Source organism: Chenopodium album, chromosome 20 (genome assembly GCF_948465745.1).
Source record: "Chenopodium album chromosome 20, dcCheAlbu1.1, whole genome shotgun sequence".
In the NCBI taxonomy this organism is placed as follows: domain Eukaryota; kingdom Viridiplantae; phylum Streptophyta; class Magnoliopsida; order Caryophyllales; family Amaranthaceae; genus Chenopodium; species Chenopodium album.
In genome coordinates, this window is record NC_137853.1 from 5,645,490 (window position 1) to 5,697,107 (window position 51,618).

General features: G+C 35.1%; 10 protein-coding genes and 2 long non-coding RNA genes across 13 annotated transcripts in view; 3 read left to right on the top strand and 9 right to left on the bottom strand.

The window, feature by feature from the left end:
* LOC145598072 (uncharacterized) overlaps positions 1 to 979 on the bottom strand; it is a 4,327-nt gene extending 3,348 nt beyond the window's left edge. Inside the window, exons 1-2 of the mRNA XM_081654373.1 lie at positions 146 to 979; positions 1 to 41 (exon numbers count right to left, since the gene is read on the bottom strand). The exon at positions 1 to 41 is cut by the window's left edge and continues 2,841 nt beyond it. Of these exons, the coding sequence (XP_081510499.1) occupies positions 33 to 41; positions 146 to 874 (738 nt within the window). The 5' untranslated portion in view covers positions 875 to 979 and the 3' untranslated portion in view covers positions 1 to 32. The remainder of the gene's footprint in view (positions 42 to 145) is intronic.
* Positions 980 to 2,948: 1,969 nt separating this feature from the next.
* LOC145598073 (uncharacterized) lies at positions 2,949 to 3,919 on the bottom strand. The gene is made up of 2 exons (XM_081654374.1): positions 3,255 to 3,919; positions 2,949 to 3,173 (listed from the first exon to the last, which is right to left on the bottom strand). The coding sequence occupies exons 1-2, from the start codon at positions 3,840 to 3,842 to the stop codon at positions 3,165 to 3,167; spliced, it is 597 nt and encodes a 198-aa protein (XP_081510500.1). The 5' UTR covers positions 3,843 to 3,919; the 3' UTR covers positions 2,949 to 3,164.
* Positions 3,920 to 8,551: 4,632 nt separating this feature from the next.
* On the bottom strand, positions 8,552 to 9,803 carry LOC145599294 (uncharacterized). The gene is made up of 2 exons (XM_081655691.1): positions 8,943 to 9,803; positions 8,552 to 8,819 (listed from the first exon to the last, which is right to left on the bottom strand). The coding sequence occupies exons 1-2, from the start codon at positions 9,720 to 9,722 to the stop codon at positions 8,811 to 8,813; spliced, it is 789 nt and encodes a 262-aa protein (XP_081511817.1). The 5' UTR covers positions 9,723 to 9,803; the 3' UTR covers positions 8,552 to 8,810.
* A 1,584-nt stretch (positions 9,804 to 11,387) lies between these two features.
* LOC145598821 (uncharacterized) lies at positions 11,388 to 12,807 on the bottom strand. The gene has a single exon (XM_081655208.1). It carries the CDS (start codon positions 12,591 to 12,593, stop codon positions 11,499 to 11,501), a length of 1,095 nt encoding a protein of 364 aa, XP_081511334.1. The 5' UTR covers positions 12,594 to 12,807; the 3' UTR covers positions 11,388 to 11,498.
* An 876-nt stretch (positions 12,808 to 13,683) lies between these two features.
* On the bottom strand, positions 13,684 to 14,609 carry LOC145599244 (uncharacterized). Its single transcript, XM_081655645.1, has 2 exons — positions 14,095 to 14,609; positions 13,684 to 13,940 (listed from the first exon to the last, which is right to left on the bottom strand). Exons 1-2 carry the CDS (start codon positions 14,416 to 14,418, stop codon positions 13,932 to 13,934), a joined length of 333 nt encoding a protein of 110 aa, XP_081511771.1. The 5' UTR covers positions 14,419 to 14,609; the 3' UTR covers positions 13,684 to 13,931.
* A 3,022-nt stretch (positions 14,610 to 17,631) lies between these two features.
* On the bottom strand, positions 17,632 to 18,315 carry LOC145598060 (uncharacterized). The gene is made up of 2 exons (XR_014103475.1): positions 17,960 to 18,315; positions 17,632 to 17,851 (listed from the first exon to the last, which is right to left on the bottom strand). It is a non-coding gene; the product is annotated as an uncharacterized LOC145598060 (long non-coding RNA).
* An 832-nt stretch (positions 18,316 to 19,147) lies between these two features.
* Positions 19,148 to 25,317, top strand: LOC145597818 (uncharacterized). Its single transcript, XR_014103428.1, has 3 exons — positions 19,148 to 19,296; positions 22,842 to 22,979; positions 24,810 to 25,317. It is a non-coding gene; the product is annotated as an uncharacterized LOC145597818 (long non-coding RNA).
* LOC145598504 (uncharacterized) lies at positions 20,976 to 21,913 on the bottom strand. The gene is made up of 2 exons (XM_081654867.1): positions 21,521 to 21,913; positions 20,976 to 21,190 (listed from the first exon to the last, which is right to left on the bottom strand). Exons 1-2 carry the CDS (start codon positions 21,830 to 21,832, stop codon positions 21,182 to 21,184), a joined length of 321 nt encoding a protein of 106 aa, XP_081510993.1. The 5' UTR covers positions 21,833 to 21,913; the 3' UTR covers positions 20,976 to 21,181.
* A 133-nt stretch (positions 25,318 to 25,450) lies between the features above and the next one.
* On the bottom strand, positions 25,451 to 26,278 carry LOC145597817 (uncharacterized). Its single transcript, XM_081654065.1, has 2 exons — positions 25,926 to 26,278; positions 25,451 to 25,655 (listed from the first exon to the last, which is right to left on the bottom strand). The coding sequence occupies exons 1-2, from the start codon at positions 26,205 to 26,207 to the stop codon at positions 25,647 to 25,649; spliced, it is 291 nt and encodes a 96-aa protein (XP_081510191.1). The 5' UTR covers positions 26,208 to 26,278; the 3' UTR covers positions 25,451 to 25,646.
* Positions 26,279 to 34,368: 8,090 nt separating this feature from the next.
* LOC145599443 (putative WRKY transcription factor 41) lies at positions 34,369 to 37,029 on the top strand. Its single transcript, XM_081655826.1, has 3 exons — positions 34,369 to 35,310; positions 35,431 to 35,559; positions 36,059 to 37,029. Exons 1-3 carry the CDS (start codon positions 34,979 to 34,981, stop codon positions 36,681 to 36,683), a joined length of 1,086 nt encoding a protein of 361 aa, XP_081511952.1. The 5' UTR covers positions 34,369 to 34,978; the 3' UTR covers positions 36,684 to 37,029.
* A 1,469-nt stretch (positions 37,030 to 38,498) lies between these two features.
* Positions 38,499 to 43,280, bottom strand: LOC145599444 (uncharacterized). 2 transcript variants are annotated; one of them, XM_081655827.1, is made up of 4 exons: positions 42,835 to 43,264; positions 39,089 to 39,106; positions 38,804 to 38,991; positions 38,499 to 38,703 (listed from the first exon to the last, which is right to left on the bottom strand). In XM_081655827.1, exons 1-3 carry the CDS (start codon positions 43,205 to 43,207, stop codon positions 38,849 to 38,851), a joined length of 534 nt encoding a protein of 177 aa, XP_081511953.1. In that variant the 5' UTR covers positions 43,208 to 43,264; the 3' UTR covers positions 38,499 to 38,703; positions 38,804 to 38,848. The 2 variants fall into 2 exon arrangements, with proteins under 2 accessions (XP_081511953.1, XP_081511954.1); XM_081655828.1 differs by lacking the exon at positions 38,499 to 38,703 and having other exon boundaries at positions 38,815 to 38,986; positions 42,835 to 43,280.
* Positions 43,281 to 46,226: 2,946 nt separating this feature from the next.
* LOC145598616 (protein SEH1-like) lies at positions 46,227 to 50,674 on the top strand. The gene is made up of 8 exons (XM_081654991.1): positions 46,227 to 46,490; positions 46,965 to 47,076; positions 47,398 to 47,498; positions 47,622 to 47,699; positions 47,891 to 48,046; positions 49,430 to 49,542; positions 49,728 to 49,854; positions 50,268 to 50,674. The coding sequence occupies exons 1-8, from the start codon at positions 46,329 to 46,331 to the stop codon at positions 50,397 to 50,399; spliced, it is 981 nt and encodes a 326-aa protein (XP_081511117.1). The 5' UTR covers positions 46,227 to 46,328; the 3' UTR covers positions 50,400 to 50,674.
* Positions 50,675 to 51,618: the final 944 nt, after the last annotated feature.

Here is a 51,618-nt window from a genome sequence, read left to right on the forward strand (position 1 = left end):
TTGGCTGCTGCTGACTGCTGAGATCTGCTTGTTTAGCACTTCTGTAAACAATATAAAAAAGAATTAGCATATGCTGTTATTATTTTAGAAGCCAATGTTAAGAAATTTTTGAATTGTGTTTGAGATAATTTAATCAAATACTTGCCTTCCCATAGCCTTCATTGTCACTCTCGCTGTCACTGCTGTCATCACTGTACTTCTTGGATGATTTCTTCTTGATCTTCATCTCACTCTTATTGTTTCCTGATTTGTAGACTTTGTATTCTTCTATCTTCTCTTCACAGCTTACATGGTGTGAAGAGTGATGGTGGGTAGCGCCATGATGAGCAGAGTTATGGTGGTTGATTTCATGATGGACAGTTCCATGCTGGCTAGAGCTATGATTGGCACAGCCATGACCATGGTGGCTAGAGCCATGGCTGACATGGCCGTGGTGGCCAGAACCATGGCTGACATGGCCGTGGTGGCCAGAGCCATGGCTGACATGGCCGTGGTGGCCAGAGCCATGGCTGACATGGCCGTGATGGCCAGCGCCATGACTGACATTGCCATGATGGCCAGCGCCATGACTGACATGGCCAAGGTGACCAGTGCCATGGCTAGCATGGCCGTGGTGACCAGTGCCATGGCTGGTATGGCCGTGATGGCCAAAAGAGTGGTTGTTGTGGCTATGATGGTTTTGTGTTATGCCTCCCATGTTGTGAGTCTTGTGACCAACTTGGTTAGTTGCACATCCAACAAAGCCTCCACTGTTGTGGTTTGCAGCTTGGGGAACTGAACACCCACCTGTTTTGTGCACTTCTTTGTAACCCTGAGAGCCATTTCCGCACTTAATTTTTTCGGCTTCACTCCTGGACATCTGCATGCAAGCCATGGTGGTTGTGAATGTGCTTGCTACTTTAATTTTTACTTTTTAGTGCAAAGGAGATGTTATTTTGTTTTTAAGCTTGGATTTTGATGATCAATATGAGCTAATAAAGCAATCTTATATAGCAATCTGTAATGTGCTGACACCTTCTTTTATTGCAAGATGCTTGATAGTTGGTAGTGAGGTGCTTGCTTATCACCTTTGAATCTGCTTCCCTTTCTTCCTTTGTTTTGTCTTGTCTTCTTTTTGGGAAGTGGAGTTAAGTGACATTGATTCTCTTTTCCACTGGCATTCTGATTCAGACGATGCCATATGCGACCATTTTCTTGTAATTTTTCTCTCTGCTGTTTTGTTTTGTATAATCGAGAACTTTACGGGATAGGCTTTGCTATCCTGCTAGTGTACCTAGCTCTGAATTTGGATAGCAAGGTGGTGCATGCAAAACTTTTACATTGTATGTTATTTTTTCTGCAATTTGTACCGTTTGACCTCTATGGCTCTACCACTATCCTCTTGACTGCCCTTGATTTGCAGATATTCTCCCTCTCGTGCTTTATTGCATCATTCCTTAAGTTTATGGTCTTTGTCCCTTTTGTCAAAGGTAAAGCACTATGGAGTATGTTTTCTCTTGAAAATGGTTGTAATAATGTTTTTGGTGATTTGTCTCTAGCTCTTGCTATTTATGAAACTGGAATAAAGTATTTGATTTGTATGATTTCAGTATTGAATTACAGGCACTTAAATTGCTTATATTGTCAACTTCGTAGTGTTTTGTATCACATTTTCTTTTCAAGAGGAAGGGAGATAAGTGCTCATATGTGTTGGTATTTTATTGGTTAATTTAGGAACAAGATAAATTACGCCAACTTTCGAGGGCATAAGGACATGAGGCTTGCCTACTGTGTACGAGACTACGAGTGGCTGTGATATCATGGGTGAATTTTTGGGACTTACAGGTATCATGGAGGTTTTATACAGGTATATTTTGGTAATTTGGGGTTGTCATATAATTTTACATGTAGCTATAAAAAATTTGGAGTTTATTGGCCGCATTAACAAAGTTAGAAGTTTCAGATAGTTAACTAAAGTTCAGTTGAGCACATAAATTATTAATCAAGTGTTTTTAAGTTTATTTGGAGTTGAAAATCTTCATTTGGAGTTTTGGGTTAAGGGTTCACCGTCCATGGAGTGGGAATGTCTCAAACTTTTAAGCTGCTGAAATTGAAAGTGCATATTTCTTGCCCCTTAATTCTGATAGGATGATCAGGTTTTTGTAATTCTGCAGCTACATTATTATATGCTGAGACCCAAGTGTCTGATTTACTGCCTGTTAGGTTAGGTGATCTGCAATTAGATCGTCAAATTGTAGTTGTTATTGGGGGAAAATGGTAATGGCAATGGGAAAAAAAAATCTTTGATTTGCTCTTTTATTTATTTATTTTGGTTTGTTATATGAAGTGTGAATGTTAGATCTGGAAGTACAAGTGTTGGTTCAAAGTTTCCACTTGGACAAGCCATCGCAAGCACGGGTTTGGTGTGATGGACTAATACTAGATTACTCTAATTGGATATGAAATTTTGACCTATTTGAAATAAGTAATTTGATGTCAACCTATCTAGATTGTTGTGATTGGGATATAACTTATATTTGAATTGGGTATATAATGGGTTGAATATGAGCTTAATGAATTTAATTTGAATGAAAAAAATGTTTGGCTGCTCATTTATATAGCTCTTTTAAGTAAAACGTTATCTCAATATTTATGGGGAATCGCAAATGATTATGCAATTTAATTTACGGTGTGTTAGCCTATTAGGGGTAGATCAATCCAACCCTTTTTGAAAGCTGGCTTAAAGTCAGCAATGATTCCATACTCTGTATTCTGTAATGACATGAGGGTTAGGCTAACCACACTCTCCAAAGGTGGTTGCAATGAATTTTAGTGGTGCACCAATTTTTAGAAATGTGTATTTTGCAGTTAATTTTATGGAGTGATGACTTCTACTTGGATAACTCTGATCTCATTTCTAGATGGTCTGATGATGAATGTCCATAGTTAATGATTCATTGGTATATGTATGCTTGATAAAGTCTGCAGGGGTTTTAGTAGCATTGTTCATCATAAGAAACGACAACAATTAGGAAAGTCATCCATTCTTACATAATACATACTGAGCCAATCCAGCTATGCTAGTAATTGGGTATTATTTATGACATACTATATTTTTTATCAGTAGCATATGATCTCCAGTCTGGTCCTGGGTTAGCTGATGCTAACTGCTGTGTTCTTCCTGTTTAGCACTTCTGTAAGCAATAGAAAAAAGTATTAGCATTTCTTGTTACATAAAATCAAGGTTAAGAAATTTTTGTTAAGCAAATTCTTGCCTTCCGACAGCCTTCATTGTCACTCTCGCTGTCACTGCTGTCATCACTGCACTTCTTGGATGACTTCTTCTTGATCTTCATCTCACTCTTGTTGTGTCCTGATTTGTAAACTTTGTATTCTTCCTTCTTCTCTTCGCAGCTTGCGTGGTGTGAAGAGTGGTGGTGGGTACTGCCATGGTGGGCAGAGTTGTGGTGGTTGATTCCATGATGGGCAGAGTTGTGGTGGTTGATTCCATGATGGGCAGAGCCATGTTGTCCACAACCATGGCTGGCATGGCCTTGGTGGCCAGAGCCATGGCTGACATGGCCGTGGTGGCCAGAGCCATGGCTGGCATGGCCGTTGTGGCCAGTGCCTTGGCAGGCATGGCCGTGGTGGCCAGTGCCTTGGGTGGCATGGCCGTGGTGGCCAGTGCCTTGGGTGGCATGGCCGTGGTGGCCAGTGCCTTGGGTGGCATGGCCGTGGTGGGGCACTGCACACCCAGCTACTTTGTGCACCTCTTGCTTGTGATCAGATGAATAGTAACCCTGAGAGACATCGCTGCACTTCTTTTCTGTGGATTCACTCCTGGACATTTGCATGCAAGCCATGATGGTAGTGACTGGGCTGTGGGCACTTTGATTATTAGTGTATAGGATATTTTATGATGAGCTTGATGATCATAGTGAGCTATCAAGTACTCTTATATAGCAATCATATTAGTGCCCCCTGTCTTCTTTTGGTGTCTGGATACTCGGTAGTGCGATGCTTGCATTACCACCTTTGAATATGCTTCCTTTTCTCCATTTTTAATTTTATCTTTCTTTTTTAGGGTAGTGGAGTTCGTTGGCATTGATTCTATTTTCATGGGTGCTCTAATTCAAACGATACCATTTATGACCATTTCCTAATTAATTTCTATGCTATCTTATTTTGTATGATGGTAAAAATTGCAGGACAGGCTTTGCAAAGTGTTAAGACTGGCTTTTCTATATGTCAAGATCTGAATTTGAATGGAACAGTGGTACATGCAAAACTTTCACATCATATGGTTATTTTTCTGTAATTTGATTCGCTTGATCTTCCACCACTTGATGTGATGCTATTATCCTTTTGACTGACCATGACTTGCTGATATTCTTTCCATTGTGCTTTGCAGCATCAGTTCCCAAAGTTTATGATCTTTGTTCCTTTGAAGGTAAAGCATCATATATTCTTATGCTAATGACTATAATAATATTTTAAGTGATTTGTCAGACTTGTGCTATATTTTTAATTGGAATAAAGTGTGTGATTTTTATAATTGCTGCCTAGAACAGGTATTGAAACTGCATACATTTCCATCTGCATACCTTTTTTTTATCTCATATGTTATTGTTATGAGGAAGAAGCATTTATTTTAAGTGTTCTTGTGAGTAGTTATGTTATCTCTTTTTAGACTATTAAAAAGACAACTTTCTAGTGTATAGGGGCATTACGAGGCTCATCTACTGTGTAAATGTGATATCCTAATTCCTAACGGTTCATATTTCAGGGTATTTTAGAGACCTGTAGAGGGACATATTTGGATCTTGGGTACATAAGGAGTAATTAGGTTATTTGGGGTTGCACTGTGTAAATTTTGCTCATATCAATTTGGAAAATTTGTGAGCACCCTTGTATTGTTGGAATTATACATTTGGTGCACAATTTTTTTCATTTATGTTCTTTTTTTTACAGAGTACATTTCAGTTTTAGGCTAGATTACCACAGCTATTAATCCGTTAATTAACTGTTAATTAGGAAAGAATTTTTGAAAATACATCTTTGTCTCATTTTAAAGTTTTCCTCTGTTTTAAAAAAGCAAGAATGAAAGATAATTCTTTCTTCCTCTTCCTCTTCCCTCTTCCCCATTTTTCTTTCAGGATTTATCCCCTAGAATCAAATAGTCTTTTTTGTTTCACTTTGTTTGACATCTTTCCTTGGCTAAAAAAAAGACCATATAATGACTCTAATATCACAAAATATGTAGATTGAATAATCATCAAACAAAACTAGTTGTTTGTTACCTTTATTATTTTTGTTGTGTTGATCATATCTTTCATCCATTAAATACTACTTTCCCACTTTGAATAATTGCCAATTTGACTTTTGTCCTATTTATATATTAGCTTATGAGCCACACTATGAAGCTGTGGGAAAGGGTGATTGAACAAAGGTTGAGGGCATACACAAGCATTTCAGATAACCAATTTGGTTTTATGTCTGGGAGATCTACTATGGAGGCAATCCATTTGATAAGACAAATGATGGAGTTTTATAGGGTAAAGAAGAAAGATCTTCATATGGTCTTTATTGATTTAGAGAAGGCATATGACAAGGTGCCAAGAGAGATACTTTGGTGGGCAATGTTGAAGAAAGGTATCCCACGAAGGTATGTAGACCTAGTTAAGGATATGTATCGGGATGTGTCAACAAATGTGAGGACATGCGGAGGGTTGACAAAAGATTTCCCTATTACAATCGGATTGCATCAAGGGTCTGCATTAAGCCCTTTTCTTTTTGCAACGGTTCTAGATGAATTAACTAGACCATTTCAAGATGAGGTTCCATGGTGTATGTTGTTCGCGGATGATATCGTTTTGGTGGATGAGACTAAGGACGGGGTTAATGTTAAGTTGGAGCAATGGAGGCAAAGGTTGGAATCTAGAGGGTTTAAGCTAAGTCGGAGTAAGACTGAATATTTGGTATGTCGTTTTGGCAATCAGAGGGGGACAAGCAATGAAGTGGTGAGTTTGGATGGAAAGGATTTGACCATGAGTGAATGTTTTAAGTATCTTGGGTCGATCATCCAGAAGAATGGTGACATTGATCAAGACGTAACCCACAGAATTAAGTCAGGGTGGCTTAAATGGAGAGCGGCCACGGGAGTGTTATGCGACCGCAGCATTCCCCTACAGTTGAAGGGAAAATTCTACAGGACTGCCATAAGACCAGTGTTGCTCTATGGTACAGAATGTTGGGCTTCTAAGAAAGAGCATATTAAAAAGATGGAGGTTACGGAAATGCGCATGTTAAGGTGGATGTGTGGAAACACTTTAAGAGATAGAATCAGAAATGAGGTTATTCGCAAGAAAGTAGGTGTGGCAGACATTGCAGATAAATTAAGGGAAAATCGTCTGCGTTGGTTTGGACATGTAAGACGGAGACCCGTGGGTGCACCGGTGCGAAGAGTGGAAGAGTGGGATCATGGAGGGATTAAACGAGGAAGAGGGAGACCAAAAATGACTTGGTTGGAAGGAGTGAGGAAGGATATGAAGTGCATGGATTTACGTGAGGATGAAGTTTTGGATCGTAAGGGATGGAGGAGAAAGATTTATGTTGATGACTACACGGAATAATCATATTTGGTTCATGTTAGCCGACCCCACTTTTGGGATTAAGGCTTTGATTGATTGATTGATTGATTGATGTATTATTATGTTAAATGTTGTTTGTAGCATAAATGATTATATTTTTAATATCAACAAATAAATTTTTCCAATGTCAACTAATAATTTTTGCTTGTAGATATGTAAAGATAATAATCATCATATTTGTGCATAACTGTATTAGTAAGTGTAAAGTCAGATTGCTGTAATTTATTTTAAAACAATGGGAATATGGGTTATATTTTGAACCCAGATGAATAGAGTTTTTTATAAATGGATTCGACTAAAATCCGAATGATTATAAAACTCCATAGATTGAAAACAAGAAATTTTGAATTTTAAAGTATTGATGAAATGCAAGTTAATACTATCGAATAAATAGACTTTAGTCAACTAGAATTCCATTTTCCTTTGCAAGACATGACTTCAATTTAATCCATGAAGAGAAAAGGGTCTGGAAGCATTAGTCATGGGTGGTGGGGTGCGGGAAGAGGAATTAGGATTCACAGGGTGGATGAGAGTTAGGTAGGACAGGAGCCTGGCATTGCTGGGTGCGATGGTGGTTGCAGTAGCTGAGCCATGGAAGTTGGGAAGGAGCTGAGGAGAAAGGGGGAAGGAGACAGAGGGTGAAAAGAATTCTTGCATACAAATCTAAATTAAAAGGCAAACTAGATATAATGTCAGAATTTTCTAAAACAATAATAGATTTGAAGTTTCTTGACATTAGCCTTGTTTAAAAAGTTAGAATCTCGAGACTATCAACTGATGGGATACTTACCTACAGTTCATGAGCTGAGCACATTATTTCATAAGTTATGACAAATTAAGATTCTTACATCCCTTGGTTAATTTAAAGATGATTCCTTGATAGAGCTAAAACTCATCGGAGGGGGGTTTAAGCTTGCCTCTCCTTGGTGCGCACATATCTGATTGTCTAAGCTTCTGAAACTAAGAGTGCAGAACTGCAGGTTTCATGCCTCTTGAATTAGATATGATTATCAGGCATTATATGCTACAGCTACCTTTTTTTATGCTGAAATTTAGAGTGTCTAATTAATGCCTGTTGTTGTTCGGTACTCTGTAACTTGATTTTCAAAATTTGGTTTGATAATGGAAGAAATGGTGATAGAAATAATACACACTTTACCTTCCATTTCTTTCTCTGCTAATGCTATGTTGAACTTGATATCACAAAAATAGGTTCAGTTTCCCAATAACTTAATTACTCGAATCGGATTTGACCAATTTGAAATCATGTAATTTGATTTCAACTCAAATTTGGATCAATGTGACTGTAACTCAACTTGCTTGAAATATGTTGGCTGGCAAGCTCCTATTTACAGTTCAAGTTGGAATTTTATTGACATGGAGCTGCCATGAATTGTTTGATAGGGGAAACCATTTTCAAATTTGCCTTTATATGTAAGATATGCTAGGGGGAGAAATGGTCAGTTCAAGCTACTTAAAGTCAAATAATCTTCCATTTGATACTATTACTTAATGCTTTTAACCATGGAACGGCAATGCCACATAAATGCCATCAATTCTGCTTGAATCTACTCATAATGATATACTGTGCTAAAGTTAGTTATGAATTTTGGAGGGGTAGGAGATCAATATACTTTCTTTCTCTCAGTTTCTATGCTTAATCTTTGCTTTAAAGCCAGCTCAGTAATTGGTACTTTTTATACGTTTAGTAATGACATTAAGGTTGACCAAAGTTAGTTGCAGATTGCAAATTTTCTATACACCTTTTGAGTGGAGTGGAAAATTATATATGTAGAACTCTAGATAGTGATTTTGTTTTCTAAATGGTTTGATGAAAATTTTCCATAGTTTTTGGTCAATTGGTAAACATATGCTTAGAATGGTCTGCTGGATTGTTCAAAAAAAAAAAAAGAATGGTCTGCTGGAGTTTTAAATAGCAGTGCATAACATGCACTGTTCATTAATAAGAAAACACACTTAGTACAATAAGTAAAGTCATCCATTCTTACATAGCTCACACTGAAGCATATCCACTAGGTAATGGTGATTCAGTTGTGCTAGTAGTTGGGCATTATTTATGGAAATTCTATATTTGTGAACATAATTATAATTTATCAGAAGCACCTAATCATCAGTCTCTGGTCTTGAGTTGGCTGGTGCTAATTGCTGACTTCTGCTTGTTTAGCACTTCTGTAATCAACACAAAAAAAAAAAAAAAAAAAAAAAGAAAGAGTAAGCATATCCTGTTATATTATAAAAAATTAAGGTTTACAAAATTGAATTGCATTTGAGACAAGTTAATGCGACACTTGCCTTCTCACAGCCTTCATTGTCACTCTCACTGTCACTGCTGTCATCACTGCACTTCTTCGACGATTTCTTCTTGATCTTCCTCTCACTCATATGATGCCCTGACTTGTAGACTTTGTATTCTTCTTTTTTCTCATTGCAGGTTGCATGGTGTGTAGAGTTGTGTTGGGTAGTGACAGGGGAGATGTAGTTCTGGTCGTTGTAGTCAGGAGTGACAGAGGCATATTGAACAGGCTGGACGTGGGTAGGTCGGTTCAGGGAGTTCTGGTCATTATAGTCATAAATGGCATAGCCTTGTTGGCCAGACTGCTGGTGGGTAGCGCCATGGTGGGTAGAGTTGTGGCCAGAGCTGTGGTTGACATAGCCGTGTTGGCCAGAGATATGGTTTGCATGACTGTGCTGGGCAGAGCCATGGCTGTGGTGGCCAGAGCCATAAGTTGCACAGCCTTGGTGTCCTGAGCCATGGGTGGCACAGCCTTGGTGTCCAGAGCCATGGGTGGCGTAGCCTTGGTGTCCAGAGCCATGGGTGGCGTAGCCTTGGTGGCCAGAGACCTGGCTAGCATGTCCGTGGTGGCATGAAGAGTGGCTGCCTCCCATGTTGTGTCCAACTTGGTTAGCTGCACATCCAGCATTGCCTCCAATGTTGTGGCTCTTAGCTTGGGGCACTGCACACCCTGTTGCTTTGTGCACCTCTTGCTTGTAATCAGATGAGTAGTAACCCTGTGTGCCATTGTTGCACTTCATCTTTTCAGCTTCGCTCCTGGACATCTGCATGCAAGCCATGATGGTGATGAATGTGCTGTGGGCACTTGATTTATTTTTAGTGTAAAGGAGGTTTTTATGCTGAGATTGATGATCAAACTGAGTAATCAAGTGGTCTTATATAGCAATCAGAAGAATGCTTCTCCCCACTTCTTCTTTTGGTGTCTGGATGCTTGGTGGTAAGATGCTCCCTTTTCCTCTTTTCTTTTTTCTTTTTTTTGGGGGGAGTTGAGTAAATGGAAAATGATTCTATTTTCCATTGGCATTCGAATTCAAACTATCCCATGCCATTTGTGACTTGCAAGTTGTTAAAACTGGTTCTATATGTCAAGCTCTAGATTCAAATAGCACGGCGTTGTATGCATTTTACATCACTAGAAAATTTTTCTGCAATATGGATTATTTGGCCTTAGCCACTCGAGATGATGTGTTTCTCCTTCATGTTATCAGGTTCTTGATTCAGCCTATGACTTGCAGATATTCTCCCTATCCTTTGTGCCTTTTGACAAAGGTAAGGCATTATATCTTCTCAGCAATGATAGTGCATAATAATTTTGAGAATCATCACTGCATAGTGCAATTTTTTAACTAGAATAAAGTGATTTATATTATATTATATTTGCAATGATAAACGTGCTTTCAAATTGCATTTTTTTTTTGTTATCTCAGTATCCTTTTCGAGAAGGGTCATATTCTAATTGTTCATGTCAGTGTATTATTATTGCTCTTTTATAAATCACACCCCACTTGTGACTTTTTGTTGTTGATGTTCGTAATTTCGTATGTACTCCGTTAGATGTTGGGTTTATTTTAATGTGAAGTTACAGATATTATATGCTCTATATTGATGGTTGATCTCTTGATGATGCCTGTGACAGGGAATACAAATCCATATCATGGGGATATTTTATCTTCAGCTCTTCACAGACTTATAGAGGGGCATATTGGAACTTTGTGTATCACAATTTTAAATTCGGAGTTTCTCAACATTGGATTGATCTGTGGATTTCAAAGTTTGAGACAATTAAGCTAATGGATTACAAAGTACTTCATTTACAAGTAATTGTTTAGTTGAGCACAAAAATTATGCCAAATCAAGAGGTTTAAAGCCTTTTAAATCATTTGGTTATCTGGATAATGCTTTCTTGACAGTGCTGAAACATGAGTCAAGGTTTGGCTGTCTTCACCTTGGGTGTGCACATGTTTTGTCAACCATACTGCAAATGAGAGCGCCAATGTCACGCCTCTTGAATCAGATGAGATGAACATGCTTGTCACGATCCAAGCATGGGTTCAATGGTACACAAGTTCATCGCTTACTCTGCAATGCTAACTAGAAGATATTAACTTCAAGAAAGGAACATACTGAACTTGTACGTGGTCGTTGCCTTTGCTCATCTTGTTCAGAAGTTTTAGAACCACAAACTTACTGTGTTGATTGTTTTTGTTTTCTTTGATAAGTTGAGATTTTGTTAGAGGGAAGATGATCCTAACTTTTTGAATATAGTTTATTTTCAAATAATAAAGAAACTAAATTGGAAGCAACGAATATTGACATTGTTCTATTGCTTGTAATCTGTGATCAATTATTATAAAACGGAGGGAATAAGAATGAAGAACTTCATACAATGAAACAAGCATACAACATTAACATTTTGCAAATAAAAATTGGAACTTGGAAGTCAGTGGAAATACTAAACAATTATAAATTAAAAAAAATAAATCGTACATAGTGGTAACAAAATATTACTCTGTAATAAAATTAAAAAAAAATATAAAAAAGAAAGCCCAAAAATTCTAAGCTCGTTTTCTATCCATATTCTTTACAAGGTGGCCCATTTGCAATCTCCAAAAAGCAAAATAAGCCAAGCCCAGCCCAATCAACACAAACGGCCACAACCAACTCTCTTCTTCCTCACTCTCTCTCTTCGACTTTATCTCCTCAATCCTAAACCATTCTCTCTCCTCCGAAATTCCCTTTATACCCTCCTGAACATACCCATATACCACATATACCCTTCCTCCGCCTCCAACTGTTACTGACGTGGCATACCCTTCTTCATCAAGGGCAATTTTGTCAATTACCACTCCCTGCGCCCAGCTGTCGTCACTCTTCAAGAACCACGCGCTGTGCATGGACACCACCACCACTACGCCGTCGTCTCTAATGGTTATTCCGTCGGCTAACGGTAGATTTTCCGGCAAGATAACGTTTCTGGTGGTGCCGTCAACGGTGTCGATTTTGAACATTTTTCCGGTGTTGGATTGGACGGCTAGGATGTATTCTTTCGTGTTGACGTAAACGACGCCGTTTATGCCGCAGTAGGAGTACGGTGAGGTGTGATCTACTGGATATTGTGAGAAGAGCTTTGATTTTGAGAGGATTGAAACGGTGCCGTTTTCGGTGATTTTCCAGATGAAGTTTTCGTCGGAGTTGGTGACGTAAGCGTTGCCGTAGGGGTCCAAAGCGACGCCGTTTGCGATGCCGGAGGAAGGGAGAGGAGAGAGAAAATGGAGGTCGAGGGAGGAGCGGTGGAGGTTGAAGGAGGCGAGGAAGGGTTGAGATTCGGAGTTGACAGCGGCGAGGAGACGGCGGCGGCGGTGGTCGACGGCGAGGCCGAGAATGGTGGAGTTTAGGGGGATTGGTGAGGATTTTAGGGTTAGGGTTTCGGTGACGCCGGCATCGGAGACGGAGATGAAGGTGGTGTCGCCGGTGCTGCGGAGGGAGGCGACGATGAAATGTTGGGAGACAGCATCGTAGGTTAGGCCTTCGGGGTAGAGGCCTGGTGATCGGAATTTAATTGTGTGGGGTTCTCGCGCTTCGGAGGCGACGAATGATGAGAGGAGGATGATGATGAGGAGAGGGAAGGAATTGGATGAAAGGTTTGACATTGTTGATCTGAGGTTTAAATTAATTTGTTGTGAAGAGGGTGATGAAAGAGTGGTGTTTTTATAGGTTAGGGATGTCACTATGTCAGATGTGTTTGGGTTTGATTGCAGAAGAAGAAGCCTCTTGCACAAGTAGTTGAGTTTTGTTGACTTTGATCTTCTGGGAAAAACATGTCAAGTAAGATTCTTAATTTTGGTATGATTTCATATACTTGGTGTCTTGGTCCAAAGATTGTTGCAAAATAATTAGGAAATTGTGTAAATTTGGAAATATTTATTTGGGTTAGGCTTTAGTATCATAATAATAATTAGGAAATTGTGTAAATTTGGAAATATTTGGGTTAGGCTTTAGTAAAATTTTATCCAATTGGTATGATCTATCTTTTGAAACCAGAAATTTGAAAAAAAATCTATGAAAATATCTGAAATTGTTGAATCTCTTATTCTCATAACATGAATAGGAGAAATTGTTAGCTAGTTTCGCGAATTTTATAGCTTGAAACTAAAACGTTAATGATTAGTCCTCATAGACTTCCTCGGGATGATAATTCTGTCATTAAATGTGTTGATTGTTGAAGTACATCATGCAACAGAAAAACAGTAACAATATATATAAATAGCTTAAGCATAATGATCATCAACCACATTTGATTTGGTCCAATAATCTGATAATGGTCTCATACATGTGTGTCATTGGTTTAATTAGTATATGTTTGCTTTGCTAATTAAGGGATTAGAGCTTCCACGATTCCACTGGTAGTTGTGATCTCTCTCACAAGCCTAGGTGAGAGGAGTCTAAACTGGCGATCTAGCGTTTACAGTAGCTAATAGAATTATTTTTCAAGTGCTAGGAGTGAAGGAAAAAAAAAAGTGTCTTGTGTAATTTGTGCAATACTACTGTTTATCCAAGTGATTAAGTAGTACTATCTTCTAAAAGCTAATAGAGATGGTTGGTAACAATCAAATTACTTCACTTTGTTTAAGCTCAATTGGTTTCTTAACATTTGAAGATGATTTGCGTTTGCTAAGACAGAAGAAAATTTATATGGCATGTACTCCGGAGCAATTATTGGTCCAACTAGGCATGAGTATATTGATTGAAGTACGGAACTTATCATAAGAGCAATTAGAACATAATAGTGAATAACTTGATGACACAGTACAATTGTAATACACCACTAGCAAACTGCACACCTCTGCTAAGTTGCCCATGGCTTGTTGGGTATTTATTCTAGATATTAAATAGTACATATTATTACCAGAATTCTGAATTCTGGATTACAAGATACTGATTCCAGAATCCGGATTCTGGAACACTGATTAACAGGGACATTCTTTGCCTCAGAAAAACTGCAAAACCACAATAAAAAGGACAAAGAAGAAATTATGTTAGGACAATGGACAATACACACATAAACAAGCTTAAAATAGTTATTAATAATTTAATATGGAGTATTATTATGATTAAGTGATATTTCAAAATATTTTCAGTATAAAATGTTACCCTCTTGCATGGGTCGCAGGGATTATTGCCAGAGTAATAGCTACTCTCGTGGCTCATGCCATAGTTGGAAGCTAACCCACCACCACCATGGTTGTAACCCTGCCCATAGTAACTCCCCATCCCATTGTTGTGTCCCAGCCCGTATCCTGTATTGGCATGGCCATAGCTGGAGTAACCAGCCATCTGGCTACTGCCCATTCCATTGTGGTGGCTGTTGTGGGCACTGTGCCCCATGTACCCCATGCTCCCCATGCCCCCCATTGAGCTATAAGAGTAGTTTTCATTCTCAGCCTCACTGTAGGAGCTCTGGTAGCGGTAGGCCATGGTGATTGGTTGCTAGTTGAGGCTTTGCAAATTGATGCTTGATTTGGCTTTACTCAATGCTGGAGCCTGGAAGCGACTGCGAATTGGTATGCTTATATAGAGGGAAAAAGTATAGTGAATAGCTTTTTTTCGCTTTGTTTACACCAATTCATTTGTGAATCTTATGCTCATAAAGAGTGAATCTCAAATAGTATTGCTCTTTTCCAACAAAGTTTTATCCCAAATATATAATATATGAATGTCCACGTTTTAGGATCTGTTCAATATATAATTACTGATTAATGGGGTGCTAGCATGATATATTGTCTGGTAGAGAGTAGTGACTAAGGTGTAGGGTTTATTAATTATATATATACACTACAATTAAAGTCATCTTTAGAACTTATTCTGGCCTAAGTTTCTCTTGTGCTACATTGTGTAGTTGTGCTTGCCTTGTATCTTTGAATCTTATGCTCACTGAGACTGAATTTTAAATCTGTGGCCTCTTTTAGAGGTTACTGGAATTATTATATCCGAATTATACCATATGTCAGCCCATATTACAGATTCTTTCCAGTTTTTATTATTGAATGACTTTAGTGGATGATTGCACATAATCTTGTTTGGTGATCATACCATTATAAATGGAGGGTCAAAATCAAGGTTAAATGTACCACTTAGTATTATTTTTTAGACTTTAGTCTGGCACAGGGACCAAAAGTTTCAGGTTAGTTATTTTAGGCCTTTCCTAGTTTACTTTTCAGTTTGGAGGAGGGTCTTCGATTTGGTAGTGACAATGGCGAGGTTGTGACTGTATGGGGAGATGGTTTTGTGGATTGCTAGTATGCAACTTCCATTCGATGCGCTAATAAAATATGAAATCGATGCCTGTCTGTCCTTTACAGTATCCTGCTACAGACTACTATCATCTTGGAAGGTCTAGTGGCCAAAGAAATGCAATTGTCATGACATCTTACACAACATATTACCTTGGCCAGATTGTAGGCTTGCATAATAGACTACTTGGTCAAATTCTCGCTAAACATTTCACTTTTAGTTGGACTGTTTAGAATTTCTGCCCCTTTGCATTGTTTAGTTTAGTTTGTAGGATCAAGTGGGCATCTGCAACTCTGCTTAATTAAGGACTAGCAGTCTAGCAATCACTCCCTAGATTTAGAACTGCGGAATAGCAGTGACAGGGCCTTCATCATATTACTCTTTTACTATGCCTCAAGGATATAACCAATCTGAAAAGATTACTAGAAAACTTGTTCTAGCAAATGAAAACAGGAAACCACAAATATTGTAAATTTTTTTAATGGAGGTATAACAATAGAAGTTGAGTTTAATAACGTTAGTTTTCTACACACGGGCTGTCTAATTGATGAAACAGCAAAGTGGCTGGGATTCTACTTGGAACTACGGTATTTTGTTTAAGACATGCTAAAGACTGAGTTTTGTATGGAGCTGTGACTTGTGGATCCTGCTTGCCTAGCTTGAGAAAATTAAACCTATCTCAAGTTTTATGTAGTACTATCCATATGGCCGACATGACTAATCATGTCGTGCATCCCGTTGATGGCTTATTAAGGTGCTTCATTGCATAAAAAATAATAATTGGAACAACTTTTTTGCTGGAGGAGGCAAATTTTGATCTGTTCTGCTCTACGGGAGTAGTAGGACATTTTTGCTTTTATTTTTAGGTGTTCATTATTTTTATAGTGAGGTTGTCTAGGCAACTATACAAATTTTTAATCTGTCTCTATATATTTGGAACACATTCTTGAGGTAATAAAATCCAATCCATTGGGTTTTTCAGGTCAACTCCTGTTTCTTCTGATATCTTTCTGTTTTTTCTTCCTTTTTATTTTTTAAACTTTTGCTAGTGAATTCTACCAGCACTCAGACAAAAGGCTGGCAGTAAGCATGCACCTAGAACTTTTTTACCATGTATGCTGAGTAGTATGTTTGTGATCATGATTTAGTTGCATATTCTATAGGGTGGCTTGATGTCAAATGAAGGTGATAATACAATGGTTTTGTCAATTTCATAATAATCTCAGGATCTATTTGATTGCCCTTATTAAACCCTGTGTCTTATCTAGCTTAGCAGGTCTGATGTTTGATTTTTCCTTTCATATATTCATAAGAAAATGAATTTCTAATTTTGCAAGTTGTAATCTCTGCTGTTGTAAATTATTTGGTGAATTAAGTTTTCTTCATTTTTTTACTTCTTAAATGAAGGGCCTGTTCACATTGACTGAGTTGAGCTGAGCTGAACTGAACTCAGCTGAACTGAATATTTTATAAGAGAAGGAAATTGGGAGCTGAACTGAGCTGAGCTGAGCTGAACTGAATTTCAACATAAGAGAATAGGCCCTAAGTAATGCTGGGAACTAGAGTGAAAACCATTTAAGGCCCTGTTTTTTTGAGTGAACTGAAGTGGACTAAGATATAGTATCATGCAAGGAAAGGAAATTGTAAGAGACTGATTTTCTGGCTTTATATTTCAGGTTTGACAATGCAAGTAAATATTGATGAAAATGGCGAAAGGTTTACAAATGATAGGTTAATAGCTTTAGCCTTTAGGGTATTACTCTCAAAATAATTCGAGTCTCTAACAACATAACTGTCTTTGGTTTTTCAATATAAATTTCTGCCTATCTTCCTTCTAGTACTCTCTACCTATTTATACTACTTAGCTTAGCAAGTAAAACTTTTGTCTTCATCCCTAATAGCCAACAACTACTGCAGCTTTGAGGTAGTGCTTCCCCTTGTGGTGGTGTGTTAGCCTACCCTTTTTTTTCTGCCTCTTGCTTCCAGTGTGAAGAAAAGGTGGTGTGTCGCTGTGTTAGCCTGATTCGTTACAGAAAATTTATGCATAGCATTTCTTTTAGGTAACACAACCGCTAAATTGTTAACCTATAGATTGATTGCTTTCAGCTGTATGTTGATCAATCTGTAAATCATTTGAGTTACAGTCCGACGAGTCTTTGTCCTTGATTGTTTAGCTTAATTTAATTGAAAGAACTGAAGGTGATCAAGAATGTTGTATTCTATGACCTATGAGTCTTTATTTTACTGGTAGTTTCGTATCTCTGTCTTCTTGTTGCTTAATGGGATATTCTGTAAAGAGTGAGATTAAGTCATAAGTGGTTTTTGACAATCATTGTGTAGTAATTCTGCATGTGAAGCTACAGTAGATCCTTAAGTCATGAGTCAACACACAATCCCTTTATAAAAAGAAAAACGCCATATTGATTCATTGGAACAATTGATTACATTACAAATCATATTACTAATACATTGTAGCAGAGGAAGCATCCTGCCAATTTTAGTAGCAAATAAAACATATATAATGTCTTAGGGGCAATTTATTGTACTGATCCCCATACTTGATGTCTTGATTAGATCTTGCAGGCAGGAGCTGATTTGGTGCATTAATCTAGTACATCTGCAAATATGAAAAAATTAATATACGGAAATTGGGAGACATAATAATTATGAGAAAACAAATTTGAAGCCATTTAAATACTACGCAAGTAATGTTTAAAATTCATACCCTTCTGCATGGGTCGAATTCATTTTCATAAACAATCCGCTCTTCCTTCCTCTCAATAACCTCAGCTCCTCCATGGTGGTGGTGGTGGCCATAGCTAGGGATGGTGCTGGACTCATATACAACATCAGTTACCACATTGTGGGGGTTGTGGTGGTGGTTGTGATGGTGGCCTATTGGGTAGGCAGGCCTTCCATATCCACCCTCAACCCTGTTGAATTCAGAGTAAGAGTCACATGGGGTGTCACGGATGACCTCCCTCTCGTAGTAGTTGTTTCCGTAGTATGCCATTGATAATTTTCTTAGTAGTATTTCTGGTACTTGTTTTTTGTTGCTTGGTGAGATTACAAGGAGCAAGATGATGTGCTTATATAGAGGTAAGAATGGGAATATTGTGGGGTTCTTTGCTGCTTTTATGCCTTGTTTGAATGCTTTCATTCTTTATTTATGGTGAAGATATATCAGAATAGTGCTAGATGCCTATTATCTTCATGCAGATGACTATGGCATCATTTAGATCATGTTGCCAAGATGTCTTGCAGTTGTAAAATAGGGAATAATTGACCATTTGCTTGCTTTATATCTTGCTTTAATCCTACTTTCTATTCCTGAAGTAGGCAAATACTGACTTATTCCATTTGCTTGGTGTAGGACATTTTGAATTGTTATTGCCTTCACACTGATAAATGATGATATGACATCTTGAAGTTAAGTTGCAGAGGGCCAGGACTCCCACTTGAAATCTGTCGCTATTCAGAACCAATTCTTTACTGTTGAGGTAATTAATGAACTTCCAGTCACCCTTCTGATTAAATAGGTCAATAAATGATTTCATGTGTTCCTTTGTTATATCCTTAATGATGATTAACCAAGTGCTGCTGCAAAATGCTGCCCTACTTAGCACTATGGGTCCAGAATAATGATCCAAAATGTTTTAATTCACCAATCATGTGAGTATGTGACACAAGATTTCGACTAGTTCATAAGACATAGTAATACTAATAAAACTTCAATTTTTTTTTTTTTTTTGAAATGTCTTTTGCTCAGTGTGGCCATACATGTCTTCTCTTGGGGATCGTCTATGCAAAAATTCAACTTACTAGCCTACTTTGTTGACAAAATTCTTCACTGTCTTAATGGACTGGTAAATCAATTTTACAGCATCACATTGACGAAGTGATCCAAGTTGAACCATTGTATTGAAATATACTCCATTCAGATTATCTAGGTGCTTTGTAAAAGAGTTGTGAAAGCTGCACCCACTATCTCAGCTGCAAAGAATCAAGAACATTATAGCTTGCATGATTCTCTACAACTCTCTAGTACTTCGAATCTATCAGGTAAGTATGCAGTTTTCAATATCAATCTTTTCACTCATTGTTGCATGTAATTTTAATTGTAATCAAATACAATATTCCTACCACTCCTTTCAGAATATTATCTCTTTGGGCTTTGGAAGAGGGGTATAATTCTATAAATCTAGACCAATCTATATCCATAGATGATGCATGTATTTTTGTGTTATCCATGTCACTGCAAGTTGAGGAATATGGGTTGTTACATCTAATTAAGTAATAAGTATGCTAATTAATGAGGAAACATTCTGATCCTCTCATTATTAGGGCATATATCAGGAAATTTACGCAGAAGAACGCGTATAATTACTACATTTGTTCTTGGCTTTGTGACCAGTCTAGCTGCAAATTTGTGATCTGCATTTATCAATTGTCCCTTCATGTTTTGATTAGATAAATAGAATCTTAGCTTTGCAAACCAGTTGGCATAATTGCTGTCTTTTCTATATATATATTTTTTCACTCATAAAATCCTCGCAAATAGTACCTGTACCAGAACTTCAGAAATAATACCAAAAGCCAAAATCAAACTTAGGTAGGCCTTGTTCTCTTCACCTGATCATCACTGAACTTAAATTTCTTTTGCTGAAGCTAAATTTATTGAAATTAAATCATTTTTGCTAAACATTAATTATTTTTATACTGAAATTTAAATTATATTACTCAATATTATTTGAATACCATGGGAGAACAGAAAGACCACAATGATTGTCCACCTTATCATGCATGTTGTTTATGGAAGTCAATCTAACTAAAATAATAAAAGAAAGAGCAGAAAAAAAAAGTACAAATTTGCAAGTTCAATATGTTTAAGTTGATGAGGTTAGAACGAGACGATTAATGGGGAAAGCAAATGATAGGGAGAGACCGAGAGAGTGAACAGAGTGGAATACTCACCCGATCAAACCTACCTACTTCAAACTACTTGAGGCTACAATTGTCTGCTTGTATCAAAAATTTGATTATAACCTGATAACTTGTTCATTTACTGATCATCATCTCACCTTCTGCACTCAAGATGCTTCCTTTTATAGCTGTTCGCTTGTTCTTCACTTACAAGTTTCGAATTAGTCTCTCCATTTGACAAATTAAGGTTTTAGTTTATTGATTTTGATCGCATTTTTTTTTACTAATATGTACAACAAAAAAATATTATCATATGGTCATATGGAATATTGTTAGATTTTTAAGTGCTTGTTTTCAAAAATATCAAATTTTTACTTTTATTTGTACATAATTAAAGATATTTATGGGTAAACACACTGAAAGAAAAGTTCTTAGAACATGCTTGATTAATAAGATCACTTCTTCCCTAGACAGTACTCCTTTCTGCTTCCTAGACCTTTTTCTTCTCAGGAATGTCTGACAATTGATTTTTGTATTGATAAGTGATAACACTGCTTATCTAGGGATAACATTGTGTACATCTTATCCTCTCTAGTCTTCATGTCCCCATTACTGACAGGAAATATGCTAATAATTGCTGTAGAGTTCGAGAACTGATATCTATAACTCTGAGCTTCATGGGTGCAGAAGTTTAGGATTTTTTTTTTTTTTTTTTTTTTTGGGTAGGCATAGTAATCATAAGATTAGTCCAACGTGATTTATCTTTATATGTTGTTTTTTTGTACGTAAAGCTCTTATATTGAAAACTTAATAAACACTGGACAAAAACTAATCCATTTATATAGGTAAACTATTATATTAAAACTTCATTAAAAGTAGAGTACATCATCAAACAACATAATGTAAAGTTACAGCACAATACCAAACCCTAGAGACTAGCCCATGCCAAGAGGCTAAGGGGTCATTGTTATTTTACTAATAGTTGCTGTCACTTTCCCAGAATCATGTAGGCAGCCGGTATTACTTAGTACATCTGCAGATCACAAAAGAGCCATATGAATAGAGCAAGTAAGGCGACAATATAATCATACAGAAAAGAGGAAAAATGTAAACTAAAGCTAATATAGGAATCTTTAGATATCATTATGAGCTTTGAGTCAAATATCTTGAAAATCAAAAACCATATTTTATGAAATATTCCATGGTTCCTTTAGTTTCCCTGTTCAATTTTTTTACACATTCTTAATCGAAGTGTTTGTATTTTAGACCAGTGCTTGAGACTTGTAAAAAGTAGTTGAAACCAAAGAATTGAACACCTATAAGTAAACCTGAATTAAATTAGTAGAAGCTAAGAAACACATACCCTCCTGTATGGATCATAGGTACTGTCAACAATACGCTCTTCTCTCCTCTCAACGTATTCAGTTGGACCATGGTGGTGGTAGTTGTTGTGGTTGTGTTTGTGGCCCCCAGACATGACATCGCTCACAATTTCCTTTACAACTCCGGCCACCCCATTGTGGTGGTGGTTTTGGTTGTAGCTGTGGTGGGGTACACGGTTTCCATATTCATCAATCCTATACTCAGCTGAGTAGCTGCCATATGGACCCTCACGAATGACCTCTCTGTCAGCCTCGTAGTAGTTGCTTTCATAGGGACGGTTAAGGTATGACATTGTCGTTGGTTTGCTTAGGGGGCTTTGGGATTAGTGCAATGATATTTTTGTTCTATGTTTCAGTGAGATGAAAATAAAGCACTGCTATGGAGGTCCTTATATAGTGGTGAATATGGGAATATCTTTAAGTACATTTTCTCGTTTTCATGCATGAATCGAATTTTTTTTTTCTCCTCTCTTGGTAAAGGACTTCTTGGATTAATCTTAGATGCTATTAATGTTCATCTAGATGAATGTGGCATCTATGAAGTCGAGTTGTAGGGATGAGGTCTTGCAGTTGTAAAAAAATAAGTGAATAATTGTGTCCATTTGCAGTTTAATGTCTTCTTCGAATCCAACTTTCCTTTCCTGAAGCAAATTCTTTTTTACTACAATATCTTGGTGATGTGAAATTTGATTTGCTCCTTTGGCACCTAATATTTTCATGCTGAGAATTATGGAATCTTTGAGGTGAATTGAAGTTACAGATGCTGATGACTCCCACTTCTGAGCTGTCAAATTTTTAATGTTTAGAACCTATTCTTGACCCTTGATTTGATGAAAGAAGCTTCAAGGTCACCCTTGTAGATCAGTCAAGTGGATGATTAATTTTCTTATTTCTTATAATCCATGTCTTTCTTTCTTAGTATATTTTTCACACTGTTTTTTTTTTTTTAGCCCAAATGTTATTGCAGACAGCCTTTTTCTGTCCAGCATACTATTACAGCCTTTTCTGTCCAGCATGCTAATTCAAATTTTAATTCATTAAACATGTGAACTAACATATCAAATTGTGAAATAACTGAAAAATCTCCAAGACAAATAGAAAGATTTTAGGAACATTGAGTGAGTAACATGGACTTGATTTTTTTGGTTATATATCGTTGTTGGCTCTATTTGCCAATCAGCAAAGAAAGTCATTTTTATTAAGCTGTTACTTACCGGCTTAATTTGGCAAACTAAAATATTACTGTTTTGGTTAATTGGTAAATAAAATTCTAATGTATTGATGATTGGTTGTGTTGAATAGCTATTAATGCAGATTCCATTTTGATAGTCTTAAATCAGGCTTCATAAAGAAGTGTGAAAGAAGCACCCTAATCTTAGCTTCAACGAATCAGAACTTTTTAGCAATCAAGATTCCTCACAACTCTCTTGGATTTTCCTGGTAAGTGTTCACTATTTCATTTCAACCTTTTCAAATCTGTAATACTAATCATGATCAAAGACATCACTTGGAAAAAGGGGGTACAGTGCTATAACATTGATCAACATATGATTTTACCGTCTATATTTCATTCTCATGTCTTTATCCATGGATGATGCTTATGTTCTGTTATTTCATGTCTTTGGAATTAGCTGAGAAATATGGAATTTTAAAATTGAATTAATTGTCTGATAATAAATTTTAAAAATCCTAATGCTGTCATTAGTAGAAGATTAGAATATGGTTTCATAATTCATGCATGAGAGAAAGTGTTCCAACTTCTAAGTGTTTGGTCCCCTAAATCCTATCCACTGCAACTTTATTATTTGCTCGTAATAAATGTACTTATATTTTTGTGTGACTGTAATGGGATTGAGTCTTCATTTAGTAATGAAACTTTGTAGTTGGGGAATAAAGTCTGAAATTTGGTTGAAGCTATAGACTGGGATTCAATTTTGCACATTGCAATATTTGGACTTCAGTGTATATGTGATTTTTCTGCCTCTTTCATCTAAAAATTCTTTACTAGTTCGTGGTAGTCAATCAAAAGGGCTGTAATGGTTATACCCTGTTAAGCATATTTCTTCAGGAAGGGAAACTTTATCCAATTGATTGATTCATGAACAGATCAGGTTATGCTGTCTGAAAAGTTCTTGCTGTTCACAACTAGTGATGCATATTAGGTTTGGTCTAGAGGATTTGAGTCTGGTAGTCTTTTAGCTAAAATAGAAATGGATTAAAGATGAACCATCCAAAAATGTTAAGTAAATAAGGTTAGAACAAGAAGGTTTTTGCTAAAATAACAGTCTGCCTTTGATCATGCTGCCTTCTACTATTACTATAAAGGCTCAAATCAAGGATATTGATTAAAGACAACTAAAACGTTTGAAGTTATTTTGCCCATACTCCATGAGTTTATAAGCTATAAGTTCCAGAAGCTTATTCATGCACTATTCTTGTTGGTTGTCAGTTTAATCATATAAAGTCTAAGAGCCATCTTTCATGAGAAGTTTCTTCACTAAACACTATCCTCAGCCCAAAAGTCAGCACGGAAGAAGAGTTAACATTTATCTATTAAGATGGGCTGCTGCTTTCAAGTTTTACAATCATCCTACTCTCATCCCTTCATAGTAGGCGGATTTTGCATTTTTGCCTATGCTAGTTTAGGGGGGTGAAGGTGGTAAACCTACTTAATTTTTTTGTTCTTTATATCTATCTTTGATAGTAGACAACCCATTGCACTCTTTTTTTGAATTTATTAAGATTGAACGGAGATAGATCCGCATCAACCAGTATTAGAAACTGGTTTCATGTGAAATAAAATAATGCATATCCTTGGGGGTAATCGATCATTTATTCTGTCCTGTGGTGCAAATTATGAGCAAAATTATTTTTGGATTTATGAACAAATACTGGGGGGCATTTAGTTTGCAGGATGCTGATGATAGACATCTTGTTCCATCCTTTAAACATGCTTATTACCAGTCTGAAACCTCCTCACAAGTTTCGTACAATTTGATAATGATCTTGTAACTGCCACTTGAATGTGTTTGTTGCATTTGTGCTGTTCTTACACTTGGAATTTGGGATCTGTCATCTGTGTAGTCTAATCCATATCTCCATAATTGCAGAATACATGAAAATTATTTTCTTGATTTATGCAAAATTGCAAAGTGCGTTATAGATTTATTTCTATATCATATAATTGCTGGTTTATGCCAAGTGTGTTTGGCACTATGGCATAGAAATTGAAATTATTATTTCTAATAACTAATTTTTCATAATTTGCAGTTAAAAAATGGGAAGCGAAGAAAATTTGACAGGCAAATTTGTTCTATCCTCTGTCAGCCAGCTTAAACATCATATTTCCGGCCTGAAAATGTCAAAAAAAGCTCTGTTCAGAAATTTAATGATCTTGTGAGACTGTGAGTACCTTCTGAATGAATATGCTACCTTGCATTTGTACTAATCAAACATATTGGTCATTGTAGCCTTATCCTTTATTTGAGCATCAAGTATTATATGTGAAATTAGGTTGTCAATTAATTAGGCTTCTTACCTGTTGTTCTACTGACTAGTGAGTAGTGACTGATTGACTGCTTGTTATTACTTTGTAGAAACATCTGATTATTGGTCAATAGTTCCCTCTTAATACCAAAGATTTCTTAAAATTCATTTGTTTCAGATCTCTCGAAATATTAAACTGTCAAAATTATATTCGGGATAAGGTTGAGTACATCTTGTCCTTTTTGGACTCGGCCATAGAGAAGAGAATTGTTAGTTCATGCTGTTATAGTATTATGGCATGGGTTTTCTTTCTGAAGCAAGCTTTTAAATGTCCAGTTATGTAGATAACTGTTTTGCATGAATCAAGATCAGGCTAGTATTGATTTAGTGCAGTCTCATATCAATTGACAGGAAATGACTCTCTGTTTTAGAAAGCAAAACACCATATATTATAACTTCATAATGGAACCGAGATACAAAGTCAAACAACAATAGGTTACATTACAAGATAGATAAGCACACATTGTAGCGAATACCATCCCGTAGCAACTAGCCTATGTCTAGAGGCTAAGGGTCATTTTATTATACTAATACTGTAAGGGTCATGAAGGTTTCCAAGCCTTAGTACATCTGCAGAACAAAAAGTAGTGAATTAGCTGATAGAATTATCATTCAGAAGAAGGTAGAGGGAAAAAAATTAGCTAGTCAAGTTACTTTTGAATATCTTATAGTGCAACTAAAATGAACTTTTTCATTTTCCTCAGAAAAATAAATGAACAATTTCATGGTTTCATATATATCTTTGGTGGGTGGTTTGAAAATTTAATCAGAAAAGTTGTATATAATTGAAACCAAAATCTAGACATAAAGTAAATAAGTAGAAATTTAAGAAACACATACCCTCCTGTATGGATCATAGGCAGCATCAACAATGCGCTCTTCCCTCCTTTCAATGATCTCACCTGGTACACCAAGGTGTTGGTGGTGGTGGTGGTGGTGAGCAGGAACTTCACTCACAATCTCAGTTACGGTGTTTCCCAAGCCATTGCGGTGGTGGTGGATGCGGTTTCCATATTCGTCCACCCTGTATTCAGCTGCGTATGAACCATAAGGACCTTCACAGACGACCTCTCTCTCAGCCTCATAGTAGGTGTTTCCGTAGGGGCGGTTGACGTATGCCATTGCTGTTGATTTGCTTAGGGGATTACTACTATGTTTGATGGTTTGTTTTGCTTGAGTGAGAGATGCAAATGAGCAATGTCCATGTTGTGCTTATATAGTTGAGAAAATAGGAATCATATTATTTGGTACTTTGCATGCTTCATGGATGACGTGGCAAATCTTTTTTTTTTTTTTTTCCTTTTTTTAATGTATCTTTCTATTACTCCTATTCATCAATAAATAAAACACTTTTTTCCCTCGACTTTGACCATATTATATCATTTTGTACTTCCCATTTAAAATCTTGAAACTATAGGGAATCTAGCTTCTCAATTACGCTCAAAATATAAATTATAATATAGTCATGTTAAATTATTAAGTCTTATTTGATTTGTCTTAATAAGTAGCTAGTTTACTAATATTCGAGTGTTATACTTGTATATTTTAATAATATGAATCTAAACGTATTTCATGTTTATGATCAAAGCAATGCATTCATAATTTAGTTTATATACGTACAAATTAAAATGGGACAAACATTTAAGATCGGGAGGAATAGTGTAGTAGTATAGAGTATAACTGTAATGTATAACTCTCACTTGATTAATCACATTAATGTATTAAAATCATACCCTCATTTGTTTGTTAAAAAACGAAAATATGGTATGTACTATGTATATACTCCATAGTCCATACTAAGAAGTATATAGTACTCTCTCTCCGTTTTATTTATTATTTATTTCTTTATAAGCTAGAGTTGAGAACTTGAGATTTTTCACTATTCATATGTAATTAATGACTATTTTTTTTTATTTATTTATTTATTTTATTTTTTTTTTACCAATTTAAAATATATAAATGTGATCATATTGTGTTGTTGGATTATTTTGTAAACTTAGATTCTTATTTTTATAAAAAAAAAAAAAAAAAAAAAAAGTTTAAAATAACTTGGAAGCTAACTAGAAACTCATTATCGAATATAACTTTATTTTCCTAAGTAGATAAAAGTGGAATTTTATTCCTTTGATATTTCTTGTTAAGATGTATGAACATACATTTGGATTTATGCTAAATTGCGATGTTATAGGCGCCAAATCTATAGTATATAGTATCTTTCTTGGATGGTCTGAACTGTCTGAAGATGACTGATGATCCTTTTGTCATTGTATTAGAACTTGTTCTCCGATAATGAAAACTACTTCCACTTAATTTACTCCCTTTTTCATCTTTGTCGTATTTAGCGCTAAAGTTTGATGGATTGTTCTCATTTTATTTTCTTACTTACTTTTATTGTACCATAAGGTCGATCAAGATGCTATTTGAAATTAATTTAGGGGTGAGGTATTCATCTCGGCGTTTATCTTTTTAATATTTCGTAATAGATAGTATGAATTGAAATAAATCTCATCTCATTACTTATTACTTTTATGGCATTTTAAAATTAGAAAGATGCTATTAATAAAGAGACCTTTACTAGTTTGAACTTATATTCATATTAGTTTGAAATGTAAAAGTTGATCAAATTGCGTTATTTTGAATTTGAGGCCTAACAAATTAAATATGGATAAAGAAAATTAATGATGCTATTTAATAGAATGACCTTCACCTTGAACATTATGATATTCTTCTTGATACAATAGTGGCAACTAGAATTGCATAATATAGGAAGAAAGAAAGAAGAAAACAACGATTTTTGCAATTTGGGTCAAGCTCAATTCAAGTATTAGACTTGTTGAGTGGATATACTCAACTCATTGACTTAAACAAACAAGAAGCATAACATACATATCATATTATTCATAATATGGATGTAATTTAAGGATGTCAAAAAAAATTTAGTCTTTTGATCCTTGGAAATAGGTGAAAGATTTAACAAAATCCTCAACTCCAACAAGCCATAGTAAGATTCAAATCACAATAATTTCACAATTAGAATGAATTGTTTTTAGCTCAAAAATGAACAAGTTTGTGTTTGTTGTTTTTTTTTTTTTTTTTTTTTTTTTTTTTTTTTTTTTTTTTTTTTTTTTTTTTTTAGGAAATGAACAAGTTTGCTTGATATAACGTTTGATTGCACAATAAATATGGAACGTTCAAACAAGCAGTCAAGCGGGAAAAAGGAAATTGGAGAAAGTTTTTTTTAAAAAAAAACTTTAAATATGAAGCTCAAAACATGAATTATAATAAACATGACAAAGGAAAGACAATAAATTGAACACTTACCAAAACCAAAACTAGTAATTAGATGCCATAACTATTAACAACTAACTAGTACATACTGATACTATCATGAATTCTAATCCCCACTACTCAACCTAGCTATACCTATACTAGAGGCAATTCTAAAATTTTAATTATTGTACTAATACGATATTGAAAAAGTATCAGAAATAAGAATGAACACGTTCTTTGATTCATGGTTATAGAATACATATGGCGGAGATGATGTGGAGGAGTGAAAATGAAGAGAGGGATCGCTGAAGTTCGTTTTTATTTTTCAATTTTCATGTTAATAGACAATGATGTTTTAGTTATTGTAGCCATTCTAAATGAAAATTAGATAATACACCCGGGTGCACAATGCTCATGGTGCACCCGGGTAAACAAAAAAAAGCAGAAAGAATATATAGTGTTTAATAAAGAACATACCTATGTTTGACAAAGAATTGAACATACCTTTAAGCACGTGTGTTCTTTGAGTAAAATTATATGTTTTTTACATTATAACTTATGTTATTTAACATATGTTATAAACATATATGTTTTTTTGGGTTTAATAATGCAAAGTATGTTCTTTGAATTTGGTATGTATGTTCTTTAAGCTCGTAGTGATGCCCAAATTCTATTTTTATTATCATATGTTATATTTAAATTACTTTTATTATTGTCGCATGTTATTTGAGTTTAATTAATGTGTTATTTAAGTATTCACTACATGTACTTTACAATATAAATTATGTTCTTTTAACATATGTTATTTTGAAATTTGATATTGAAATCTTAAATTATTTTTAATTGAAAATAATATTAGAGTAAAAAAAACTATATTATTATGGGAAGTTGATTTTTTTTGGAGAGATAAAAAACTATTTTTTGAGGAAATGATATCTTTGGTAAGTATTTTTTAAGAGGTGATCAACATTGGCATGACTCGCATCCCGACCCGATCCGGCCCGAAATAGGGTGGGTTTGGGCAAACCTAAAAATGCATTTTTAGTTAAAAATTGAACCGGGCTCGAAAAAATTAAAGCCCGAAACCGCTACTTTTCAACGGGTTTGGGTACGAGAAATTATGATATGGCCCGGCCCTACTCGATTTTTTATCACCTCTAAATTTTTTCCGTTAATAATGTGTAATTTTTCAAAAAAATTTATTAAGTTTTTATCTCGTTCTTTTTATTATATCTTTATGTTCTTTGGTAATGCATGTTTTTCTCAAATACAAACATATTCTTTGTCAAATACATGTATGTTCTTTATGAAACACTAGATATTCTTTCTGCCTTTTTTTTTTATTTATCCGGGTGTAGGATGAGCATTGTACACCCGTGTGTATAAACCACGGATCGGATTACATTCTAAAACTGTCCTATTTAACACTCTCCTTATTATCATGATTGTTGTATCTCTTTTACTGCATACCTCAAAACAATAATTTTAAAAAAAAATAGAAAAAACATTAATAATGAGATAGGGAAAAAGTAAAGAAAATTAGTACTCTCCATCTCCATCCCTAATTATTTGCTATGTTACATCTTTAGAAATCAAAGTTCATACCCTTCAAAAAAAAAAAAAAAAAAAAAAAAAAAAAAAAAAAAAAAAAATCATAGTTCATCAACTTTGATAATAAAATTCTTTGAATTATAGGAATAGAAAAAGTCGCATGAAATCTGAATTGATTTTACAACATTTACTTTTAAAATTATTAGGAAATTTTGATTTTTACCACCTTCCAATAACGACTTTGTCGAATTTACCACCTCCAAAAAAAAAAAGATTTACTTTACCACCTCATAAAAAAATTAAACATCAGTTTTCCCACCTCCACCCTGACTCCGGTGACGGAAACTGCCAGTGGGGCCCACTAACTGTCACTTGCCTCCAATTTATTTCATTTAAACACGATTTCCCTCTCTCTCCTCCTTTTCTCACCTTCCATAATCAATTCTCACCGAATTTCTCACCTCCTCATCAATTTCGTCTCTCTCTCCTTTGATTTTTGCTGTTTCTCACTGTAACACCTTCTATCTCCTTGATTTTTCATTTTCTCTCTGTAAAAACTGAAACCCTAAACTAGTTTGGGTGGTTGATCGAAATCGCGCTGGAACCACAAAATTGCTACACATCAGCTTTGCTTGTCATCTTCATCAGGTGGAGGGAAATTAATTGTATTTCAATACCAATCACCATTATCTAACCCTAATTTCAGTAACCAATTAAGAAATAAAAAAACCCCAAATTAATTTAATGTTGCATGAACCCTAATTTTTTTAAATCAAATTGGGGTTGAATTGATATAACAAAGCGCTTTATTTCAATTACTCTAAGCAAATGCATCAAAATCGCACAAAGATTTGCAACAAATTACAACAGAATTAACACAAATTGCTTACCTGATTGATTTTTGATGTCGAAGAGTTCAACTGATTGCTTCACAATTTGATGGTTTAGGATTGTTAAGGTTGCCCAAAAATACTGATTTGTGAAGAAAATCGCAAAAAAAAATACCCCAAATTTGAAGAATTTGGTGTAGAAATGAAGACCTAGGTTTAAATAGAAGAGAAATCGAGAGAAATTGGGGATAAATTCAAAAAGTAGCCGTTATGGTGGGTCCCCATGCGTTTTCTGTCACCTGAGCTCAGACGAGGTGGGAAAACTGATGTTTAATTTTTTTATGAGGTGGTAAAGTAAATCTTTTTTTTTTTTGGAGGTGGTAAATTCGACAAAGTCGTTATTGGAAGGTGGTAAAAATCAAAATTTCCAAATTATTATAATAAGTTTTAATTATTATTTTTTAATAATATAATATAAAATATGACATTAAAGATATTTATAATCAAATATACGAAATACTATTTGGAGATTATGAAAATGATGCAAACAATAAAGGACGGAGAGGAATAACAACATCAATCCTAAGTTGGTCTCTTTCAGCAGAAGTTGGATTCGACACGAAATGAACTTGGCATTACCAAACCGACTCTAAAGTATGCCGTATGCATTCATACTTTGCACCACTATATAAGCACACCATGCACATTATCCCTTTTCCATAACCTCGATCATCAACCAAACCAAAACAAAATTACAATTAAGAACTTAGAATTGTTTTATCAAAAAAAGAACTTAGAATTGTAAACCATCCAATTTACACACTATGGCATACGTGAACCGCCCCTACGGAAACAACTACTACGAGGCTGACAGGGAAGTCGTCCGTGAAGGTCCATATGGTGGCTCGTACTCATCCGAGTATAGGGTTGATGAATATGGTAACCGTGTGCATCCGGTTGGCCACCACAACGAGGTTGTGGCCGAGGTTGTGACTGATGTCGTGCCAGGCCACCGCCACCACCACCACGGTGGGCCAACCGAGTACATCGAGAGGACTGATGAGCGCTATGTTGGCAATGTCTATGATCCCTACAGGAGGGTACGTATGTCTTCCAACTATCGATTAAAAAAATTGTAATTAGTTGTCAAATTTGCAAAACTATATAATTTCACGTCTTATATAGTGGTATGACTGGTATCACCTTCAAAAAATGTTCTTTAAACCAACTATGCAACTAAATTTTTTATATATCAATTACGTGTAACATCATTTGTTTTCCAAGAAAACTCTCAAATTGAGTTTAATCAATTTCCATCATATCTATTTTGCTTAAAAATTTCTTTTTTTTTGTGTTTAATTAATTCTGTTACGTATAATTTGTTCTTTGGCAGTGCAGTAACGTATTTTTCGTATTTTGCAGACCTACTAAGAGAACAGTCATAGCCAGTACGACGTCGTAGCAACTAATTATGAGTATTTAGAAGAATAAATTAAAAGACATATATATAGTTTGCCTTAGGCTTGGGCAAACTACGTTACTACTGTATTACCTATTTGGTAAAGTATGTGATCTGAGATCATGTATTAATCTATTATAGTTTATCTATACGACTATACTTTGTTTGTACTCCTCGTTTATATAGAGTATAAAATTATAGTTAATTATATACTGTGTTTTGCACTCTCGAATTTCATTTTAATTTATTTGATTGGTAGAGTTTTAAACTCTTTGCAGTATGAGTAATTTAAAGACGTCAAATCTTGTTTACAACAATCAAGATTATAGTATGTTCCAAAGGAAATGAAATCGATGTAGACGAGATTTGACTACTACTAGTAAGTATAATTTTGTCAAACATACATTTAAAATTTTCACAATAATTAGGCCTTAGACAAGATAGTCAAAACTACAACTAGTCAGACAGAAGGGACTCAGGGAGGGAGAAGTTCTAGATGATAAATACTGTAATTAAATATGGTACAAATATGTACAAATTGGTTTGTAATTACATACGGGGTATAACGGAAATGTCTAAGTAGCACAAATTATTGTTGGGAGAGAAGGAAATAGGACGAATGTCGTACCACCTATAAATAATAGCTTTATTATGTGTTTCTTAGAAAATTCAAATGGTGAAAGAGTAGTCAAATACTACGTAAAATACTTCGAACCGAGTATTATTGTAAAATTGTACTTCATATAAGCTTAGGAGAGTGCTGAGTGCATGTAATATTACTCGTATAATATTGAGATGAACTGAAAATTACTCCTAGTATACATTTGTTTATCTTACACTTCTAAATTCTAATGTACTTATTGATTTCAAATCTTAAATGAAAGTTGGAGGCTGTGTACTTGTAATAGTGGATCCAAACGAAAACAAACATAGACAAAATGCATGTAGAGACTTGAGCATCAATGCCTTAAGAATTTTTAAGTATCCTAGTTGTACCTTGTACATGTTAGGTTTATGAATATCATGCTATGTATAATCGTCTTCCTAGTAAAGCTAGGTATATCCGTTGTAGTAATATGTACTGTACTAGTCTAATTAAATACGTGTTGAATGTGAGCACAAAACCTAAGTCGCCTACCCCTAATTTTGTTTTGCATGTACTAATATAACATAACCCTAAAGATTTAAAATGCATAAAAGTTAATAGGAAAAACATGTAATTTTGTATGAAAAATAGTAACATAACTATTATTGCATACCATGAAAAGGGTCAAGAATTGTCGAGATCAGACAGAATTTACCAGGCACCAATAGATGGGCTAAAGAATGAAAACTTTGAAAAGTACCAAATTGAAAAACCCAACCTAATTCAGTGTGTTATCAATTATCATCGATTATTACAGGCCAGGTGGCTAAGCGGTCATTAGTTTCGGATTTAGGTCTAATATTATGTCCAAATCAAGTTGAGAATATAGCGATGTCTTAGTTTATTACTTTTTATGGGTGAAAATGAAGTATTGCTTTTCACATTTGATTTTTACTATCAGTTAATTAAAAATTATATCTTTTCGAATTTCCAACATTATTAATCATCAATGAATGAAAATGTAGGCATTTAGTTTTTAAAACAAGCATTTGTTTCTGCGTATTTCAAATCGGTAAATCAATTTAGTGTTTTATTCGATTTGAATTGTTATAATTTAGGTCACTCCAAACATGATCATCAGATTCATCACCATAATCATGAAATCTGGATAATTCAAAGCTATTTGCCTATTTGGTTTAACTTCACATCATCAATTTCAGACATCAACATATAAAGTCTTGTATTACCACTTCTAGAACAAGGGGTCAACAAGACAATAACAAACCACAAAAAATAAAAAAAGAAAGAAAATATGAGATAGGAAGTCATTGTCTAGGAGGACCCATAAATCATTTAGCCTTAGAAAAAAATATTGCACAATATTTTCTGATTCATTCCTCACAAACAAAAAAAAAAAAAAAAAAAAGATTAATAATTTCATAGTACATAAATTACTACACCTTAAAAATACTAGTCCTAATCATTGCTCAAAGTAAGAAAATTCAATTATCCCATGATTAAAAAAAAAAAAAAAAAAAAAAAAAAACACGCGGAAAAGAAAGTTTGAACGAGTCCAAGCCCTTTTTATTCAACACTTAAATTAAACCAAAACTATTTTTTTTTCAATAATTGACCAATCAAAACAAAGTTTGAAAAAGTCAGCACTATATACAACACTCCAATTTTTAACTCATTTTTCATCCCTTGTTCTTTACTCTCAATTTCTATTGACCATAGACTATTCTTCTGCAGAAAATATATACTTTCATTTGTCAACAACTTGCTTTTTCAGTCAAATTCTCTCTCTTTCCTACCACTTTATAAATCTCTCCTATATAACCAACTTCAATTTGCACCCTTTTGGAGCATAATTCAGCACTTCTCTTTCTTTCTCCTGCTTCAGAGTCTCAGACACATTTTTTAAACAGCTAAACTTTCACTCTGCCTTTTTAACAGAAAATACCGCCAACTGTAAAATTCCCGGTTTATTTTGGTTATTTGATCATCCTCTTCTTGTAAGCGTATGCCTTAAAAAATATTCGTGTTACGCCCTGTAACACACCTGAGACATGCAACTTACATCAAGAGAGTAACAAGAATAGCTGGTGATCTGGTATACGACTGTACAACAGGCAGTTCAGATAACCAGAGCAGCATCTTGCATTTCTTTCTCTCTGAAGAATTACAAGAAAGGGAAATGGAGAACAGTTGTGGCAATTACGAGCAAGAGTCGTTGGTCATTGAGCTAAACCAGGGGGTAGCGCTAGCTAAACAGCTGAAAGCTCAAATGAGTTCAGAAATACTTGCAGGTGAAACTAAAGGAATGTTGGCAGAACGGATACATTCCTGCCTTGAGAAGGCTCTTTTGATTCTGAGATTGGGTGGATCAATGGAACAGTTTCACCAGCATTTAGTCCCATCAACCACGGCACCCGAATCACCACTTTCGGTCATTGGAAGTCCTAAGAGTGAAGATTTGAACCCTGGGATTCATGTTCAACAAGATGGCACAGAGCCGTCAAGAAAAAGGTAAGACTTTCAAGCTGAGTTTTAATGCCCTAGGCCATAGCCTTTGAGAATTGTGCTTACATTTTCTGGTTACAAAGAGACCTCAAGAAGATTCTTATAGTTTTGGGATACTTGTTGCAGAAAGATGATGCCAACTTGGACAGACCAAGTCAGGGCATGCTCTGAGAATGCGGCCGAAGGGCCACCCGAGGACGGGTATAGCTGGAGAAAGTATGGTCAGAAAGATATCCTCGGTGCCAAACATCCTAGGTAAGGTTTCTGCGTCTCGAGATAAAACTAATACAGTAAAAAGTCCATAAGACCATGCATAGTTATCATCAGACAAGGTCTTTGTCAGGAAATCTTAAACATGAAATCTTAAACATGTCCAAATAAATCCCAAGGTCTCTAGAAAGCAAAGACTTGATCTAATGTAGACCAATCCTTTTTTGTGTATTTGCCCTACACTCTGTTTCAACTAAAAACTTAAAAGAAAACTCATGCAATTCCTCTACAAAAAAGTAGGAATAATATGCATAACCTGACAAATGAAAGGACCTTATTTCAAAAGTCAAACTACTACAATTATGACTATAGATGTACAAGTGTTCATCATATCAAAGGTAGGACTGAATGAAATCTCAGATCCCAATTAAATTAATAAACTTAATACTAACAACAATTGACTTTTAGGTGATCAAGGAGTAATAAATGTAAAGCACATAGCTAGAATCAGGATCTAACAGCAAGATGATTTCTGCATTTACAGAAGCTACTACAGATGCACGTACCGGAACATTCAAGGCTGTTATGCTACAAAGCAAGTGCAACGAAATGATGAAGATCCCATGCAATTCAACGTCACCTATAAAGGAACTCATACTTGTACACTAGCCCCACGTTCAAAGTCTGCACCAACATCACCACAAAAACAAGAGCGCAACAAACAAAACAATTTTCCCATCACGCACTACCAGCAGCAGCCCGATATGCTGCTAAATTTTCAGACAGGGCTAAGAGTTGACATTCAGAACTTAGAAAATCAAGAGACAGGATTTTTCTTTCCTACAAGAGATTTTGGATATGAAAATCATGCCATTACACCGTCAACAGTCAATAACAGTCACCCTAGTAACAGTTTTCCTCAGTCGTTCATACAATCACCAGCCACCTCAGAATCAACCTACTTCTCCACATCACCTTGCAAGGTGAGCACCTTTGGAGGAGTTAACTATGGACAACATTTTGAGTCAGATATTACAGAGATAATTTCAGCCACTACCTCAGGAACCAACTCTCCGATAATAGGCATTGATTATTCAATGGATCCATGGGAGGGTTTTCTGTCTGATAACCAAGCATTTCCTAATAGCTTCTCTCAAGCTAAAGAATAATGTCATCAAGAGCAAGAAAACAATCCAACATGTAACCCCATGGTTGGCTATTTTTGGGAACGTTCAATTTGAGCATTTTATTTAATTAGACAAGGCAGGCAGAGAGGTAAAAAATAGAATCATAATTTACGTGTAAATTCTCAGATAACTAGCATTTAGGAAACAAACAGGGTTAGTACCTGATATAACAAAATAGGGGAAAGCTTGTGCTAGGTTTATAAGGAGTTGGTACAAGCAAAGAGCTTCATGCTAGTTGACGACAATTTATTATTTAGTTTTTTTTTTCTCTTTCCCTTGTAACCTTCTACGTAAATTCTTTAGTTAACTACAACAGCCCTTCAGTCAATTTTTATGAAAATAGAGTGAATACTGCAGTACAGAAAAGTATCTTACCTTCAATTCGCTATCTTTTTTAGTAAGATAGATGATGTCAAGTTCAGCCTTAAAAAATCCTTGCTCTATCCAAAGGCTTACTCCTCCTGTATGAAACAAAAATTTTGCAATGTCTCGGAAAGATTTCACGTTTCCTAAATAAAAAGTAGCTTATGATTGAATTCTCTGGCTTATCCCAGCTTGCATTTTATAGTGGACACTTTCCAGAGAGAATGGGAAGTAAACAACTATGACAAATGTTGGACAATGTTACAACTAGATCTGGACAAAGAGAGTAGTTGTTTAAGGTTTAAGTAACTATAATATTGGTATCTTTTTAAGACAAACAAGATTGCACTGGTACTCTAGTATGACAAGTAATATAAAACTTAAGTGACTAGAATTATGTATGAAAAAGATAGAGTTTGTTAATTTAACAAAATTAGTACTGAGCCATAGCTTACAAGTCTAGGACTATGTTCTCTTCGCCTTATTTTAGGAAGTTATTACCATTTCTTATTTGCGTCTGTCTATTTCCATATTTTTGGAAGTTCATTTAAAAAAAAAAAAATAAATAAAATAAACAAAAAAAAACAAAAAAACAGCTATGAAGAGAATTCCACTTGATAAGTGTTTCTTAGAGTATATTTTAGTATACAAATGCAGTCAAAGTTCAATCAAACCATAGAAATAAAAATAACAGATCAGACCAGAGAATTTAGATCAAACAATATCAGACCTTAAATAATTCAAACCAAAACACATTATTTCAGGTGAAGAGTGCATAGTTGGGCTCTTTGCTTGTACTAGTATTCTAGTAAACACATTATAATTTATAAAAAACACATTATAAGACAAAAAAATAAAATTAAATAAATAAATAAAGGTTACAGCTAGGCTCTGACCTGTGATGGGAATTAGCTGGGATGAATGTTAAAGCTGATCGCAAGCAAAATCTGAAGGACTTGACAAAGCTGGAATAGAGGGGGGAAGGCCTTGAAATTCTTTTAAAGTGGGGCTTTAGAGCTGGAAAAGCAAGGGGAAGGCCTTTTTTTTGGTGGGGCGGGGGTGGAAATCGGCTTAGTGATCCAGATCTTAAGGAAAATAAGCTAAAAAGAATGTGAACAGACTATAGAGGAACTCTAGAAGACTACTAGAAAAGAAAGGGCCGTTTAGCCATATTCTCACATTGAGAAAAAGGGTGGCAGCTTGGGTAGTTTTGTAAGGGTTAGGATTTGAGCTGTTATCTCTAAAAACTCACATAAATTGATTGAAATAAAAACAACTTTACTATCAAAGAAGATCATAGTGAATAATTATCATACCCAAGTTATAGAATTGAATAGCTCAACCAAAAGGAAACAGGGAATAAAAAAAAAACCCAGTCCTATGTAAGTTCCACTGAATATATAGACTACTGAATATATTATTAGAATAAGAGTGTGGAGAACAAATGGAAGAGAAGATGAATAATTGTAACATAAGCAACATGTATAGTAATAAAAATAAATTTACAACAAAATGAGCTCAGGAAAATCCCATCTTCCCTGCACGATATTTACAAGATGCACCATGTGGCAACTTTTGGCAGTTGAGGTAACATTAACCTTCAAATTTATTAGTTGCAGCAGCAATTGCATTAGTATATCTGCAAGTGTAATATGCTTATTGCTCAAGACACGATCCAAATTGGGAAAATATTATAATGTTGTCAACCAAACTCAACTAAACAGCAAGACAATCCATACCTATGAGGAAGGGTTCTCCTCTTTGAATCTTGAAACTTCTTCAGACTAGTTCTCTTCAGAATTTATAGGTTTCTTCAAAGCCCTTCTCAACCCCAGCACAACAAATAGGTTTGACAAAGTGAGCAGAGACTCAGCCCCACCATGCAACCAGTCCACATTAGAGAGGGATGTTCCATAGTGTATCTTCGCTATCACCAAAAACTTACTAGAATTCAGGCATCAATTCATTATCTAGCCCTTATAAACTAAAAAGGATTATGAATTAATCTTGATAAAGTAACTTACCATAGATTCCAGCAGGAACTACCAATGAGGAAGACCAAGCAGCAAAAATCCAACAAGGGGCAATTAGTAGACGTAAATCAAAAAGAATGAAATGCTAAAATCAAATCCTCAAGGACTAAATGAAAAAAATCAACAAATAACAGGCTGCAACAGATTTAATTATGTCTGGACAATTAGGTAACCTCCCAAATGGCCAACTTTTATTTCCGGCTATAAGAGGAAGTACACTCAAAATAGAAATATATATCATACATGTAAGTTTCTTTACGAAGGACAATACAAAGTACAAGAAAAAATTGACTGAAATCACAGCCATAGAAGGTAAAAACCCTAAATATCTCTTTTTTATTTTTCTTTTTTTAAGAAAAAAAAGTTTATAACTCACAATTGTAAAACACTTCCAGGAAGCCAGTCGCTAATGATTGCCAGGATCATAGATCACTATAGATTCAAATCAGTCAATAATAATTGACATTAGGAAAGGCCAAGCTCTTTTTATGGTTCAAAAAAGCATAGAAACCAAATTTGTATGGAGCTAATCACAGTCAACAAATACCTCTCAAGTATCCAGGTTTGAGGCTTTCTGCCCACAAGAATCACAATGATTTACTAACTTAGAATCAGCCAAGAATTTCCATATGAAAGGTTTTAACTACATCTTAAGGTCAGCAAATCTTATCAAAGGATTTTCGAGGAAAGTTTACTTGAGTCCTCAAAATCCACATGAACAATGAATGGCAAACCTAAGATCTTTTCACATATCAAAAGCTGCAAATCATGTTATTGAGACCCTTCCTGATGGCCCACGGAACATGTGACAGAAGGTTGTCTCCTCAGACCAGTATCCCCAGCGCCACTGATAGCATAGATTTCATTGGATCCACATCAGGCATGGACTCCCTTTGTCAGAGTTGTAACTCTTTCCTTCAGAACTAGCTTGCAAGTCAACAGGAATTTTCTCCATAAACAGAAAAGAACCCTTCTAATGACCATGAGACATCAAGTGCTAAGCATTTTTCAAGGAACCCTATAGCCATATTGTTGCTACATGAAACCTACTTATCATAGTGTATTAAAGCCTGCGACTTAAGGGGCCGTTTGGTTCACAAGAGGGAATCGGAATGGAATGAACAAAGGGAAAGGAGAAGAATGGAATGAAAATACCCTTTTTTTGCTTTGTTGTTTGTTTTTAAAACAAAGGGAATCAATCCCACCACTACACCACCACACCACCACCACCACAACCACCACACCACCACACATTTCATCTTTCTCAGCCACCAAACTCCTCGTCGGCCTTCCCCTACCCGTCGCCGGCTCTCCCCCTCCCCTCGCCGCCCTTCCCCTCCACTAGCTGCGTGAGCCACGACCTCCCCTCCCCCGAAAAAACCTCGCCTAGCCCCGCAAAACCCTAGCCCCAACCTCCCTTGACCCCGAAAACCGGTGGTGGGATTCGAGGGTGGTGGGAGGCTGGGCGGCGGTTTTCGGGGTCAAGGGAGGTCGGGGCTAGGGTTTAACGGGGCTAGGGGAGGTTTTTTCGGGGGAGGGGAGGTCGGCGAGGCTCGGGGGAAGGGAGGGCGGTGGTCGGGAGGGGCGGCGGTGGTCTGGGATGGTTTTCCGGTGGTGATGTGGTGGTGTGAAGGTGGGTAGGGAAAGGGAATGGGAAAGTCTTGGGGGGGTGGGGAATGAAGTTGGAAGGATTTGGGGTAATGGAGAGGGTAAAGGGAATGATTAAAAGTGGTAAACAAACATCAACAAAGGGAATCGAGCCAGTTGATTCCGATTCCCTTTCCTGATTACCCCCAACCAAACGGCCCCTAAGTATTTCATAGCATATTATGTATGACCTTCCAACATCATCACAACTCATTTTCTTACGACCAATAGCCACCACACCGAACACAGCCAATTGTTATTCGTCTGATTAGCCATTCAAACTCAAAAACCTTGTAGACAAATTCATATGTCTGAGCTCAGTGATTTGGTTTTGAGAGCTAAAGAGTTATCAATGGCTCTAGGAAAAATTATAATAATAATAATAATTTTTTTTAAAATTATACAATTTAACAAACAATTCCAGTCTAAGGATCAAAGTATCAAACAATACCAAAATGCTATCATTTATCCTGAGATTAAGTGGATGGGTTCTACATACTACACAGTGAAGCCAGGCATAAACAACACAATGCTTGAATATTTTGATATTTGACATAGAACAGTAATTTAAGCAAAAAGAAAAAACAGATGTGGCATCATATCAATGTCTTTTAAAGTGGTTGTTAAACCAAATGCCTGTATAGGAAAAACACCAACATGGCTGAAGGGTAGGGGAGGATACACTTCTATAGAAACATATGGGATATGAATTTATCACAAAGGAGGCTGATAATCAAACAAATCATAAAGCTACAAAGTCACTGAGGTTAAGATGACATAGATACATATTTATATTTAGTACTAGCATATATTGGATACACAAAATGTTCAGAACCAGAACATAGAAGCCTCAATCAAGCGTATAACCGTAATCCACAGCATAAGCCACTAGGTGATCAATCTCCTCTTCATTTATGACTCCATCAATATCAATATCAGTATAGTAGATTGCACGATCTGCTCTCCAACTAGGCATAAATGAACCCAGTTTCCGAAAGGCTTCCTTCAGTTCTTCCTTATTCAAGTGGCCATCACCATTGATATCATGTTTCCTGAATATTGCCCTCAGCTGCTCTTCATCAAGAGTTGCCTTATGGAACTTGGACTGTGAGTCATTCATGTTCAATCTAGACCTAGGTGGATTTCAATACAAAGATCTAACTCGACTAAATCAAGAACGTTGCTGAGTGATGTTATATAGGACTTTAATATACCCTGCTTGCTAGAACTATGACTCTTACAATATTCTGTCAACACCTAGCCCTAAAGAATTAGCTGTCTGAAACGAACCGCCTTTTCTGCAATGCTAGGAAATTTCCAATTTCTTGTAAAGACCACAGAAGGAATCTGATTCCATCCACCTTACGCAAAGTAAGCGAATCTCTAATGATAAAAGTAAGCGAATCTCTGATGATAATATAATTTTCCTAATCCCTTTCCTTTTCAACCACAAAACCACCAGGCAAGCATCAATCCACGCATCAATTTATATCGTGAGGATACCCTATGGTCCACCAAACTACAAACACTTTTTAGGCTTTGATAATCAGCACTTAACAGGACAACAAACACAAACCAACGAGTAACTAGCCATCTCTTCTTCCTCAGTTTCGAGCATTCTTGATCCCTTTTCTACTTATTCAATAGCGCCTCCTATAGTTTACTGATCACCAGGAACTTTTATAATCAGTATAACCAATCACAAAACATTGATTAGCTATCTCTATCTCTAGTCCTCAGTTTCGACTTTCGAGCTTTCTCTATCACATTCCTACCTATCCAAAACCATAGTTTAGTTTAAATGGCCCTCGTGAGTCAGGAATCGTCCTAACTTCATCTTCTTAACCTATCAAACTAATTGAATTCGGCTAAACAAACACCTACTCTAATTTGAATGAATTCTCATAAACAGAAAAGGTAACAGGAAAACCCTCAAATCAACAAATGTCAATAATAACAGCAAATTCCTAATAATTGCAACAAGGAATATAATCAAAACCCATGAAACAAAACATTAAAATAAAAATTATAACAGCAGAATTTAAATTAAAAAAAAAAAAGAAGAATAAACAGGAGGAAGAAGAACATACTGGTAGCACCGACAAAAGCAAGCAAGAAATAGAACCCAAAAACGGTGAGTTTAGGAGCAGACTTAGACTTGGTGATGAAATAGAGAAAACCCAGATAAGGGAAGAGAGAGAAAGCGAAAAGCTGAGAAGCAATGCTTTGAGAATCAATGGTGGGTGCCCATGGATCTACTGGTAGAAATCCGCAGACAATTCCTCCATTTCTTCTTCTTCTTCTTCCAATTGTTGTTGTAAAAACGCCATTGTTGAATTTGGTGTTATCCCTAATCTTCAGAAATGAGGAGGATGGAATTTGAAGGGAGTTTAAAGGAGTAGATGGGAAGAGTGAAGTTGGGGTTGAATTGCTATGAATTGAGAGAATGCAATTGGCTGCCATTGTTGTTTGATTTTCTGAGAGAAAGAGTGCTGCCTAATGTATACTCCGTAATAGCAAGCCAGCAGTGTTTCTTTTGAGTGTTAACCGGAGTATGGGCCTAGTCACTTCGGCTTAATTTAAGTTCAGTTCATTTTACTTCAGTTTAGTAAGTTGGAACATGCTCTATGCATCAATATTCAATTTTTGTATGCGGCTGGCCACATGGTGCGGCAAGGTTACTTGTATGGTATTATTGTAGGTGTTACTTGTATTTTAAGGTTACTTGTATGGGTGTTACTGGTTTTATCAGGGGTTACTTGTAGGTGTTACTTGTATTCTAGGGTTACTTCTATGGGTGTTACTGGTTTTGGTTAGGGGTTACTTGTATTATGGGGTTACATGTATGAGTGTTACTGGTTTTGGTCAGTGGTTACTTATAGGGTGTTATTGGTTTGGTACGAGGTTTTGGTCTGGGGTTACTTGTAGGTGTTACTCAACTCATTCAAGTAATATCCATACAAGTAACCCTATAATACAAGTAACCCATATAAGTAACCTCAAAATACAAGTAACTCCAAAAACAAGTAACTCGGAATACAAGTAACCCTGCCGCATCATGTGGCCTGCCGCATTGAAAAAGCTCTGTTCAAAGTTAGATCATCGGTGATGCTAAATTTACAATTAATGGGTGGTTCTTGCAGGCGGATGCACGATCCGCATGGTGCATCCCATGGTTGTAGACTTGTAGAAAGAACATATTGTTCAATTCTAATGTACATGGTTGTAGAAAGAACATACTGTTCAATTCTAACGTACACGTGTTATATTGAGCTTCTTTTTTGTAAAAATGCAAAAAGATAAATAGTAATTATTTTTTTACCATGTAGTAATTTCAAATCATTTTAAACTATACTCTCTCTCTCTAGAATTTTTCCCTCTCTACAAGATTTTTCTCCCAAAAAAGAAAAATTGAAAACCACTTCAAGTTCATCAAACCTTAATAAAGAAATCGTTAATTTCAAACTTCTTGGTGCAAAATTGTTCAAGATGGCTGATGAAAACAAAAGGTAAGTACAATTTCGACATGCATAGTTGTTCAATTTGAGTTCGATTGGTAGTTTTTTTTTGCAAATTCTTGGTGTAAATTTGTGATTTATGTGGTTTTGGTGTTGCAATGAGAAACTATATGAAGTTCTTGAAGAAAACCGACCAATTATTACATTTTAAAAAAGAAAGCAAATAAATTAGCAAATTCAGTAAAAGTTGTAGATCTAAGTAATACAATGTACATTAAAATACAGTAAAATGTTCTTTTTCATATTTTATAAAGCGGATGAACATATTATAGAAACATAATGAACATATCTATATAGTTACAATGAAAAGAACATACTATTAAAATACAATGAACATATACCTTAAGTGAAAAGAACCTAAGCTACTATTAAAATATAATGAACATATACCTAGAGTGAAAAGAACATGCGTGCTATTTAATAATGTTCTTTATCTTCATGTTATTTGATTGTCAGTATAATTAATTGTTTGTGACATAAAATTAATTGTTTATTTTAAAATGTTCTTTAAATTTTGTTTTTAGATTATGGTGGTTGAATACAAATAATATTCATTACATTATATTATCATGTTCTTTATTAATATTACAAATGTTCTTTAGATATATATAAAGAACCAAAAGCTATATGTTCTTTACAAAATAACTATATTTTCATTACAAAACTATTATATGTGATGTTCTTTATAAGATAAATATATGTTCTTTACAAAACAACTAAATGTTCTTTACTGGACAATTATATGTTCATTCCGCCTTTTTTAAAAACAAAACTGGATGCACGAAACATCGTGCATCCGCCTGTAGGGAGAAAATTTCAATTTACAATTGAGTGTTATCGTTTTTTCGTTTTCAAATTTCTATTTCGTTTGATGTCGCTATAATTTTATTTTTATTTTTTCAAAATCATGTAACATATATTATAAGTATGATGAATTAAAAACTGGTCAAATACTTTTTTTTTCTTGTTTTTACTTTATGGTTTTTTGTTTTCAAAAATTAGAAACTAAAAAAACTTTAAAAAAATTAATGTCCAACAAAAAGTAGTTTTTACTTTTCTATTGTCAGTCTTCTTAATTAGAATAATTCTATTAATTTGATTAATTATTATGTTTTTTTATTAAATATATTACATATCATATGATTTTCAAAACCAAAAATTTGAAAACCATAGTGATGCTGAATGAATCTTTAGTTTTTAATCGAGTAAATCGAAAGATTATACCAAAATTTTAGGTGTTTATTATGCAAATTAAGCTCACATCTTACTCAAATGAGAGCTTGACTCTACTTAAAAATGCTCAAAAACTTTTAATGTTGAAAGTTGATTTGAGTTGGACTAGACTTGAAGAAAGCTCAAAGTTAACTAAAAGAGAACATTAAAAAATTACTAATTGGAGTAAAATTACAATTAAAGATAATCATAGAATTTTTTTTTTCCACACATAAACTTCAACAACATCATATTGAAAATAATTTGATATTTCCAAGTCGAGCTTATGTAATGAGCTGAATTTAATAGATGCATCAATTTGAGAATGTGGTTCAATTTGATGAGGTTAAGTGTAGATCGTGTCTATTTCAAAATTGAGTTAAATTAAATTATTGTTGTCCACGTAAATCAAAATCAAAATCTTTGATACCTAAGGTCTTGTGTTGTTCACCTTATTTTTACTTATTTCAGAAAAAATAAGTTCAAATCAGATCATCATTTTATGTGCAGTTTTTTATCGCTAAATATCTTTAATTCCGTAATTAAAAATATTCCGAAATGACATATTAATAATATACACATTATTTTTAAGGTCAAAATTTGGTCAAATCACACATTTAGATCAGATCAGACTAGACCAAATCAGAGTAGACCAGACCAGATCAGATCAGTAAATATAAGACGAACTAAACAGGGCCTAACACATAGGAGTAGTTGAGTTGGTTTAGCAAGAAAAAAAAAAAAAAAAACCCCAAAAAAGGCTACTCTCCGAAAAATCAGTGAAAACGAAAGAGGAGGAGCGGGAAGTTAAACCCTACACTACGGTGGCCGAGAAATTAGACAGAAACAAAAAAATGGAGAAAACAGTGGCGACATTGGAGACTGGAACTGTAAGTTCTGCTTGGAATTACAGTGCTCAAAGATTAGCAACTGGTTCTATCAATGGTCTCCTCACTATCTTCGATTCTCCTGACCCTGCTTCTTCTTCTCCCTTCTCTCCTTCTTCCTCCTTTCAGGTATACTCCTCCCTTTTCCCCAATCAATTGGGTTTTACTTGCTATGATATGTCCTTTCTTTCTAATTCAATTTATGATTAAAGTTTGCAAATTTCAGTCAATATTATAATAATGGTATAAGTATAACTCAATTTATGTTTACAGTTTGCAAATTTCGGTCGCATTATATTTGTATAACTCAATTAATGATTAAAGATTGTAAATTTCGGTCATATTATAATGGTATTGTATAATTAGAGCTGTCGAATCGGGTTTTTGGGTCGTTTATGTTGGGTTAGTTGGTTGGTTAGTCATGCTACTATGTGGGTTTTTGATTTAATTTCAAATTATGGTTGAATTGTATTATTTTGTGATCATCCAAGTTGTTTAGTTTGGAAATTAAGGTTGAATTTACTTATACAAGTAGTTTTTTTTATTGAAGCTGCTGAAGTAGTATGATGGAGCTATAATGTGACTATTAAGTTGTGGTTGTAGGTACATGAGGGTAGCATTGTGAAGGTGTTATGGGTTCCTCCAGAGTATGGAGATGCTGTCGCGTGCGTTTTGGATGATGGCACTTTGTCATTGTGGGAAGAAGTTGCAGGAGGTAACTCTAATTATTGTTGCATTCATATGAAAGAATCAGTTTGTTGCTCTTACTATATGTTATTCTGTATTGGTTGTACTTCCCCAGTGAATGATTTTATTGCAAAACTAGATGCTGATTATTGCTGTTGATATTTGAGAATTATGTCTTCAACAAGTTTCAGATGTTCATTTCTTAAGTAGAGTAATATTGTACATATTGGCCTTCATACTTCATTACTAATAAGTGAGACACTACTTTCAGAATAGTTATGATAGTGGTTTTTAGTTACTGTTAGACTATGAAATCTAAAACATTTGCTTATCCCTATTCTATATTCAGATGGGCAATCGCTTCAGTGGAAGATTTGCACTAAGTTTCTGCATAAAAATGCCCGTGTATTAGATATCCAATTTGGAGGTTCCTCTACTTGTTTGAAGTTGGTAAGTATTAGCTTCTGTCGCAGATTATCATTTTAATGTAACATAACTTACTGAATGCGTTCTTGTTGGAGCATGATGAATTCCTTTGAGTTTATAATTATGTCCAGTATTCCTTTCTTGTAGGTTGCTGCATATTCAGATGGTTATGTCAAAGTCTATGAGCTTCATAATCCCTTGGACCTGAACACTTGGCAACTTCAGGTATTTTACGCTTGAATATATAAGTGAATACTTCATTAACATGATGACTACTTCGCTAAAGAGCTTTTATTTAGTTCGGAATTTAGGAGTATATATTAATATATGTAATAGTAGGATCTCCGTGTGGTAAACGTGAATACAAGTTTGAATTTCGGCTAACAAACTTTTTATTGCCAAATTGTATTGTATAGGCCGAATTCCAGAATGTTATTGACTCAGTATCTAAATTTGCAAAAGCTTCATGCGTATCAGCATCCATATCGTGGATTCCACAAAAAGGTGAAAGCCAGCAATTGAGCTTTGTTCTGGGGTTCAATTCAGATATACCACAACTCAATTCTTCCAAGGTATTGTGTTTCACAACTTTTTTCATTTTGGGTGCAATTTACGTTGTAGATATACCACACCACATCTCAATTGTTCTAGAGTACTGTTGAGTCTAAAACGTGTTTCACAAACTTACATTCACATGGTGCATTTAAATTTTCATGACGAATGACGATCCGATCAGCATGTAGTTATTGCTACTGTGCTCGTGTTGTTGGTTCACATCCCCCCCTCTTTTGTCAATCGTCATTGTGTGCGGTTGCTATTACTGCCCTGCATCTTTTGTCTGCTATGGTTTTTCTTAATCATTTATATCACTCTTTTTTCCACTATATTTTCCTATGTTGTGGTTTCATTCTTGCTAATAGAATAGTACTACATAATGTGCTTGTCTCATGCTAATTGGTTAAAGGTTGACTATATCAATTTTACTTCCCTAGGTATATAATAGTACTACTCTATTATATACTTCCTCGGTTTCTTTTTAGTTGACACGTTTCTTTAGTCACGTTTGCCAATGCATTTATTCAATCATTAATATCTTTAATTATCAATAAATGAAAATTATGAAAAGTTGATATTTTGAAAGTATATAACGTGACGAATCTAACAAGATTCCACATGACTATATTTTTCATTACGTATGAAGCACAAAACACGGTCAAAGGGAGGTGTGTGAATAGTGCTAAAGTCAAAACGTGTCAACTAAATAAAAACGGAGGTAGTATATAATAGAGTAGTACTACATTATGTGCTCGTCTCATGTTGACTGGTTAAAGGTTGGCTATATCAATTTTGCTTCCCTAGGTACATAACGGGAATTGTTATTGGTTTTGTTTTTATTAGTGTTGTTTGCTGTAATGCTCAGGCTTCGTGCGACTCTTACCAAACATTCTGCTCGCTGAAAATTATAGGCATTGCATATACATACAATAAATACATCACATACATGAAAGACATGTATATAAACTTACAGAAACCTCTTATGAACTCTATGAAGATGTATGAGAATCATAGCCAATACAATTTTTATGGCATTCTTAATCGCCAAATCTCAAGTTGTGCTACTATATTATAATTTACTTATCCGCTACTTATAATTGATGTCTGGGTTGATTATTCACAAAATACCGAATATAGGGTTTATAAGAGTCCATTTTCTTTTGTTACTTTTCTTTTCTAATAAGATAAAATCTTAATAAAATTCCTTGTGTCTTGATTTTTTCTTGATACATCTTCCTAGAGATCTCTGATTTTCCACAAGTTTCCTTCAAATCTTTGATAAAAGGGTTTTTTTTCCTCTGAATGCACTTGATTTAGTTCTTGCTTAGAAATATGTTTGATGAAGTGGCCTGCTTAGTTGAATAACTTATCCAAATCAATCTCATGTTAGATGATGTCAGGTCTGGGAGTTTGATCAATTACATCAAAGGTGGCTTACTGTTGCCGAGTTAGCTTTACCTGAAAACATCGGTGATCCAGTGCATGCTGTTGCTTGGGCTCCAAATATTTGCAGGTAGCCCTCACCCAAGCTAGTTTGTATTATTTTATTTTATTTATTTTTTTGATTTATTTTATTTATTATTATTTTTTTTTTATTTATTTATTTTTTTTTTTTTTTTGTGAATTTGGAACATGCAGAAATGATGTGCCAGTATTTCTGTTGATAATAAAAATATTTTGCTGAATGTTCATTTACAGGCCGTATGAAATAATCTCTGTTGCAACTCAGATGGGTATAGCAATTTGGCATGTTGGTTTGAACCCTGATGTTGACGGGCATCTCTCGGTTGAGAAGATAGCTTTGCTATCAGGTCACCAAGGCGAGGTATGACAGCAGTTTTCTTTCATTTGGAATTTAATTCTCCAAAATAGGTTTCAGACAAGATCCTTAATCAATGTTTAGCTTGTGAAAATGCACCTAATGGAAGCACCAAAAATGAAACTTATGAAGATTGATAATTCCAAATTTGAATTTCAAAAAAAAAAAAAAAAAAAAAAAAAGAAAGATAATTCCAAATTTCCAACAGATATTTACTTTGTCACTCCCTCCATCCCTTAAAGATCACCCCCATTTCCAATTTAGTGCGTATCTGGCTATATGCTGAACACAACTCGTTATAAAGTGGAATGTGTAGATGGTGCAAACTTTAAGGGATGATGGGAGTATCCTTTTGTGATGCATATGAAACACTCTTTTTCACCAAACTTCTAATTGGCGAGGTCTTTGTGTGAGAATAGGTATGGCAAATGGAGTGGGATATGAGCGGAATGACATTGGCAACCACTGGGAGTGATGGGGTGGTCAGGCTTTGGCAATCTAACCTGAATGGTGTCTGGCACGAGCAGGCAGTCTTGGAACCTACTTCGTAATTTTGTACCGTCCCTTGTATAATGGAGTATCTCAGTTGACCTGCAGGGCTGTATTATATTGTTATGTATGCATTGGATTGGCCTGGAATTAGGCTGGCATACTTTTGGTAATCAAATTCTAGAGCAGATTATATCAAAATTATGCCTAAGTTTATGACAGATGTGAGTAGATGATGGAACTTTGGAAATACTGTAGATGTTTTCCATTAGTCTTGTTGTCTTGGCTATTTGTACTCATCTTACCTACAGTAGTTGCTAATACCCTGCCTTGCTAATGACTGTTAACAACTGGTTTTCGTTTGAAGCAACGTCAACAAATTTTCTTTTCATTCTTTCCTTGCTCTCCTGAAATCATACATTGTGCATAATGAGCAATTTGGTCCTTCTCGAATCAATTCCCTTCACATTTGGTTTTACTCAATGAAACCTTTAAATCTTCGGTTGATGATATGGAACTAAACCTTTGCTCGACAAAAAGCAACCTAGCTATTGAGGGCATGCCATGAGCCATATTTTACTCAGATGTGAATTTATAGTTATTTCTAGTTTCAGTATACTTCAGAACCCGAACAGGCGAAAATCTTAAGGAGACTAAGTAAATTGATTAGCTAATATTTAACATTAGCGTGTAAGAGATGCATGGTTATGAACTATTTTAATTGAATCGGTTCATCTAATTACATACTTCGTATATCATGATTTTTTTTGTCATTAAAATTTCAAAAGTAATACCAATCTTAGGATTTTCTGTTGATTTGGCGATCTTGTTGCTGCAGTGATGGAAAATTATTGGAAGTTGAATAACAAATCTTGTCTGGCCTGCATGGGCTCACAGACTGACTATTATACTTGCCTGATTTTGGAGTTTCATGCATTGGGTTTATGATTATGAATTTATGGGCTGCTTTTTTATTTTTGTATTCTACGTAGTATTTAAGAAATAGTAAATGCGACTGAAATTTTTGTGACTTTTTTGAATGAATTATTAGATGCAATCATGCAACACTAAAAAGTACTCAGGATCGTGCTGAGCAAATCAAAATCAATAGTTACAGAGTACCTAACTCGTTTATTATTATTTTTTTCTTTTCGAAACCACTTGTTTCATTTTTTGTTTTTAGTTATTTAATAAACAGGAAAAAAAAAGAAGGTGTTTTTAATTTTCGGTTCATCAATTTTCAAAATTATTATGAGATTTTAATAAGGGTCTGTTCATATT

Excerpts from the sequence above, each read along its gene's own strand:
- LOC145598821 (XM_081655208.1), bottom strand. The coding sequence starts at position 12,593 with ATGTCAAACCTTTCATCCAATTCCTTCCCTCTCCTCATCATCATCCTC.
- LOC145598073 (XM_081654374.1), bottom strand. The coding sequence starts at position 3,842 with ATGGCTTGCATGCAAATGTCCAGGAGTGAATCCACAGAAAAGAAGTGC.
- LOC145598504 (XM_081654867.1), bottom strand. The coding sequence starts at position 21,832 with ATGTCATACCTTAACCGTCCCTATGAAAGCAACTACTACGAGGCTGAC.
- LOC145598616 (XM_081654991.1), top strand. The coding sequence starts at position 46,329 with ATGGAGAAAACAGTGGCGACATTGGAGACTGGAACTGTAAGTTCTGCT. Across the intron at positions 47,077-47,397 it reads GTGGGAAGAAGTTGCAGGAG|ATGGGCAATCGCTTCAGTGG; the intron begins GTAACTCTAATT and ends TTCTATATTCAG. Across the intron at positions 49,543-49,727 it reads TGGGCTCCAAATATTTGCAG|GCCGTATGAAATAATCTCTG; the intron begins GTAGCCCTCACC and ends GTTCATTTACAG.
- LOC145599294 (XM_081655691.1), bottom strand. The coding sequence starts at position 9,722 with ATGGCTTGCATGCAGATGTCCAGGAGCGAAGCTGAAAAGATGAAGTGC.
- LOC145599244 (XM_081655645.1), bottom strand. The coding sequence starts at position 14,418 with ATGGCCTACCGCTACCAGAGCTCCTACAGTGAGGCTGAGAATGAAAAC.
- LOC145599444 (XM_081655827.1), bottom strand. The coding sequence starts at position 43,207 with ATGGCAGCCAATTGCATTCTCTCAATTCATAGCAATTCAACCCCAACT.
- LOC145599443 (XM_081655826.1), top strand. The coding sequence starts at position 34,979 with ATGGAGAACAGTTGTGGCAATTACGAGCAAGAGTCGTTGGTCATTGAG. Across the intron at positions 35,311-35,430 it reads ACAGAGCCGTCAAGAAAAAG|AAAGATGATGCCAACTTGGA; the intron begins GTAAGACTTTCA and ends TACTTGTTGCAG. Across the intron at positions 35,560-36,058 it reads CTCGGTGCCAAACATCCTAG|AAGCTACTACAGATGCACGT; the intron begins GTAAGGTTTCTG and ends CTGCATTTACAG.
- LOC145597817 (XM_081654065.1), bottom strand. The coding sequence starts at position 26,207 with ATGGCATACGTCAACCGCCCCTACGGAAACACCTACTATGAGGCTGAG.